The sequence below is a fragment of the Hippocampus bargibanti genome, linkage group LG04 (assembly GCF_051943395.1).
Source record: "Hippocampus bargibanti isolate YZ-2025 linkage group LG04, ASM5194339v1, whole genome shotgun sequence".
NCBI classification, from domain to species: Eukaryota; Metazoa; Chordata; class Actinopteri; order Syngnathiformes; family Syngnathidae; genus Hippocampus; species Hippocampus bargibanti.
The window spans coordinates 29008960-29081048 of NC_142737.1; the positions used below are offsets into that span (position 1 = coordinate 29008960).

The 72089-nt window shown below is 42.3% G+C and overlaps 2 long non-coding RNA genes and 2 pseudogenes across 3 annotated transcripts; 3 read left to right on the forward strand and 1 right to left on the reverse strand.

The window, feature by feature from the left end:
* Positions 1 to 18856: 18856 nt before the first annotated feature.
* LOC148899641 (uncharacterized) lies at positions 18857 to 20054 on the forward strand (annotated as a pseudogene). Its single transcript, XR_016114682.1, has 2 exons — positions 18857 to 19472; positions 19562 to 20054. The product of XR_016114682.1 is annotated as an uncharacterized LOC148899641 (transcript).
* A 748-nt stretch (positions 20055 to 20802) lies between these two features.
* Positions 20803 to 24376, reverse strand: LOC148899642 (uncharacterized; annotated as a pseudogene).
* Positions 24377 to 24453: 77 nt separating this feature from the next.
* LOC148899643 (uncharacterized) lies at positions 24454 to 36319 on the forward strand. Its single transcript, XR_016114876.1, has 3 exons — positions 24454 to 24938; positions 29214 to 29351; positions 35835 to 36319. It is a non-coding gene; the product is annotated as an uncharacterized LOC148899643 (long non-coding RNA).
* LOC148899644 (uncharacterized) lies at positions 26514 to 28758 on the forward strand. Its single transcript, XR_016114875.1, has 4 exons — positions 26514 to 26629; positions 27090 to 27165; positions 27271 to 27309; positions 28068 to 28758. It is a non-coding gene; the product is annotated as an uncharacterized LOC148899644 (long non-coding RNA).
* Positions 36320 to 72089: the final 35770 nt, after the last annotated feature.

Consider the following 72089-nt stretch of genomic DNA (forward strand, 5'->3'; position numbering starts at 1 on the left):
CCAGTTGCCGAGTTTTTGTCTTGATGGAGCGGAGATGGGCGATGAACCAGGGGGCGGACCGGGTAAATTGGACAGACCGGGACTTCACAGGAGCGAGGGCGTTGAGGGTGTTCGTGAGGTCCGTGTTGTACCGGGAAACAAGATCATCAGGTGATGAGTTGTAGTCCGGAGTCATGGTGGCAATCATCTCGGCGAGGGTTAAAGCGTTGATGTCCTTGATGTTGCGACATGTGATGATGCGTGGTGGTTTGGGGACAGAGAGGGTGATGGAAACGGGGAATGAAACCAGGAAATGGTCTGTTATAGGAAGTTCATTTGCTGTGCAATTCATTGGGGTAAGGCCAGACATGCAAATGAGGTCCAGAGTGCGGCCTTTTATGTGGGTGGGACACAATACAAAGTGAAAAAAGAAAACACAAAAACAAGACAAAACCAGCAAACAAAGCAAGGATCATGAGAGCGCTTGCTGACCTCTGTCTACTCGGGCGCCATCTTGAAAAAAAAAATGTGATGTAGTTTGCCAACAACTATGAGAAACAAGTGAAGAGAAAAATTACCTGCTCTGTGGACGACAAGACAAGGTTCCAAGTAGCCAAGGTGACATTGTGGCTTGATGTCCTCTTCCGCTCCACGAAATTCTTTCTTGTGTTCTTCTGTCTCTCTCGCAGACATTTTCGCTGCACTTCACACTCACTGAATCTCCTCTGAGCGACGTGGAGCTGATAAAACTGCACTCTGTCGAGGTTCGACAGAATGTATTATGGGCTTGTTCAATTTCTGCTCAATTTCCTGCTGAAGGGTCCCGTTCTGCAATACTTCCAACTTTATTGTGTACTGATTGGATTTAGACAGTGTAAATAATTTGTGGTGGAATTGTGGATTAGTTTACTTCTTGCCCGAGACACACTCGCTGCAAATCTAAGAAAATAGTTTTAAAATACTGACACTCCTTAGCTATAATGACACACGTAGTTTACTGAGCACAGTAATACATTTTAACTTTTGGGATGCTGGAAAATGAAATTGGTTATTTTTCCATTGTTTCAAAGAATACTTAATGCAATATGGTATTTTAGCCAGTTCACAATAGTGTCACAAATACCAAGATAGCAACTTCAATGCAGAAAGTATGTATGTAAGATTTTTGAGGATTGACTTCAGCAATTTTGCTGCCTACCATCAGCAATTTTGCCGCCTACCTCTCCCTCATGCTTGCACACTCCAACAACAAATGGATGATGACTATTCAGTATGAGGACACTCCCACCCCAACCCCATCGCTCTTCAATTGCTGTTGGACTGCCGGGACGAATAAAGGTATTCTGATTCTGATTCTGATTCTGATGAGGACAGTTCCGTTGGTCCACTGTAATGTGTTCAGTCATTTCATTGGTCAGATGTCACTAAATATATTAATGGCATGAACCTTGTCAGTAACAATTCATAAAAACTCGTAAAAACTGTCAAATTAAAAGCCGCATAGACAAAAGTGAGTGTGTGTGTGTTTGGGGGGGGGGGGTAACGGTGCCTAAAATATGCCTAAAATATGGTACATGAAATGTACACTGATTTATTCAAATTTTATTTTACTGTGTAGTATATAGCTTGTACAGTGACCTCTGCGGATCAGGGCAGTGTAGGGCAGAGTTCTGCAGGTTACTGTCAGTGACATGGGGCCCCCGAAGTCTCCCAGCAGTGTTGGCTCGCCTCCATCACCCCAGGCTGACCTTTCCTAAGTAATTATCCCTGTCACCCAAACAACATCATTGTGTGAAGATGGATAGGTTGGTGTTACTAATCATTCGCTGCCCTCTGGACAACTTGCCTCCCTGATTCTCCTTCACTTCACCTCCCTCCCTTTTCAAGTGTATGTGTTCGTATCCTCACAACAGAGCTTTTAGTTTACATTTGCATATTTTCTCCCAGTTAATTGTACAGTAGGGTGATGGTCACGGGCGTTGGAGGTGATTTTAATTGGAGAGACACCAGATAATGGCAGTACCCTCTTGCCCTGGTTTGTGCCCGAGCCTCATTAGGGTGATCAGGTAGTGCCAGTCAGAAAAGGACACAGCTGGGGTGACATGACAAAATAAGACCACTATTTATCTAAGGATGTCCATCATTGAAATGTTTATTGATCTGCCCAGCTTTGCAAGAATAATGATGTTAAAATATCATTGTACCAAATTTTGACAAATTCACATTGATGACCTTGCGCACGACTTTGACTTTTTGGGAAACTGTTTCATTTACCCTGCCTACACTGAGACAAACAGCCGCCTCGCGCCCAAGGACGGCTGGGGTAGACTCCAGCACCCCCCGCGACCCTAATGAGGATAAAGCAGTCTGGAAATTGGATGTATATTACTGTACTAATTAGTGTACTAACAATTGAAATATTTAATCATGATCTAATTTACTCAGATGACAGCGTTCTAGCCACTGAACTAACATGTCGTCACATTGGTATTTTTGAATTGCAGCAACATCAATGGTCAATGGTCGACCAAATCTTAAAAAAAAGTTTGTATTGAAACCCAGACACTGCAGGTCAATTGAGTCGGATTTATGTGTGTTGATCACTGGGTGGCATGCTTAAGCCACAGCTTTTTGCTCCATCTTTAACTCTATCCATTATCTGAACCGCTTACTGCAGGGGTGTCAAACTCATTTCACATTGTGGGCCACATAGGGCCTCTGTAGATGTCAAGTGGGCAGGACCATTAAAACTATACCATACATGCTATAAAAAAAAAACAAAATCAGAATCAGAATTAAAATCAGAATCAGAATCAGAATCATCTTCATTCATCTTTATTGCCAAGGAATTTGTGTCCGGTCGAACACGCTGCACTAGTATCGTCGTCAAAAAAAAAATGCTAAACAGTTCCATTTTGGCTACTGTTGAAAGAGTTCAAAGAGTTCAAAGAGTTAATGGCTTGGGGGAAGAAGCTGTTTAAATGTCTGCTGGATTTGGTGCGCATGGATCGGTATCATGTATTTCATTAGTTTTCATTAGTTTTGGTGTAAAGGAGCACAAGAACATTAGAGAAATGATGACATTTAATGAACATTCCTTTTACACAACATTTCAAATGTGCAATTTACTTTTATCATTCACACATATGCATTGCAACTGATCCCAATGAATGTAGAACAGCATATAATAATGCACTTCGAGATTAAATGAGATTTATAAAGAAAGTAATTTTCAAACCATTGTTTTTGTTCCTGATATTTGGCATCTTTGGCCTGTACAAGTGCATCAATACCAGGTGACATGTCCTGACTCGCTGACACTTTCAGAATGTCATTTAAGTGCTTGTTCGTGAGCTTTGAACACATTTTTTGTTTTATTGATATTGGATTGGATTGGATTTGTCTTTATTAGTCTCACAGTGGAGACATTTACATTTCACAGCAGCAAAGTTATGAAAAAAATGAAAGTAGAAAAACAAAATGATGTTTCAAAATTCTGTCTCAAATTCACCAAATACTGAAACAGTTTTTCAAACTCCCACAGTAATCCTGCAATCTTGTCTTTGTACCGCCTCACTTCCGCATCAGGTCTGGTCACACACACATCTCTCAGACAGGGGAAATGAGCGGGGTTGCCACTTGCCAGTTGCGTGTTGAAACCGTGGTTGAAAAAAAATGACAGTGTTGAACCCCCCCCCCCCCCACTGTTTTCTTCTACGTTGATCGAAACAGCACCACTCTGCCCCTTAGTGGACAATATTTGAATTGCACCTCATAAAATAGATGAATTCCATGTCGCTTGTGCATTTTTTTTCACTTTTAAAATCCTGCAGGCCTCATTAAACCTCCTTAGGGGCCGGTTTCGGCCTGTGGACCATATGTTTGACACACCTGCCTTACCCTGATCTTACCGTGCTGTAGACTGCTTGCCAAGTAGCTTATTTTGTCCTGTTTCATATTTGAGTGAACATTTTAAAACTATCACCGATATTGAAGTACAGTAAAGTCTCGTTATATCGATATTCAAGGGAGGCCGAAAAAATATCGATATAACCGGGACTTATCGATATATCCGACCCTGTTTGCATGTAATTTTCTCAGTGCGTGCATAGAAATAGTATCGATATAACCGGGACTATCGATATATCCGATATCGATATAATGAGACTTTACTGTATTTCTAATTTGTAAAGGATTATTTTATTGAAATATTTGATTGACAGGAAACCAGTTCAGGGTGTCCCACGCAAATTCCCAGAAGACAGCTAGGAGAGGCATCAATACCCCCCACAACTCTACTGCTTTCTATCTGACTATCCCCAAAAAACTCGGCATTTTGCGGACAGAATCTTTCCAGTCATTCAATTCATTTTGCGTGAACATGAAAATTCATTTCAGTGTACCTGAGAGCAATATCGGAGAAACTGACAAATAAAACATAAGTTGCTGTGTATATGGAATAAATGGTGATAGGTGGTTTAAGAGTGGAGATGGTATCTCAGGGAGTGCACATGCGCTCAAAATACACCCTACTCCATTGTCAACAGAAAATCAAGTACAGTGTGTCCTCAGCTTCCAAACTTAATTGGTTCCCAGACAGAGTGTGTAAGCCAAAAAGCGTGTATCCCCAAAAAAAATTCCCCATAGAAAACCATTATAATTGGAATAATCCGTTCCCGGGTTTCCATAAAATATACTTTTCAACTAAATAAGCCTTAAAGGACAACCGACGTCTCCGGACAAGTTGTGTCCATAATTTGTAAAATGGCTTCAAATGACTTCTACTGAGCGTATTTTAAAAAGATTCCACCGCATATAGCGATATTGTACGTTTTAAGACTTGCGCTGAATATTCAGGAAGTCTTGTTTTTGAGTTGGTGACGAGTCCGTACCTGATGTCACTAAAGGAACGCCCCATGACCGAAAAAAAAAGACACATTGTAGAAGTCCTTCCATCACGTCAATGTATTTTGCTGTATTGTTTGGTCTGAAAACCTTGTGTTGCACCCAAAAGCCGCCAGAAGAGGGTGTCCAAGCTCCATATAAAGAATTTATCAGCCTATGGAAACGGAGGTGGCCACAGGAGGTCACTATTTTGTGCCTCTTTTCTGGTGATCGTTTCTCCCCAATGTTGCCCCAAAATGGCATGGAATAAATTATTTAATCGATTGCAAACATGTATGCTTTCCTCTTCAGAACTATTTGAATCATATTCATAACTGGAGGTGTAATAAGAAAGCATATTCTCCGATTCCGAAGCCATTGTTTTGATTGTCAAGCAATGCAAGATGTCTTGGCGTGATGTCACAAAGTGGGGGCGGGACTTTCTGAAAATGCCCAATTCGCAGCTCAATTTCTTAGCAGATTTTGGACACTAAGTCATTTTTATTGGTATTTTGCATTTGAATAAAAATATCATAATGCGTGTTTTGGGTATTTTAGATGCGATAACACGTTTTTCTGATGTCAGTTAAGAAACAAAAAAGTGACGTCGGTTGTCCTTTAAAACGACACACAACATACCTTATTCTATGTTTAATAAATGTGCTATTGTATTGTAATGATAAAAATGCACTGCACTGTATAATCCCCCTCCTTGCCCTCCGATGTTCTCGAACCATCCGTTGCTGACTTTAAAATCCTCAATAAGCGCCAAACTTCCAGATTGCCGCATGGCGATATCGGCGTGACTTAGCCGTGCTTTCTCGCATAAATTAGCTTAACTCACGCTGTCGCCGGATAGCTGCTTTTCGTTAATCCAAATTAACAGAAGTTTTTCAACTTCTTCGATGGCCCGAGACCGTCGCTTTCAGAACACGGAAACACATTTTGCAACAGGCGCACCTTTGACGGCTTCTCTGTTCTGGAGAATGGTAGCAATGGTTGACTTAGCATAGCCGTGCTCGGCCACTAAATCACGCAAACGCACACCTCGTTCATGTTTTTCAATTATCTCCTTCTTCTCAGCGACTGTGATTTTATTTTGTGTCTTCTTGGGCTGAACACAAGCCTGTGGTGTTTTTTTCGGTCCCATAATAATAAAAATATCAGCAAAAAGCTCCAAGGAGGAGATCGACGTGTGCATTCAATGAGGGGGGTTGTGGAAAGGTGGCCTGTCTGGAGCGCTGTTCGGTTGTGTGCTTCCGCCGAAGATCACTCCGCCAGATCCGAAGGTCGTGTGCTTTGGTGTTCTTCCGCCGAAGATTACTCGACCAGCCGTGGTGGGTGTGTATCATGAAAAGTAGTGCGTATTTCAAAGTTTAATCTTAATAAATTTTACGTTCGTAAGACGTAAAGTTCGTAAGATAAGGTGTTCCTAAACTGAGGTCTCACTGTACGCATGGCCAGATAGCTAAATAGCACGCTGAAAAATTCAGGAGATGGTGATTGGAGACGAATGCATACCTAATGTCCAGAGATCACAATCATTAGCATGCCACCTTCAATCGGTTGTTGTCCTATCATTCCAACCACTTGGAATAGAAGAAGAGGGAGGAAAACAGAACATAAATTAAAAGGCAACACGGAACAGGATATTATTAAAATGAGATGCAGGTTTGATCCTCAAACCTTGTGCTTGTCTGGAAGTATCCTTGAGCAAGATACTGAACCACAATTTGTGATACTAATGCTGGATCACCAGATGATAAATGAAGAAATAGTGTCCATGTGCGTTGATTGGTGAAAAGGTTTCTTCAGCCGTCATCTGTACTTTTTTGAAGGTGTTCGACGTTTCGCTTCTTATCCAAGAAACTTCGTCAGCAAACTAAAGTATGAATACATTGTAAGAATGAAAATTGTATAGAATAGTACATTGGGGAGACTAAACAAATTCTCAAAAAAATACTTTATCAACATCGCAGGGATAATACTAGTGGGCCTCAATCGACGAAAGAACATAGATGGTTTGAAATGGGAGTAAAAGAAGCGATTTTCATAAAACAACTAAATCCTTCATTAAACCGGTTTTGTGGGGTGAGGTTCAATTTGGATTGTTCATACAATAGCCTGCTTAGGCAACATAGGATTAGTAATACTGATGAGGTGATACCGGTCAAAATGGGGCAATCAGGCCAGTCGTTATTCAGAACAACAGGAACTATCAGTGGAGCAGCTGCAGTGGGTCGTCCTCTGCTCCCCCCAACCTGAGAGCAGGGACCTATCATAGCAGAGTCCGGCACCGCCATGTCTGGACAGTAGGGATATATATATATATATATATATAGGGCCTAAACAACCAGTAAGAGTTTAGTTTGCTGACAAAAGTTCTTGGATAAGAAGCGAAACGTCCGACACTTTCAAAAAAGTACAGATGACGGCTGAAGAAACCTTTTCTCGACTCCTGTACGACTGAGAGCTTACACAGATATGTGCGTTGAGTAACGATGTGCTCAATAGCACTGTATGAGTAAAAGCCCATTTACCTTTAACTTATATTTATCTGGCTTTGTTTAGTACTATGTATTTTGAAGTCATTTTAATCGCACAGATTGTCGAACCAGCAAGCAGAATTTTCTCAGAAGCCATCACAAAAAAAAGTCTCTGTTACATGCAGCCACCTCCTCGCCCTTCAGAGGAAGGATATGGTAAATTAAAATGTCAAACCAAGGATGGAACAAAAAGGACATTTTGGCACCAGAAGAGAAAGAGAAACTGGACTGGCAGGTCATTTACATATGGCTGTGATCCTAATATATACAGGGCATCAACCTCTGTGGTCAGAATTCAAACCCGTTGCTGAGGCAACTAACCTGTTCTTCCCATCGTTGTTAAGAGCTGCTAGAATCGGAATAGGTCCATCAACTGGCCTTATCAGGCTATGGCCATGCCTGAAAGCGACTCTGCCAGTAATGAGAACGATGATCGTTGGGCACACATGTTTATGCACAAAATACACAATACACGCAAACCAAACATACAGAAGCATACAAACCAGAAGTGAAAGGCTTGAAAAATGCTTAAAAGACAACAATAAAAGAGCAGACGTATATATATATATATATATATATATATATATATATATATATATATATATATATATATATATATATATATATATATATATATATATATATATATATATGCACAAAAACATCATCCAGTATGGGTCCTTGGGCAAGACCCTTCACGCTAATGCCTACCTCATACAATGATGAGAGACAATAAATGGAATGACATACCGGCTCAGACGTCGCCCGGCCAAACAAGGTCTGCGTCAGCTGCTGGGGAACCAGAGCACCCTGATGAAAAATGGGCTACTGGAGCAAAGCGGAGATGGACGAGATGCGATAACATGGCTCTGTTGGAATGCTACTACTCAAGCAACCCTAGTCAGAGGGGTTACATGTGGAGAGTGGGGGCTGAATGGTTACTTCGAAACCCACAGTCACGGTTGACCACGCAACAACTTGTAGCTCAGTGTTCCAATATCCACAAACGGCAATTGCTATTACAACTTGAGATTGATGAGGTACAACACAAATTCCGAGGTGAAGGGCCCCAGACTGCCACATCAGAGGAAGAGGTTCAACCAGAGATTGGGAGGCAAGCCCCAATGAATGATGAGATTGAGAAGTCAGCCCCAATGAATGAAATGCTGAGCGAGGTAGCAACTGACCTGAGAGATAAGATCATGGAAAGAATGAAAACTGGGCAACTAAGAAACCGATTACAATGGCTATGTGAAGTACCACCTGAAAGTCTCATGGAAACTGTGAATGCAGCACTGAGAACGATCCCGACCGGAGCGATCACGGAAACCAATGAGCTGATATACACCTCAGCATCAGTGATCCTAGAGATGCTTGGCTACAAGAGCAACCATGAGAGCCACGAGATTCATTACCCACCATGGAAAAGACGGTTGGAGGCCAAGATCAAGGCGGCTCGGAAAGATGTGAGTCAATTGACGGAGATCCAGAGAGGTGTGAATAAAAGGCCAATACCCAAGAGGTACATGCTGATAACCATACCTGAGGCACTTGAAACTGCCAAACAAAGGCTCCAGGCCTTGTCCAGTCGCCTAAAGAGGTACACGAAAGAGAATGAGGCCAGAAGAATAAACAGGCTGTTCGCAACACAACCTGTGAAAGTGTACGCTCAGTGGCAGGGTTCTAACAGCAGAGCAGACCCTCCAAGGCTGGAAACTGAAAGATACTGGAAAGGCATATGGGAGAAGGAGGTCGCACATAACAGCAGTGCACAATGGCTGTTGACTCTGAAAGAGGAGCACAGCAACATCCCTGAACAGAACCCAGTTACCATCACAGCGGCAGATATACAAGGAAGAGTCTCAGGTATGAAAAACTGGACGGCACCAGGCTCGGATATGGTCCACACCTACTGGCTAAAGAAACTCACAGCTCTCCACGAGCGCCTAGCAGCACAAATGAACCAGTTGCTGATGGATGGGACTCACCCAGGATGGCTAACCGAAGGGCGAACAATCCTGATCATGAAGGATTCCTCAAAGGGTGCAGTTCCTTCCAACTATCGGCCAATAACCTGTCTCTCCACAACATGGAAGCTCATGTCAGGCATCATTGCGGCTAAGATAAGTGGACACATGGATCAATACATGAGCAAAGCACAGAAAGGCATTAGTAGAGATATTAGAGGTGCCAAACATCAGCTGCTGGTTAACAGAACAGTCGCTCAAGACTGCAGGTCCCGACATACCAACCTGTGCACAGCCTGGATTGATTACAAGAAAGCATATGACTCGATGCCACACACATGGATCACTGAATGCTTGGAGTTGTATAAGGTCAACAGGACCATGAGAGCCTTCGTTGCAAACTCGATGAGGATGTGGAAAACCACACTTGAAGCCAATGGCAAGCCACTAACGCAAGTGTCCATCAAATGTGGCATTTACCAAGGTGATGCACTCTCCCCACTGCTGTTCTGCATAGGACTGAACCCCCTCAGCCAGATAATCGCCAAGACAGGCTATGGATACCGCCTCAGAAATGGAGCTACGATCAGTCACCTCCTCTACATGGATGACATAAAGCTGTATGCTAAGAGCGAAAGGGACATAGACTCCCTGATCCACACAACCAGGATCTACAGCAGTGATATCGGAATGTCATTCGGGCTGGAGAAATGTAGTCGGATGGTGACTAAGAGGGGTAAGGTAGTCCACACTGAAGGGGTCTCACTCCCTGAAGGAACAGTAAAGACATTGAAAACAGCTACAAGTACCTCGGTATACCACAGGCCAAAGGCAACCTCGAACTAGCAACAAGGAAAGCGGCTACGACCAAATACCTCCAGCGAGTGAGGCAAGTCCTCAGAAGCCAGCTCAATGGCAATAACAAGACCCGGGCAATAAACAGCTATGCCCTGCCAGTGATCAGATACCCTGCAGGAATAATAAGGTGGCCAAAGGAAGAGATTCAGACCACGGATGTTACCATGCACGAAGGGTTCCATCCACGAAGTCCAGCACCCTGTACACAAGCCGTAAGGAAGGAGGCCGGGGACTAGTGAGTGTGAGAGTCACTGTCCAAGATGAAACATCCAAGCTCCATGAATACATCAAAGAGAAGGCTCCAACGGATGATGTACTCAGAGATTGTCTCAGACAATGGGGAGCAGAGGATGAGGTGCTGGATGAGGGACAATCATGGGAGGAAAATCCCCTACACGGGATGTACCACCGAACCATAGCAGAAGTGGCTGATCTCAAGAAGTCCTATCAGTGGCTAGAGAGGGCTGGCCTAAAGGACAGCACCTGAGACAATCCAACACATAACTACAGGGCGTAAGATGCTGGCAGGGAAAGCCTCCATGGAGCGCCATAACCAGGTGGCTGGCATAGTCTACCGAAACATCTGTGCGGAGTATGGACTGGAAACCCCAAGGTCAAAATGAGAAACACCTCCCAAGGTGGTGGAGAATGACCGAGCAAAGATCCTGTGGGACTTCCAGATACAGACTGACAAGGTGGTAATGGCCAACCAACCAGATATCGTGGTCATAGATAAAGGGGAAAGGAAAGCTGTTGTCGTGGATGTAGCGGTCCCGAGTGATGGAAAAATCAGAAAGAAGGAACATGAGAAAATTGAAAAATACCAAGGGCTCAGAGAGGAGCTGGAGAGAGCCTGGAAGGTAAAGGTGACAGTCGTGCCTCTGGTGGTCGGAGCACTCGGGGCAGTGACCCCCACACTCGACGAGTGGTTGCAACAGATCCCAGGAACAACATCAGATATCTCGGTCCAGAAAAGCGCAGTGCTGGGAACAGCACGGATACTGCGCAGAACCCTCAAGCTTCCTGGCCTCTGGTAGAGGACGCGAGCTAAAATGGGGGACAGACACCACCCATGGTGGGTGAGATGAGGATTTTTTTATATATACAACTGTATGTAGTTCTAGAAACTGCATATTCTACTGTTTAATATACAGATTAAAATCTTGACACTAGTTCACAAGAAACTGAAAATGTATCCTTTACAAATTCTGGCTTCCATGTGTAAATGTTGCACCTCCATGGCATCAATTACCATGTTTTTTGCTGAGCATTTCCTCTGGTGTGCTGAGGTATATAAAAACATGGAAATGAGGTCCAGTGCTCTAATCCAGCCAGGGTACGGGTTTTACATTAATCCCCACAAGAGCTGTTTGGCCTGGAGCAAGTAGAGGTGTTATCCAGCCCCCTGAGATTTTATCCACCAGTCTCTATTCTCTCTCTCTCTCTCTCTCTCTCTCTCTCTCTCTCTCTCTCTCTCTCTCTCTCTCTCTCTCTCTCTCTCTCTCTCGATCTCTCTCTCTATCTCTCTCCCACCCCTCTATCTCACATACACAAATGGTAAAGACTATTAGAAATGGCTGGGAATGCAATATTTTGTGAAATATAATTGGGGTATTACATTTGATTTCAGTGCCACAACGTATTTGAGAAGTGGACGTTTAATTAAGAGTTGATTACAACATCAAATTAATATTTGACCCAAAAAAACTGTTACTATTCTATGCAGAAAAGTATGTGTTGGAGTGTGTTTATTATGCAGATTCATGCATCTGCGGCAAGATTCACAAAAATAAAGAAAGAAGAAAAATACATTTGTAAAAGCATGGTTGTGGTGGAGTTGTTGAGGCAGATGGGTGGAGTAGTGTTGTCCCGATTGCCTAGTCACTTAATTGTCTGGAGTTTTCAGGCCTGAGTAAGGTGACCCATGGCCAGTATATCCTCGGTGAGAGATCAGTCTGGTTCAGACACTCCTTAAGAGGAATGCAAATCATGGATTTAGTGCTACTTTCTAAGGACCTGATATTCTATTTTATTTTTATTTTGTAATTCTTCGGAGATTTACAATAAACACCAAAAGTCATATTCCCCATCATGGCACTAAAGATTGCAGGTACGACTTTGACAACTCTCAAATATCATCTGGAATCAGCGCCTCAGGAGAAAAGTCGTGAAACAAGGCTGAAAGACAATTTGGATTTTTTTAAAAAGACAAAACTTAATTAACATCAGTCCGTGATTCTGATATTTTTAGGCCTGCAGAGAAGACTTTGAAAATGATTGGACAACTACAGGGGCTTTTTGCCTTAGACCAGGGGTGTCCAACCTATTTTGACCAGAAATTTTCTTTTCAAGCAAGCTCCTGCGATTAACACATTACCATACGCACCCACATACATACACGTCATGATGAGCAATAGCCAAAACAACCCCTATGACGAATAAACCAGATCTCCTAACCAAGAGTTCATGAGTATGTAAAAATTATTTCTTTTCTACCTTAGTGGGATACCTGACTCTGATGCATGAGGCACTTTTTTTCAGCCCATTACCTTTCATAGCTTACGCGTTCCTCTTTTAAAATGATTTTCTCTCAGCCCTCCAGATTCCTATTCTTTGACAATGTCCGCTGTGAATTAAAAACTCTCAATTACAATCAAAATAATGGTAAAAGAATAATTACACTAAAATGAATTGAGGCCAGCCCGGTCGGCGAATGGTTCACACGCCAACTTCAAAGTGCACAGGTCGTACGTTCATATATTTAAAATTCCATTCTCTTGATAGATTAAACTCTTCTTTTATTATTTTTAAAATTTATCTGTGGGTTTATTGTTCTTAGTGACTGTAAAGTGTGACTATATGGAATATTTTGAAAGGCTTCCAGAATGCCACCTATCTTGTCTGGTTTATGTCTGCTACTGTCTTGTTCACGTGTACGACTCATTGTTTTGAGACAAATTAAAACATTGAAACATTCTGTGGTGTGTAAAAAATCATTATGACCTTAATTTCAACTCGATTTGATTCACAGGTCGGTTTGACCGAATACCATCTTTGTACTTCATTGGAAATTGGAATAAAAATAAAATTTCAACTTTTCCTCAGTTGGGGACAATCTAAGAACAGTCATTTTTTTGGTAAAAAAAATATCATTTAGGGTGTTTTTTTGGGCATTTTTAACTCAGTCTCAGGTCATTTTGACCCAAAGACCTCACAAGGGTTAAAATCATATGTAAGTAAATAATAATTCATTTTAAACATTCTTTTTTTTTACCTGAAAGCACTTCGAGTTGGCTCTGTGTGCTTGCCAGAGTTGGGATTCTATATGCTTTGGTTTTGAGCGCTGAAATCACACTTGTAGAAAAACAGACTTAATTATTATGAGACAACGGCAGTAGGATCCTCACTCAAGGTGTGTGTCTGTGGCTGGGCAAAAGTAACATCAGCTATCGGGTTAAAGATCCACCAAGGGAAGAGACAGTGCTTGGGAAAGCAGAGACAAGGGCCTCGCATTGACCAATATTTCTTACGAAGTCAGACGTCAAATAAGTCGAGTGAAGCAAGTCCATGCAAGCATCTCTCTCTCTCTCGATCTTGCTATCGCTCTCTCTCTATCTCTCTCTCTCTCTATCTCGCTATCGCTCTCTCTCTATCTCTCTCTCTCTCTATCTCGCTATCGCTCTCTCTCTATCTCTCTCTCTCTCTATCTCGCTATCGCTCTCTCTCTATCTCTCTCTCTCTCTCTCTCTCTCTCTCTCTCTCTCTCTCTCTCTCTCTCTCTCTCTCTCTCTCTCTCTCTCTCTCTCTCTCTCTCTCTCTCTCTCTCTCTCTCTCTAAATCTATCTCTATCTATCTCTCTATCTCTATCCATCTCTCTCTCTCTTTCTCTCTCTATCTATCTATCTATCTATCTATCTATCTATCTATCTATCTATCTATCTATCTATCTATCTATCTATCTATCTATCTATCTATCTATCTATCTATGTATCTCTCTCTCTATCTCTCTCTATCTCTCGATCTATCTCCCTCTAAATCTATCTATCTCTATATCTATCTCTCCATCTCTATCTATCTCTCTATCTCTCTATCTACCTCTCTACCTCTCTACCTCTCTACCTCTACCTCTACCCTCTCTATCTTTACCCTCTCTATCTCTATCTCTATCTCTATCTCTATCTCTATCTCAGTCTCTATCTCTACCTACCTCATCTCTCTACCTCTCTACCTCTACGCTCTCTATCTTTGCCCTCTCTATCTCTCTACCTCTACCTCTCTCGATCTCTATCTCTCAATCTCTATCTCTATCTCTATCTCTATCTCTCTATCTCTCGACCTCTATCTCGCTATCTCTCGACCTCTCTCTATCTCTCGACCTCTATCTCCCTATTTCTCGACCTCAATCTCTCGATCTCTATCTCTCGATCTCTATCTCTCTATTTCTATCTCTTGATCTCTATCTCTCGATCTCTATCTCTCGATCTCTATCTCTCGACCTCTATCTCTCTATCTCTATCTCTCGATCTCTATCTCTCGATCTCTATCTCTCGATCTCTATCTCTCTATCTCTCGATCTCTATCTCTCTATTTCTATCTCTCGATCTCTACCTCTCTATCTCTCGATCTCTATCTCTCGATCTCTCTCTCTCGAACTCTATCTCTCGACCTCTATCTCTATCTCTCGATCTGTATCTATCTATCTATCTATCTATCTATCTATCTATCTATCTATCTATCTATCTATCTATCTATCTATCTATCTATCTATCTATCTATCTATCTATCTATCTATCTATCTATCTATCTATCTATCTATCTATCTATCTATCTATCTATCTATCTATCTCTCTCTCTCTCTCTCTCTCTCTATCTATCTATCTATCTATCTATCTATCTATCTATCTATCTATCTATCTATCTATCTATCTATCTATCTCTCTGTATCTCTCACTACTGACGATGGCACACTACTGACGATGTGTCCCAAATTCACAACCTCCCATCCCTGAGTCACAGCTCCCACACCACTCTCAACATCAAGGCTAATCTCATGTGAGGACCATCCATTGGCACAAATGGACAGAATAACATCGCGTCCAGTGTTTCATGATTCTTCTTAGTTTTTGGATGACCCTCAATGTGATTAAGTGGAAAAGATTGGCTAAAAAAGCACGATAAGTAAAAAAGAAAAGGGCAAGTCCGGTTATTCACAATTATATTGAAAAAAATAATGATGAAACAGGAGTATTTTTTTTTTATTTATTTTGGACATTTAGATCTTTTTGGTCAAAAAATAAATGCATGACTAACTAACTAACAAACTAAATAAATAAATACATACTGGTATATTAAACCTGTAACCAAAACATTTCAATGCTTTAGATAATTTCCTTTCACTGTCCTCTAAAATGGGCATATACACATATTTGTAACAAGGAGTAAAACTGAACCAAAGCGGATACATCTCAATAACAAAAACAAAAAAGTAACCCCTTAAGTACTCTTTTCCTAATCGTGTTTGGCTAAAACAGGTTCAATATCAATATACCAATTTTACCATCTCAAATGGATTTGTGTGTGTGTCTGCGCGCGTGTGTGTGTGTGTGTGTGTGTGTGTGTGTGTGTGTGTGTGTGTGTGTGTGTGTGTGTGTGTGTGTGTGTGTGTGTGTGTGTGTGTGTGTGTGTGTGTGCATGTGTGTAGGTGTGTGTGTGCGTGTGTGTGCGCGTGCATGTTGTTGTTTGTGCGCCGCGGTGAGGACTCATGTACATATGGGGACCTAAAATGCGGTCCCACGGGCAAATTGCACTGAGAGACTTCAAAATGAGGTCCCCACAGGTAAATTGTTCTGAGAGACTTCAAACCATGTTTTAAAGACGTTTCATGACAGAACACTTTGAATGTTTACTCAACCAGTCTTCTCCAACAGACCCTTTGTACTAGAGGAGCTCCCTGATCGCCCGACTATCCAAGACCTTGACCTTCCACCAACCTTTGGGGAGGTTAAGAGTGCTTTAAAATCTCTGAAAAGCAGCAAGAGCCCTTGTCCTGACAGTATCCCGGCCGAGATCTTCAAGCAAGGAGGCTACCTTTGTACCCGTGCCCTCTTCCTCTTCATCAGTGATGTGTGGAAGCATGAAACTGTGCCTCAGCAGTGGAAAGATGCAAATATTGTCACGATCTACAAAGGCAAGGGGGACAAATCCCTCTGTGGTAACAGCCGTGGCATCTCACATCTGGCAGTTGCTGGTAAAGTCCGGGCTAAAGTGATGCTACATAGATTGATAAACTGCATCACAGAAGATCTACTGCCAGAATCCCAGTGTGGTTTCAGGAAGAACAGGAGCGCCATAGACATGGTCTTCACAGCTCGGCAGCTTCAGGAGAAGTGTAGGGAAAAGCACCAGAACCTCTTTGTTGCTTTTATTTATCTGTCGAAGGCCTTTGACACGGTCAACGGGGACCTTCTCTTGAATATTCTCCTGAAGTTTGTCCACAGAAATTTGTCAACATCCTTAGCCAATTTCACAATGGGATGACATCACGTGTGACTATCAGTGGCCATGAATCACAACCCTTCAAGGTGCAGACTGGTGTACGCCAGGGATGTGTCCTCACACCCATCCTGTTCAACATCTTCCTCCTGTGTGTGAGACTGTCTCGGCAAACTACAAATATGGCCGAAGCTGTAGTCCAAAGATGTGTGTCTTGATAAAAAAACTACAAATATGGCCGAAGCTGTAGTCCAAAGATGAGTGGCACCATTTTTCCCCCAGAGGAGAGAGCTGAAATGAAGGCAGGTGTGCCAGCAGCTGAAAGCCATTCAGAAATCAGAAAGGCGCTCACCAGAAGCAACCCCTCCTTAAAATAGTCAGTTGCAACACTGCTCAGGTTTGGTTCAAGTACTGCTCTAGGAGTTTACCAAGACAGTAGAGTTCAACTGTGTAAAGACCAGGGTGGCTGACGGTGAGAGAACCTGTTATTGTGACCGTTTATTTGATAATTTGATTTGATGGTTTAATGTCAAAACCAGCCTGTTAAGCCTTCAAATGTAAACCTAATTGCTGTTTGTGTTTCACCTTCTTCAAAGATTTTTCACCTTGCAAACTTTCAAACTTGCAATCAGCTTGCAATCATCTTGCAATCTGCAATTGTCTTTTCAATGAGAAAAGAGACGATTAAGTCCAAAATAAAAGAGGAAAAAGAAAGGAGAAATCTGTCTAATCATTGGAGTCAAAGAGTGAAGTCCCAGTGTAACCCCGGTCAACACAGCCAAAACCCCTTTTCAAGTTAGGGGGAGAACTCAAAAAAACAACATAACTTGACAGTGACACTGTTGCTCCATGAGAGGATCGAGAAGAAGAGTGGGGTTACTATAGATTTGCTTGATGGAAATCTATTCAACATCAGGAGGCTCCAGGCAGTCACGAAAGTAAGGTCAGAGCAAGTCATCAAACGCCAATATGCAGATGACTGTGCAGTTGTGGCCCACACACCGGAAGCACTACAAGCTAGTCTGTCAGTTGCTGCAGATGCCAATGGTAGACTGGGCCTTTCTGTACTGAAGAGGATTAGGGCCACTGAAGAAAAAAAAATACGGTTGGCAAAATTCTGACTTTAATCTCAGAATTCTGACTTTATTCTCAGAATTCTGACTTTAAAATCAGAATTCTGATTTTGTGACGTTCGTGGAGCTATTCAATTTTGGCCCCGTCAGCGTGTACAGTACGTTAAGTGTGGCTCGGAAGACAGGACATAAAGTACTGTCATCACCTATCGACTTCTTGCGTGGCCGAGGAGTGTCGGAAGACATCCTTTCTCTTTTGGAGGAGCAGAGGGTTTGTAAACAGTGTTGTGTTTGTTTCATTTGGTGGCTGTTGTGTCCATAGTTTACGTGCTCCATGGAGTTTATAGCTCAGTTGCTAGCGCGAATATCATAAATAGATGCACCCGCTTTACAGTCGTGAATAAATAGAAAGTAACCATTTAAGTTGGTACTATGTCACTGTGACGCCACATAACGTTGTTTTTAACAACACCACTCCTGATTTCGCACCCCATCGTGTGGAAGACAGTGGCCTACTGGAGAGTCACGATGAACTCATTGTGAATCATTGTGAACTGAACACATTTGATTAAACTGTCGCGTCGAAGAAAGTACAGTACTGTATGCGCACACAACCTTTAGTGTATTTACTTTTAGACTGCTTCACGAATATGAAGTTACTTACGTTTGAACTAACACTATCATAAGCGAAAACATTTTTGAAAACAACTATATACAACAAGCATACTGTCATACAGTCATTTTTTTAAAATGCCCACTGGTGTTTTTGTCAGATTGTCATCTTGATTTTCTTGTGCAGATAAAGTGACTGATGGAGGGTGCAACCCAAACAGTGGCTGAAATTCCAGATTTGGATGACTTGATCAAGCTATGCTTTAGAATTGGATTCAGCAATAAGGAAATACTTGCAATTTTATCACATAATGCTCAAATTATTTTTAGTGTTCGGACTCTGAAAAGGATATGCAAAAGACTAGGTCTTTTTCGAAGAAATAACCAGTCAGACCTGGGAGATTTGTTGGCTTTTGTCCAGCACGAGATCCTGACTAGTGGACAGATGCAAGGTTATCGTTGGCTACATCTGCGTGCCATTCACAACGGATTTGTTGTGTCACAAGATATGAGACAAATTATAAAATTGGTTGACCCTGTAGGCGTGGGAATAAGAAGAGCACGATGCCTAAGACGGCGGCAGTACAACTGTAGAGGGCCAAAATGCTCTTTGGCACATGGATGGCTATGACAAATTAAAACCCTATGGGATTGGCATTCATGGCTGTATTGATGGGTTTAGCCGGTATGTGCTCTGGGCGGAAGCCTGTACCACAAACAGTGACCCTAAGGTGGTTGCAAGTTATTTTATAAAAACAGTTACATGCGTCGGTGGATGTCCAGAGAGGATCCGTGCTGACAGGGGCACAGAAACCGGTTTTGTCGAACAGATGCAAATGTTTTTGCGTCGGAACCACTCAGACAATTTTGCTGCGGAGAAAAGTTTCCTCTATGGAAGAAGTACAGCCAATCAGCGCATTGAAGGGTGGTGGTCCACCCTTCGCAAACAGAGTGTACAATTTTGGATTAATTTATTTCAAACTCTTCAGGATGATGGCCACTTTACAGGAGATTTTCTGGATAAAAGTCTTATCCGGTTCTGCTTTCTTAATCTTGTGCAGGTCAGGTAGAATAATGTTTTTGGGCCTTTTTTCTTTAATTTTATAAATGGTGAAAATATCATCCTCAAACAATGCTGCTTTTTGTTCAGGACGAGCTGGATGAAGTTGTGAACACGTGGAACTCACACAAAATAAGACGAAGATTGCACAATGACATAGCTTCTGGTCGACCAGTGATCATGTATTCATTTCCTGCGATGCACAGTGCAGAGGATCAATTAAAACCTGTTGGAACGGAAGAGATCACTGCATGTATGGAAGAGTGCACAACAAAAGGCGATTTTCCATGTGATGAAAATATATTTGAACTGTGTTGTCTGCTTATGGAGGAAAATGAATGGCACGCACCATCAGATCCATTGAATGCGAGTGACTTGTATGTTAAGTTGAGAGAGGAATTACTAAAGTATATTTGACATGTGTACTGATGCAATCTTTGGACTTTGTACTGATGTGAAAATGAAACTTTAAATTTACTCCACAACCAATTGTGTTTTTTTTTCGACTCCTCTCAATGGCACTCTTCAGCGGTAGGTTGGAAGTACATAGACATTATTTAAAACAACTTTGCCTTGTGATAGATCACAAGTGGATGGATGTCTTAATCGTGTTATAAAACCTCTCCATCCATTTTCTTATCTCCTTATCCTCAAGAGTCATGAGGTGTGCTGTATAGCCTATCACAGCAGTCATTGGGCAGTAGGCGGAGGACACCCTGAACCAGTTGCTAGCGAAGCGCAATGAACAGATGAACAACCACCAGTGCTCACAATGACAAGGACATTTTAGGGTGTTCCATTAACCTGACACACGTTAGTGAAATATTGGTGCATCTGGAATAGCTGGAGACTCCAAACAGGAAGGTCAGAACCAGAATCAACCTTGCACCTCCGGACTGTGAGGTCGATGTGAGAATTATAAAGCCATTAGAAAATACCTGTAAAATGTTATTAAACCACCTGTTCACACAATATATTAACTTTCAACATTCATGTGGAGCCAAAAATTGAATGCAATGAAATCTTTAATTTTGAACAAAAGAAACATGCACCTAACTAATACAGCAAAACTGTTGAAACAACCATCTGATGGTTATGCATAACTTCCTAGGCCTTTTTGTATAAAAAAGTCCACAGAACTTTACAGAACTATTACTGTAATATAACACAAAATGCAAGTGATTTGTATACAACCCATAAAACAGCAAAAATGCAAAGTTTGTTTCAACAAACATATTGATAACACAAAACAATATACTGTAATGTAGTGTAAAAGTAATGTGCTGATGCAACCTACGGTAGTTTAGTCACAGTTTCTTGGTATTAAAAAGCTACACAATGTCCATCACCCAGATATTGCTTTCAAGAACGGCGTTGAATTCAGATCGGAAATCTGGGAAATTATCATAGTTGTCAGCAATATGCAGAACATTTCCACGTGTGCCCCACCGGCCTTCTACTAAACTCAGTCATTTCCTGGAACTCCACAAGAATGACGTTGTTAGAACAAGATCAGATCCAGTACAAAAACGGAGAAACTTCTGAAGCATGAATTCATCCAATTCTCTAATGAACCTTTTCAGGTGATTTGCCACATCCTTCTGCTTTGGGTTTAAATCAGTTTCAAATTTCAGCAGTTGGCAGACCTTTTTTGAGGTAGGTTTTAAATCCGAGCACAACTTGTTTAGTTATTCTGGACTGATCAGGACACGGTGGAGAATAACCTCCCTCCAGCAGTCAATCACAAACATGGGCTTTTGGATCAGCTCTTTGTGTGCTATTTCTTGCAATATATTGGGAAAGCTTTCAGCAGAGATTCTTTTTCTACAGCCGTAGTTAACAAGGTCTTCGGCAAGTTCATTTAGGTCCACTTCTGAAAAGTCCTTCATTGCTGCCGTTAAAACTTCACGCTCCTGGCTGCTCACAAACTGCAGAAAATGTGATTTTAGATCACTGTAGACCGAGTTGAAAAGCACCTGCTCGAGGAAAGGAAACGCAAGTTTGTTTGGGAAATAGCAACAACCTTGGTAAGGCTTCACAAGGATTCTCCCAGGATTTTCCACTTTTCTGCTGGAAAATCATGGCGAATAAATGGCACTTTAATTGTTGTACCAAGGGTGCACCGGTCATAGAATTGTTGCCAGAAGCATGTGAGAACATCTCTCAATACTCCAGATCCAATGCCAGCTTCTTCTGTATTATCTGGGAGTGTGCGTTTCACAATGAGTGACTTGTTCAAGATAGCATTTTCAGAAAATGCTATTATCATATCACTCAACGTGTCAGTGTAGTGGACACTGATTGTCATCACATCTTGTGGATCGGGTGGACCGTCATATATCAGTGTGATGTCAGCATCTCCCTCTGTGCTGTATGAAGGACCAAAGGTTATTTCTGAATCAGAAGAAATGTTGAATGCCGTGTAGATTTCACTTGAATCAACAGAGACCTCTTCAATTTCAGGGTTGTAGTCACTGGCATCGTGTGACAAAACCAAGACTTCTTTGGATGCCGTGCTGTCATCATAGTGGTCATCTTTTGGCCTTGTTGTCATATAAAAGCGCAACAATGTAAGTTTTGCAGCCTCATACATCTTGCCAATGGACTGGCAGGTTTAATCAGTGAGGAGGTTTTGTTTGAAATCCCACACCTCAAACTGAAAGTCCAATTCTGAGCCTTTAGGAGAAATTCCATCAGGGAAAAACAGTTTTTTTCCTTCATTGAGAATGTCTTCTAACCCAGCTTCTGTGGACATTTGAAGTTTTCTGGTACCCCCTCCCTGTTTCTCCCTCACCTGTTTGGTTATTTTTCCATCACTGTGTATCCATCCAATTGCTACATTTCTTGTTGTTTTCTGCCTCCTTGTCTGTCTTGCTTCTTGTGTCTTTGACGCAGTGTCTCCTTTCTCGCTATCTTTCCTGACTTTCATTTTTTCACGCAATTTTTCCAAAAGTCCATTTTTTCTTTTGGTTGGGAGCTGTTTCGTCTTACAAAAATTGAAGAGTGCAATCCGGTCTCCATAACAAGGGACATAATTGGCAAGCGTGGAATCGTCCATCAGTGCTATGACATCACCGTCAATCTGCAGAAGAACAAGAAAAATAAATTAAAAAAAAACATTCAATCATCATAACATATAATCACTTAATTTTAAAATATGAAGCATGCATGTAATACTGATCTCAACAATTGTAAATCAAACACACAGGCATATATGTTGCAACTATAAAACGTTGAAAACTGTTAATAATGGACAAAGGTACATTGATGCTTGAAAATGACGGGGAAATATTTGCTTTCCAACATCCAACTATCATAAATAAAGTCCCTATTCAGACAGCAGTTCATCAACTTTTGACTTCGTTGATGCGTGCGTGTGCCTAAACGGTACTTAAAATGATGTACACACAGAACTACGACAGAACGTGTGATCACATTGTGTTCAATTCACGACGATTTTAACTGCAGTGATTCTCCAACCGGCCACTGTCATTCATAAATGGTTACTATTTATTCACGAATGTAAACCGGGTGCATCCACTCATTATACAGTATTCGGACGAGCAACGGAGCTATCAGCTCCGCGGAGCACGTTAACTATGTGTAACGGAGTTGTGCACTTAGATTATTAAATTATGAAGGAAGTGACGCAACGGCGCACAGTGTGGCACCATGTCCCGCCCATAGTTCCAGAACAATCTGGAGGAGATTTATGGTGAGTCGCAATTTTCTGTTGGTCTCGATTAACGCGCATTTTCATGACAATATCTTATTTTGTTTCCCCTTTTATACTGTCTAGTGTTATCTAATTAGTCATTTCGAGTCCAGATTACTTTTTGTGTCATTATCAAAACCCACTTGTTTAAAATTGCTTTCAATGTCTAGTTCTATCTGCTATTTTATTATGTATCATTTTACTTATGGTTTTATTGTTATGTGCTTTGTTTCTTGTTTTTATTGTAAAGTGTCCTTGGGTGTTTTGAAAGGCGCTTGAAATAAAATGTATTATTATTATTTACTTCACGTTTTATCGAGTGGAACGTTGAAGCACATGTGCTTCATAGTGCTTTTCTATTGCGGAGTTAATCACAAGACGAAACCCATGCGACTTCACCCATCCCTTCTGCCATACTGTGTTGCAGGTAATAATTGCTTCATTTCGTTTTTATTGTACAATATTTATTTTCTTGTGTCGTGTTTCATTTGCCCGTGAATGTTTGAAGCGGGTTGAACTGTGCGCCCTTGCAAGCGGACCGCGTGTTCTGCCGAGTCTCCGCGTATGATGCGTCCAGGGACATCATGTAAATAACATTGAACTTGTGTTGTATTCTCTTTTTCTGTAAATAACCACTATACGATCACACGTTAATTCTGTTTTGTTATCTACAATGTTTTGCATTTGAGAACAATCTGGAGGAGATTTCTGTTAATCACAAGACGAAACCCATGCGACTTCACCCATCCCTTCTGCCATACTGTGTTGCAGAAATAAAAGAAATAAAAAGACACATCCACGCGTCTGGTCTTATTAAGACGGCAGCATCGTGGAGATGAAGACAGTCACTGTTGTGACACCCGTCACATATGGACACAACAGCCATTAAACGAAACAAACACAACACACTGCTCCTCCAAAAGAGAAAGGATGTCTTCCGACACTCCTTGGCCACGCAAAAAGTCGATAGGTGATGACATTACTGTATGTCCTGTCTTCCGAGCCACACTTGCGTCTTGTACACGCTGACGAGGCCAAACATGAATAGCACCACGAACGTTACAAAGTCAGAATTCTGACTTTAAAGTAAGAATTCTGAGAATAAAGTCAGAATTCTGACTTTAAAGTCACAACGAAAATAATTCTGACTTTAAAGTGAGAATTCTGAGAATAAAGTCAGAATTCTGACTTTAAAGTCAGAATTCCGAGAATAAAGTCAGAATTCTGACTTTAAAGTCATAATTCTGAGATTAAAGTCAGAATTTTGCCAACCGTATTTTTTTTCTTCAGTGGCCTTAATCCTCTTCCGTATTTCTGTTAATGTGGAAAAGACTGAGGTAATATGTCAGTGGGCATCCATTCCTCCAGTTCACCCAACATTCACCATCTCCAATAAGCCACTAGCAATAGTGGACTCTTTCAAATACCTGGGCAGCTTTCTTTCTGACGACTGCAGCATCGACAGGGAGATTAAAAAAAACGGAGGGCATTGCAGCTCAGCGCTCCATCTGGCGGCAGCTCCTCCAACAAGGCATCCAGAAACTTGAGGAAGACCAAGGTGACCGACGGACCAGGAAACGTCAAAGGAGACATCATGCCAGTGCCATACCCTCAACCCCAGTAATGCCTTCACCTGCTCTGCCTGTGCCAAGCAGTGTGTATCACGGATTGGACTATACAGTCACATGAAATGGTCCCACAAGAAGTAGAGCTGGACTGTCATCATCGGACACGATGGACAACCTTAAGCAGGTAAGACATTGTAGCAATAGAGGAATGAGCATGCCCGCCACAACATATTTTAATGTGAAAATACATACAAGTAACATGAGGCCTACAATTGGTGAGTTGCATGTAGCATTCGATGTCACGGCCTTATGCCAACAATGTGGCACACTTTCATTGAGAGCATCCAGCATATTTCGTTCAGATAATGATGAAACTACAGTGACATATATTGGTCTCATAAATCGTATTTTCGAGACTGTTGTCACCACCTTCACCATGGTTCATGGGCCAGTGCAGCCAGCATTACTCGATGATTTTTATGAAATTGAATTAAATTGATACATACAGCTAATACTGCAGCCCCAATTCTATTGTAAACGCAAAAACATCTCTGTACTGTAGCATATCAAAATAGCACAGCATTTATTGTGTAGTAACTTAAGAAAATAGAAGTAGTTTGTTTATTTTATGTATGAATAAATTATTTGACTTGAATTAAAATTGTTTGTATATTAGAAATATAGATTTTAGACAAATGATGTTTTTTATTTGCAATTTAGAAGTATCATGCTCCAATGAATGTATTTTGGTTTATTCCAATCAGTTTTGTATACTTGGGCAATCTAGTTAAATCTGGCCCCATCCATTTTAGACTTTGGCCCCCTTTTCAGACAAAACCCTTTTTTAATTTCCCAGATCCATCCTTACATGTGTTCAAAATATACAGATTGATCCAAACAGCCAGAGACAGGAATAAAAGTGGCAGCAATTATAATCTCAGAATTTGAAAATGTTTTAAGGCTATTTATTGGAATTCTTGTCAGAAATAAGGACAGTGATCATTTAGTTCTTTGCATTGAATAGAGCAGATCAAGCCATTAACCGGTTATGGCAATAATAATAATAATAATAATAATAATAATTAAAAAAAAGAATATATATATATATATATATATATATATACTGTAAAGTCTCGTTATATCGATATTCAAGGGAGTCCGGAAAAATATCGATATAACCGGGACTATCGATATATCCGACCCTGTTTGCATATAATTTTCTCCGTGCGTGCATAGAAATAGTATCGATATAACCGGGACTATCGATATATCCGATATCGATATAACGAGACTTTACTATATATATATATATATATATATATATATATATATATATATATATATATATATATATATATATATATATATATATATAATATAAATCCTCGTCTCACCCACCATGGGTGGTGTCTGTCCCCATTTCAGCTCGGGTCCTCTACCAGAGGCCAGGCTTGAGGGTTCTGCGCAGTATCCGTGCTGTTCCCAGCACTGCGCTTTTCTGGACCGAGATATCCGATGTTGTTCCCGGGATCTGTTGCAACCACTCGTCGAGTTTGGGGGTCACTGCCCCAAGTGCCCATATATATATATATATATATATATATATATATATATATATATATATATATATATATATATATATATATATATATATATATATATATATATATATATATATATATATATATAGATAGATAGATAGTGTGTCAATGCTGTAGTCGCTCCACAGGAAAGGAATATTTTGGAAAATCCGTTTGGGGCTCTTGCCGCCTTTGCAAGCTAGCAAAGATGCTCGTTTGTGGTCGTGCTTGCGACTGGGGACATCATCCAACGCTCGAGCCAAGGACTTCTCTTAATGTTACGAGCTCTTCTGTGGTAAGTAGGAATGTTTCTGAAAAGTCTCTTGTTTGTTGAAAGACACAGAAGTGTTATTAAGAGAATTATATTTGTTTGTTTGGGCGGTGGTGGAGTAATATCCATCATGGGGTGTTGCAAGTTGTGTTTGTGTCGGCGAAGGTCCGAGAATAATAGTCAAATGGGTGTTAAATTAAGTTTTATATGAACTTCAAAAGTTATAAGGGTCACCCGAAATCCGCCACACAGAGGCTGCAATGACATCAGGTTGGTGCTTGGAGTTAACTTTGTTTGCAAATGGCAGCACAAGAAGTCATGCTCATTCACCGTCCAACAGTTGTGCTGCAGTTTTAAGAAGGCACTAAGTAAATACGTATACTGCCAGCCAAATAAAATATAACGATGTACAATTTGTAGTAGTTTTAAATGGTCATTCATGTGTAAACATAAAACCTTTTAAATGTATTTTGGGCACATTAAGGAGACTGAGAGAGCTGCTGGAGGCCAAGTCATCAAACTGCAAACACCTGACTGGCTTGATGGCATCATTTAATCTGGTAAATTAGATTATTTATTAAATTTAAAAAGTAAACATGGATCAAGGTGGTGTATTAAATTAAATGATTACATTTGTTGTCTGTTTTTTCTATTCAACCTTTTAGACCCAGGGTGGAAATTGAGTAACACCACCATTATCTAAGGTATGTTTACATTTTTATTAATGCTACATGATTAATTACCCGATGCATATTAAAAATAATACATGTAGGTACTTTTTTATATTGAACAGAATTTTCCCTAAACTTAATTCTCCAGAGGGCATGTACTGGTTTGAGATGCTCAAGACAAGTACTGCAATGTTAAGCTGTTTTCCCCAAAAACTGGCTTTTATATCCTCTTGGTTTTGATAAAGGAACAGCATGATATACACGAGACACGGTCTGGCCCTTCGTACTCTCCCTTCATACCTACGAGAAGATGACTCAGAGTTCTTCAAGACATGCAATGTATCTATTGCCTGACTTAACGCAAATGTCTATTGATGGCCACAATATATGCTATACATGTTTATCTTTTTTTGAGCAAACCAAATCTGACTTCTCAAATATCACATTGATCATCTATTTGGCCTGGCCAATTGGTGCTGAGGCATCAATTCCTTTTGCAAGGCCAAGCTTTTAAGAAATCTGTGACACATTTGTGCCTCTTGTTGAATGTAAAAAGTAGTTGAGTCATAAAAAAATATTGAGGAAGAAAGTATATCTTTGTCTCATATTATTTGTCAAACAGATGCCAGAAAGCCTGTTAACTTGGGTCGTGTTCTGCAAAGATAAGAAAATGTAAACTCATCTTTATTTCTGCATGTAATTCCAGTGCATAACCCCAAATCCAACTTCTTGATTCATCTCTGTAACCGTTTACTTTATTCTGTATGTGTATGTTTGTGTGTATTTTGCAGTGGGGAGATGATCCAGTCATTGAGAACACTCCTGTCGCACTTCACTCTGGCAGATGACAGGCAACCACATATGTATTGCATTTAGAATATTGTCTCTTGATGATAACACACCACTCATACCGGGCCTGCTAAGTTTGAAAAAATGCTTTGTTCCGCAATATTGAAGGCATTAGTGCCTATAATATTGAGGAACAAAGCAACACTGGATAAGTAATTTCAGAGTTTTCCTCTGCTTTTTATACCTCAACATTGATGTACTGTTTTTGACTGATGTGTAATCTTAGATTCCACCAAAATGTCTTTTTTCATTTCATGAGTAATTTGTTAGTTTTTAGTAATTTTGACTTTGATTTGCACCTTCTAGCGAGTACATTGTAATGTATTCTCTTGTATCAAGTATATGCTTATCAGATAATATTTTATCAACAATATCAAACAACAAAGTATATGTTGTTTGTTCTGTTTTGTGTTTATTTCACCTCTTTATCACAATGTTGTGTTAATGACTAAAAAGAACTACTCAGGGGTTTGGATTGGATGGATTGGATTTGCCTTTATTAGTCTCGCAATGGAGAAATTTCACAGCAGCAAAGTGATAAAAGGAATGAAGGTAGAAAAAACAAAATACAGTTAATTTGTTGTTTTGGTATGTGGACATGCTGTGCATTTTGGTACTGTTATAATTAACGTTTTATCAAAGGTTGTTTTAAACCTTAATAAAAATTGTGAACTAAAAAAGACACGTGCGGTGTGTTTTTGTTTTTAGACATAGAAGGCAAATGTAAGTACAGTATACATTTTTGAGTTTCATAAATATGTTTTTTTCATATTTAAAATTGGGTTCCCACGGGTCAAAACTTTTGCACACCATGTCCCCACCATGTAGCAAAAACGTGTATGTGTGTGTGTGTGTGTGTGTGTGTGTGTGTGTGTGTGTGTGTGTGTGTGTGTGTGTGTGTGTGTGTGTGTGTGTGTGTGTGTGTGTGTGTGTGTGTGTGTGTGTGTGTGTGTGTGTGTGTGTGTGTGTGTGTGTGTGTGTGTGTGTGTGTGTGTGTGTGTGTGTGTGTGCGCGTGCGTGCCCGTATGTCTGTTTCTTTGTGAACAGATTTGTCAGGGCATTTAGAGATTTGTATCTGTTGTCCACAGAGAGGTAGTTGGCAACTGGCAAGACATGTGTCCGACAATGTGGCCTGCTTTCAGCTTGCCTCTCACACACCACTGGCCCAGCTTCCCTGAGTCTTGTGCATAATGCAACAGGCAAAAGACAACGGCCCGCATAATAATGTAAGTGCACAAGTCCTCTGCGTATGCTGTATGTGTGTTGAGTACAGATGGAGCGAGCTGCTTATAGTGACAGCATGTACCACACACATAAAACATGCGCACACACACACACACACACACACACACACACACACACACACACACACACACACACACACACACACACACATATATATATATATATATATATATATATATATATATATATATATATATATATATATATATATATATATATGTATGTCATCGAATCCATCCTGTGTTCTTCCATCACCGTTTGGTTCGGGGCCGCCACAAAAATGGACAAAATCCGACTTCAACGGACAGTTAGGACGGCGGAAAAAATCATTGGCACCGCCCTACCCACTCTCGAGGACTTGCACACTGCAAGAATTCAAACTAGGGCGCGGAAAATCCTACTGGACCCTCCGCACCCTGCCCACCACCTTTTCCAGCTACTCCCCTCAGGCAGGCGCTACCGATTCATGCGCACCAAATCCAGCAGACATTTAAACAGCTTCTTCCCCCAAGCCATTAACTCTTTGAACTCTTTCAACAGTAGCCAAAATGGAACTGTATAGTGCCACTTAGCAGTTTTTTTTGACAACGATACTAGTGCAGCGTGTTCTACCGGAAACAAATTCCTTGTGTGTCCTACATACTTGGCAATAAAGATGATTCTGATTCTGATATATATACAGTAAAGTCTCGTTATATCGATATTCAAGGGAGTCCGAAAAAATATCGATATAACCGGGACTATCGATATATCCGACCCTGTTTGCATGTAATTTTCTCCGTGCGTGCATAGAAATAGTATCGATATAACCGGGACTATCGATATATCCGATATCGATATAACGAGACTTTACTGTATATAAATAGGGACGATACGACCAGTCAGACTTTAGTTCGCTGACGAAGCCTCTTGGATAGGAGGCGAAACGTCCGAAACCTTCAAATTTGTACAGATGACGGCTGAAGAAACCTTCTCATCGATGGACCAATCCTGTACGACTGAGAACTTACACAGACATATTACAAAACAATGTTAGAATGGAGACTGATTAGCTACTCTCAGACATTTCCGCCATGTCCTATTCCTACATTACACAGTATCACGAATCGTTTAATCACCCAGGGCTATTTCTAATGCATTTTGAAAGGTAATTGAGGTGGTTTTGTAGTGGGTGATGAGTTTGACTGACGACCAGCAAAAACAAAATCAAACAAAAAATGACTTTGGCCTGTCTCTGCATGGCCCTGTACCAAATAGAGTAGGTCACAGCCCAGTACCAGTCCACGGGCCAATGGTTGGGGTCCCCTGAAATACAGTGTTCAATCATCCTCCCGCGCATCTTTTTGAAATGCACGAGTAAAACAGAGTACCCAGTGAAAACCCACGCAGACAGGGAGGACATGCAAACTCCATGCAGAATGGCAGAACGTACATGCTAGGCATTCTATCACCAAGCCATTATTACAAACACAATGTAATTATATTAGTATTATTTTAAACTTAATTATTTATACAGCGAGACCTCAACTTACGAACTTAATTGGTTCCCAGACAGAGTGTGTAAGGCGAAAAGTGTGTATCTCAAAAATAAATTTCCCATAGGAAACCATTAAAATGGGAATAATCTGTTCCCGGGTTTCCATAAAATATACTTTTCAACTAAATAAGCCTTAAAACTACACACACCATGCCTTATTCTATGTATAATAAATGTGCAATTGTATTGTAATGAAAGAAATACACTGCATTGTATTATAAAGTCACTTTATTTACATTTGTGATGGTCATTGATGGCTTGATGGAATGGCATTGGAGGTCGAAGGTCAAAGGGAATTGCTGTTTGGAATGAGAGGCGCATTACATGAAGACTGTAATTAAAGAAATAAACTGTGCTGTAAAATAACGTTTTATTTACCTTTTTCATGGTCGTTGATGGCTGAATGTAGCCACAAGGGGGCACAAGCCAGTGTCTTATTGTGCTGGTCCTAAGCCCGGATAAATACAGAGGGTTGTGTCAGGAAGGGCATCCGACGTAAAAAAAATTGCCAAAACAAATATGCGAATCAAACCTATGAATCCCATACCGGATCGGTCGAGGCCCGGGTTAACAACGGCCGCCATTGGTACTGTTGACCTTCAGGGTGCCAGTGGAAAATGGACTACTGTTGGTCGAAGAAGGAGAGGAGGGAGGTGTGCCCGGAGGAAAAGAGAGAGATTGAATGCCAAGAGTATAGAACTAAGAGTAGGAACTTTGAATGTAGGAACAATGGCAGGTAAAGGTAGAGAGCTGGTTGACATGATGCAGAGAAGGAAGGTAGACATACTGTGTGTCCAGGAGACCAGGTGGAAAGGGAGCAAGGCTAGAAGCTTAGGGTCAGGGTTTAAGTTGTTCTATCATGGTGAAGACAGAAAGAGAAATGGGTTGGGGTTATCTGAAAAGAGGAGTTTGTTAGGAATGTCTTAGAAGTGCAAAGAGTATCAGATAGAATGATGAGTCTGAAGCTAGAAACTGAAGGTGTGATGTTCAATGTTGTTTGTGGGTATGCCCCACAAGTAGGATGTGAGCTGGCGGAGAAGGAGGAATTTTGGTTGGACTTTGATGAAGTCATACAGAACACCCCGAGAAGTGAGTAGGTTGTAATTGGTGGAGACTTCAATGGACATGTTGGCGCAGGAAACAAAGATGATGAGGAGGTGATGGGTAGGCTTGGACTCCAGATGAGGAACGCTGAAGGACAGATGGTGGGTGACTTTGCTAAGAGAATGCAAATGGCTATTGTGAATACTTTCTTTCAGAAGAGACAGGAACATAGGGTAACCTATAAGAGTGGAGGCAGAAGTACACAGGTAGACTACATTTTGTGTCAACGGCGCCATCTAAAGGAAATCAGTGAGTGCAAAGTAGTGGTTGGTGAGTGTGTAGCCAGACAGCATAGGTTGGTGGTGTGTAGGATGACGCTGGCAGTGAGGAAGATGAATAAACCAAAGGCTGAAGTGAGGACAAAATGGTGGAAGTTGAAAAAGGAAGAGTGTTGCATGACATTTAGGAAGGAGGTAAGACAAGCACTGGGTGGGCAAGAGGTCCTTCCAGATGACTGGCAAACTACAGCGAACATAATCAGAGACACAGGTCGGAAAGTACTTGGTGTATTGAGTGGAAAGGTAGATAAGGAGACTTGGTGGTGGAATGGGGAGGTACAGGAGTGTATACAGAGAAATAGGTTAGCAAAGAAGAAGTGGGACACTGAGAGGACGGACGAGAGTAGACAGCAGTACAAGGAGATGCAGCGCACGGTTAAAGTAAAGGTGGCAAAGGCCAAACAAGAGGCCTATGATGACTTATATGCTCGGCTGGACAGCAAGGAAGGTGAGACTGATCTTTACAGGCTGGCGAGACAGAGAGACAAAGATGGTAAGGACCTGCAGCAGGTTTGGGTGATTAAGGATAGAGATGGCAATGTATTAACAGGTGCCAGTAGTGTGATGGCAAGATGGAAAGAGTACTTTGAAGTATTGATGAATGAGGAAAATGAGAAGGAACAAAGAGTAGAAGACGTGAATGTTGTGGACCAAGACGTAGCAAGCATTAGCAATGATGAAATGAGGAGGGCGCTGAAGAGGATGAAGGGGGGAAAGGCACTCGGCCCTGATGATTTACCAATCGAGGTATGGAAGTGTCTTGGAGAGGTGGCAGTGGTGTTCCTGACTGGGTTATTCAACAAGATCTTAGATGGTGAAGAATGGAGACGAAGTGTACTCGTGCCAGTTTTTAAGAACAAAGAAGTTGTGCAGAGTTGTACTAATTACAGAGGAATAAAGTTGATGAGCCATACAATGAAACTCTGGGAAAGAGTAGTTGAAGCTAGACTAAGAGCAGAAGTGAACATTTGTGAGCAGCAGTATGGCTTCATGCCAAAAAAGAGTACGACAGATGCAATGTTTGCTCTAAGAATGCTGATAGAGAAGTACAGAGAAGGTCAGAAGGAACTGCATTGTGTCTTTCTAGATCTGGAGAAAGCGTATGACAGGGTGCCCAGAGAAGAGCTGTGGCATTGCATGAGGAAGTCTGGAGTGACGGAAAAGTATGTTTGAGCGGTACAAGACATGTATCATGACTGTTAGACAGTTGTGAGGTGTGCTGTCGGTATGACTGAGGAATTCAAGGTGGAGGTGGGACTCCACCAGGGGTCAGCTCTGAGCCCCTTCTTGTTTGCTATGGTGATGGACAGGCTGACAGACGATATTAGACAAGAATCTCCTTGGACCATGATGTTTGCAGATGACATTGTGATCTGTAGCGAGAACAGGGAACAGGTGGCGGAGAAACTAGAGCTGTGGAGATATGCCCCGGAAAGGAGAGGAATGAAGATCAGTCGCAGCAAGACAGAATATATGTGTGTGAATGAGAGGGATTCAAGTGCAAGAGTGATGCTACAGGGAGAAGAGATAAAGAAGGTGGAGGATTTTAAGTACTTGGGGTCAACTGTCCAGAGCAATGGAGAGTGTGGAAAAGAGGTGAAGAAGCGTGTCCAGGCAGGCTGGAGCGGCTGGAGAAAAATGTCAGGTGTGATGTGTGATAGAAGGGTTTATGCTAGGATGAAGGAAGGAAAAGTGTATAAAACCGTGGTGAGACCAGCCATGATGTTTGGACTGGAGACAGTGCCACTGAAGAAAAGACAGGAAGCAGAGCTGGAGGTAGCAGAGCTGAAGATGTTGAGGTTTTCTTTGGGAGTGACCAGGTTGGATAGGATCAGGAATGAGTACATTAGAGGGACAACTCATATTAGAGGCTTTGGAGAGAAAGTCAGAGAGGCCAGACTGAGATGGTTTGGACATGTCCAGAGGAGAGAGAGTGACTATATCGGGAGAAGGATGCTGAGTCTTGAACTGCCAGGCAGGAGACAGAGAGGAAGACCGAAGAGGAGGTTTATGGATGTGGTCAAAGAGGACATGAAGGTAGCTGGTGTGAGAGAAGAGGATGCACAAAACCGGGATAGATGGAGGACATTGATTCGCTGTGGCGACCCCTGAAGGGAAAAGCCGAAAGGAAAAGAAGAAGATGGTCGTTAATGACTTATGGAAGGAGAGTCACCTTCCATAAGGACTGTTGGTAACTTAACCTCTGGTGCTGTTGGGTCATGTGCTTCCACCGAAGATCACTCCGCCAGCCGTGGTGGGTGTGTATTATGAAAATAGTCCTTATTATAAGGTTTAATTTTCAGAAATTTGACTTTTGTAAGACAAAAAGTTTGTAAGATAAGGTGTTTGTAAGTTGAGGTCTCACTGTATATTTGAATTCTGTGATGCGGTAGTCAGATGTCCGATAGTCAAGTGGTTAGCACATTAGCACGCCGGCTTCACAGTGCAGAGGTCGCCGGTTCGTGTCCCCCTGTGTGGAGTTTGCATGTTCTCCCCGGGCCCGTGTGGGTTTTCTCCGGGTCCTTCGGTTTCCTCCCACATTCCAAAGGCAGATTGAATACTCCAAATCGTTCCTAGGTGTGAGTGTGAGAGTGACTGCTGTTTGTCTTTGTGTGCCCTGCGATTGGCTGGCAACCAATTCAGGGTGCCCGAAGACAGCTGGGATTGGCTCCATTATCCCCCGCCACCCCAATGAGGAATAAGCGGAATGGAAAATGGATGGATGGAATTCTGTGATATTTTTCTTTCTAAAAATGCTGTGAACTAGGTTAAATACTGAATGATGAAATGAAAGCCATTTTAACCAAGCATTTTTAATTTCACCATAACGGAGAGCAGATAACACAGATTGATAGCCATCATTTGCATGTCAGAAAATGTGTGCTTTGAGCACATAATCAGTGATGTGCAGTCAGGGGAGGCAGATGAGGCTGTGAGGCATCATGGAAATATCAAATGACAAAATAAATTAAACCGTTATATTTATTTAGTGATGAGTACTTTAACGTTCTTTTCCATTTAACTTCACTATTTTTTGATTTTTTTTCAAAATTGAATTGAAAAAACTGAATTTTCACATTTACCGTTCAAATACTAAGTAGAGATGAGCGGTGAGGCACCAGCCGGCTGAGCCTCACCATGTATTGCGCAATCACTATGCGAACTGTGCTGGCTTGCTCTTGTGAGTTGCTCTTGCAGTGAGACCGCATTGCTGTCCCTCTGCATATCGCTATTAAAGTGTTCAAAAGCTTTTAGTATATAACTAAATTTCTACAGTTTAGCTGGTGTATATAATGTACAGTCACTGTACATTATAAACACTGTACTACAGTGTTTATTTTATTTTATTTTTATCAAAACTGTGTGCATAGGTGAGGCACACAATTCTCCTGCCTCATGACAGGGAGCGCTGGTGATTACAGATTCTTATTGCGACTCCTCGGCTGCAGAATCATAGAATTAGTGACAGCAAGCTACAGTAAACAGTTAGCAAGTTAAGTGCAACCATCCAGTCATTTTTTCCTGTTGCTTGGCCTTATTTTCAGAATCGTGGATGACATATCTAAATTGAAAGAATTTTCCAAACTGGACTTTCAATCTAAGCAGCAGATAATAATTAAAGAAAGACCAACACCGGATGTACAGCTCACAAATGGTGAGGGATGAATGTAAATATCCTTGACAGCTTCTCAGCTTTTTGGCCATGAAGGATCTCATTGAAACTATTCCTGAAGCGACAAAGTTGCTCCAGCTCGTGCTCACTGTTCCATCTACTACAGCATCAGTGGAGCACTCATTCTCAGCACAAAAAAACTGAAACATACAGTCGGAACAGGACTGATCAAGGACGACTTTCTTCACTGGCAGTGATCTCCAGTGACGAACAAAGATACTTGGACTTCATTTATAAATCAAGGTAACACGATAATATGTTTTTTTTCCTATGCTACAGTTTGTATACAGTATATAAAGAATGCTGACAAGACATTTTAAACAAAACACGTTAACTCTTGCCAATAAAATGGTGAATAAGCTACTCTGTAGAGTTCATGTTTGTAAATCTGACTGTGATGACATCTGTGCCTCACCAGCCATGAACCTCACCGCACGTCACTGCAAATAATCATTATTTTTGCAAATGCTGCAACATTAGAAACCACAAAAATATTACGATGTGATGCCATTTTACATTCAACACCGTGTCTATGTAGTGTTGTGCTGCTGGTGGTCTCTTAATGGTCGCAAACGGCGACACAGCTCCTTTGTCTCATAAAACCATGAAGATAGTAAGTAACATACCACAATTACAATAACAAACCCAATTACCAGAATGTATGCCTTCTGGTAATTTGGGAATGGGGAAAAAAATAAGAGGCAATGCCTGCTTTTAATCAGTAGTTCAGGATTATGTGATACTTAGTAGAAGGGTCAGACAGCAGAGGCCAATGGGGTTTAAGGTTACTCGGCCCCAATCAAATTCATGTCTTGCTGACATGTCCCCCAGTTTAAAATGATATCACAACGATGTCGAAAGTAGGCTGGCAAAGTGCCCCTGGCATCGGGGCACAAAGATGGACGTGGCTTGTCCACGATCAAAGCTCAGACATGGGTCCCAAATCACCCTGAAGGACACAACTGCAAGTGTCTGGTTCCATGTATTTATAAATGCTCTTCTTGTCCGTTTGTTAACAATCGTGTTGTTTCTTGAAATTATTCAGCAAAAAAAAAGTATTGGATTTACTTGCATTATGCTTCTGGAAACTGCTGTAGGCTAAAAATGGGGAGGGAGGCATTTCTTTAAATCAGCACACATTGTGCTGGGCACATACCGAGCCACTCGCATATGAATAAGTTGACACGAAATATTTACACAAAATACTCAGCATACAATGATTAATCAGCCTTTTGTGTGCACACATTCGCCCTTTGTGGCTTATATTCTAGCCGAAATTTTGAAATCTCATAGATCTGTCCGAGAATGCAAAGGGAGGGGTGTAACTGTTACTACACTGTTACTACTACTGCCTCAACATGGTGGAAGCAAAATATAGACAAAAAGGTAAGATAGATTAACAGAAGAACATGTCCGCTCGACTTGAGCATAGTGTCGTCTCCACAAGCTTAGCTGTTGTTATAGATAGATCAAACTTTCTTTGATCTATGATGTCGGTTGTATCGTCACTGATTGTTTGAACCCAAAAGACGCACACATCCATATATCTTCGTGCTGATGCATGCACAGCAGAGAGCAGTGGAGTGTCGAGTGCTGAGGCTCGTTTCGCAAAACAATTAATGTTCAGTGTTGTAAATTAATGTAATGATTAAATGTAGGCATTTATTTTTACATTTTGCAGAATTTACATGAACATTTTAAAATCCTGAATTACGAGAAAATCTGGGCAACTTTCATCATTGGTATACAAAGACGACTTCTTGTGAATGTTGACACAGCAGTCATATTTGTCATCATTAAAGGACAACCGACGCCCCCCGACAATGTGTCCATAATTTTTAAAATCGCTTCAAATGACTTCTACAGAGCGTATTTTACAAAGATTCCACCGCATATGGCTATATTTTACGTTTTAACACTCGCACTGCATATTCAGGTAGTCTTGTTTTTGAGTTGGTGACGATACCTACCGTGACGTCACGGTAGGTATTGTCACTGACCGAGAAAGCGACACACAATGCAATTTACCATACAGTACTTTACTTTGTTTGGTCGAAAATTTCATATTGATCCGCGTTGATGGCGAAATTAGAAGGAAAACACATACATAATGCGATGGTGAATCGTTGTGTGTTGCACTAAGACTACTACAGTGAGACCTCAACTTACGAACTTAATTGGTTCCCAGACAGAGTGTGTAAGGCGAAAAGTGTGTATCTCAAAAATAAATTTCCCATAGGAAACCATTAAAATGGGAATAATCCATTCCTGGGTTTCCATAAAATATACTTTTCAACTAAATAAGCCTTAAAACTACACACAACATACCTTATTCTATGTATAATAAATGTGCTATTGTATTGTAAGGAAAGAAATACACTGCATTGTATCATAAAGTCACTTTATTTACATTTGTGATGGTCATTTATGGCTTGACGGAATGGTGTGCGTCGAAGGTCAAAGGGAATTGCTGTTTGGAAAGAGAGGCGCATTACATGAGGACTGTAATTAAAGAAATAAACTGTGCTGTAAAATAAAGTTTTATTTACCTTTTTGTTGGCCGTTGATGGCTTATGGAAGGAGAGTCACCTTCCATAAGTACTGTTGGTAACTTAACCTCTGGTGCTTTTCGGTCGTGTGCTTCCGCCGAAGATCACTCCGCCAGCCGTGGTGGGTGTGTATTATGAAAATAGTGCTTATTATAAGGTTTAATTCTCATAAATTTGACGTTTGTAAGACGAAAAGTTTGTAAGACGAAAAGTTTGTAAGATAAGGTGTTTGTAAGTTGAAGTCTCACTGTATTTGATACGAGCTGACACAAATTCCCAGCAGACAAATCAGCCCATTTCAAACGCAGCTTGGGCACCATGTTCTGCATTTTCTGGGACGCTACATTTCATTCCAGATGCCTCAAAATGACGCGGAATTACTTCGTTAATCGATTATAAACATTTATGCTTTCCTCTTCAGAATTATTTGAATCATATTCATAACTAGATGAGTAACAAGAAATTATCTTGTCCGAATCTGAAGCCATTGTTTTGATTCTCGAGCAAGGCAAGACGTCTTGGCTTGACGTCACGAACAAGGGGGCGGGACCTTCTGAAACTAGCCATTTCCGGTTTCATTTTGAATTAATTTTTGGACACTTTAACTCATTTTTATTGGTGTTTTTCATTTGACTGAAAATATCAGCCTGCATGTTTTTGGTATTTTAGATGCTATAAAATATTTTTTTGATGTCAGTTACGAAACAAAAAATTGGTGTCGGTTGTCCTTTAAGTGAAGCAAATTGTGAACGTACCAGCTTTACTTGCTCATTGCAGATGTATCATCAAGTTAAAATTCAGAGGATTAATTCCGATTTTGTTTTTGATTGCATGATGGTAATGTATCTTCATTTTCCGAGATTATTTGGAGAATTCATGGCCAATATGAAAGCTACATAAAACATGCGACATGGGCTGACATATCATTTTCATCAGCAAATGTCTGGTAAATAATTTTCAAGAAAAAATAAAATAATATATAAATGCCTTTTAGATCTCCAAATAGTATTGGCTCCCATGGAATGTTTTATGAAACGGTTCCAATAGCTTTTTAGCATTTGCAATGAAATACGTATATACAAAGCATATTGTGAAGAATATTTTTTGACTTTCCCCTTAAAGGTTTCACTCGTGGAATGTTTTAAATCTAACAGTTGTCAACTTGCGTAAGTTGTACTCTAGTTGTTTGTGTAACTACATTGATTAAAGTTTGCAACAGGAGACTGCACTGAAAACATAAAACAATTTTAGATATTGTAAGCCAAAAACATTCTAATGAGAAAAAAAATGACATTAAGAAAAAAAAGAAGAGAAAAAATAGCAGACCAGTGTTTCAATACAAGGGCATTGTCTTCGTTCGAGGAGAAGGAGGGCGAGAAGATCAGAGCGCTCAAACTGAGGCCTCAATCTGCTTGGGGCAATGCTTCTAGCAAACTCCCTTACCCTGGCTCTGACCTGGGGGATGCCCCGGCCACTGTATGCTACAGACACTTTGTGCAGAGAAGCCAGGTTGAATACAAACCAGCTGCTGAATTGTGTGGATCATATCAACAACAGTAAATGAGAAAATAAACACAAACAAACAAATAAATAAATAATAAATAAATAAATAAATAAAAAATAAAAACCGCAGTGACGTGATAAATGTATGATTTGTAACCGAAAGAAAGTAAGACCGTGGGGCTTAAAGGACAACCACCATCACTTTTTTTCCGAACCGAACTGACACCAGAAAACGTTTTATAGCATCTAAAATACCCAAAACACGCAGTATGATATTTTTAGTCAAATGCAAAACACCAATAAAAATGACTTAGTGTCCAAAAACTACTTCAAATTGAACCTGGAAGTGGCCAGTTTCAGAAGGTCCCACCCCCTTGTTCCTGGTGTAACGACGTCTTGCCTTGCTCGAGTATCAAAACAATGGCTTCAGATTCAGAAAAGATGCTTTCTCGTTACTCATCCAGTTATGAATGTGATTCAACTAGTTCTGAAGAGGAAAACATACATGTTTGCAATCGATTAAATAATTTATCATTTTGATGCATCTGGAGAGAAATGTAGTGACAAACTCTTTAGTACTCACAGTACCCAAAAAAGGCAGAAGAGGGCGACAAAGCTCCGCGGAAATGGTCTCCTGGGACGTTTTGTAAGCGAACATCAAATACACTGTAGAAGTCTTGGCGCAACACACGATTCCCCATCGCGTTATTTATGTGTTTTCCTTCTGATTTCGCCATCAACACGAAGTTTTCAGACCAAACAAAGTACCGCAAAATGCATTGAGGTAATGCAAGGTATGTCCTTTCTCGGTGAGGAGCGTTCCTTCAGTGACGTAGGGTGAGGTCTCGTCACCAACTCAAAAACAAGACTTCCGGAATATTCAGGGCCGGTCTTAAAACGTAAAATATAGCTATATGCGCTGGAATTTTTGTAAAATACGCTCAGTAGAAGTCATTTGAAGCCATTTTACAAATTATGGAAACAACTTGTCTGGAGACGTCGGTTGTCCTTTAACAGTTTATATAATATATGCAGTAATCACTCAAGTCTTGCATTAGCTTTAACAAATCAACAATGGTCATTGAGTTAAATGACAAATAACTTAATAACATGTTTCTGTTACAACGTATGATATTTTTAAGACCAAAAGTTATCGTTACGGCAGAACATTTGTGAGCAGCAGTATGGCTTCATGCCAAAAAAAGAGTATGACAGATGCTGTGTTTGCTTTAAGGATGCTGATAGAGAAGGACACAGAAGGTCAGAAGGAATTGCATTGTGTCTTTGTAGATGTGGAGAAAATGTATGATGATGATGATTATTTTGGAACGTGGAAGGTAACCAGAGGACCCGGAAAAACTTGCAAACTCCACTCAAGGAGGCCAGAGTGGGGTTTGAACTCGCGGCCTATGCACTGTGAAGCCGGTAGGCTAACCACTACTTGTTTTGTATTTCAATAAAAGAAAAACAATAAAAATAAAGAAAACGGTTTAATAAAAAAAAAAAAAAAAACCCGCATTGCATCAGTTCCATATGGTTAACCTGCAAAAAAAAAGTGTTGAGGCATATGTAAATTATATTAAACATGCTATAATTATTTTATTTTCAAAAGCAAAAAATATATATACATATATATAAACCAATAGATGACCCATTCATAACAGACTCCATTAGAACATTCACTGAATGAACAGTTTTCAACACCTACAGCGCCATGACCTTAACTCTTCCATGCAGCCAATCTTTTGGGAAAAGTATACATACATCATTAAGTACACTCAGCATCTGTGAACTCTGTGCCATCTCCTTTTCACCCTTCACCTCTTCATGTTTAGCTCATGCTTCTGCCTTGCCAACTCATTGCATTGATTTAATGTTTGGACTGCTCACACAGGTTTGTGTATCACACTGTTCCTTCCTCGCATTTTAGTTGTCCTGTCGGAGTAAAGGAAAATGATCTCTCTCACTTGTTGTACAGATAAACAGCAAGAGGGCCCGAAGCTTTACTCTCACTGCAAACTGCTACTGTTTGAACTTTTGGACTGTTTCACTCTGAAAACTTCTTCTCTCATCATCACAACACAATAAATATTCCTGGACTTGCACTTTACCCTTGCTCCCATTTGGCTTGACAGGTTTTTGCAAAGGTTGGCACATTTCACCTTGGATCATTCATTGCCATCTCTCTCTCTCTCTCTCTCTCTCTCTCTCTCTCTCTCTCTCTCTCTCTCTCTCTCTCTCTCTCTCTCTCTCTCTCTCTCTCTCTCTCTCTCTCTCTCTCTCTCTCTCTCTCTCTCTCTCTCTCTCTCTCTCTGTCTGTCTGTCTGTCTGTCTGTCTGTCTGTCTGTCTGGCTAGATCCCCCCTCTCTCACTGTCCTCCCTCTAATCATCTACCCCCATCTCACCCCTCATTTCTCTCCCCCATCCCTCACCCCATGTCTCCGCCCATCTTTCATCTATCTCTCCCCATCTCCCCATCCATACCTCCCCATATCTCTATATTTCTCTATACGTACATGTATATATCTATATCCTTCTCTGCTGGCCTAAAAATATATGAATCACTGAGTAATTTTTATTATATTTCTGTCCATAGAATCTTATTAACTCATTCAATGCCGTTCAAAAATTGAATCGGGAATTGAAACAAAGCTGTAGAACGACATTACCGAGTTGATTCAGGCACTTTTTTTACGGGAGATTGTTTTACACACACAGACGCACACACACGCACACACACGCGCATACACACGCACACTCACACACACACACACACACACACACACACACACACACACACACACACACACACACACACACACACACACACACACACACACACACACACACACACACACACACACACACACACACACACACGCACACTACATTGGATACCGAATGTCCTCCATAAAACAAGCAGGTCGCCATGCTATTCTCACTTCTATTAGTTTCAATCATGTAGGTTTTAGTTATATTCTTTTAAAATAAAGTTCACCCTGTTCCTCCCTTCTGCCTGCACACACACACTCACAACAAGGGACAATTTGGAGCGTTCAATTGGCCTGCGATACATGTTTTTGGGGAGATGGGAAGAAACCAGAGGACCCGGGAAAAATCACGCAGGACGAAGCAGAACATGCAAACTCCACACATGCCGCACTGTGAAGTGGACATGCTAATAAGTCGACTATCATGCCGCCAATACAATAAATTACACGTGGATTTATAATAATGATAATAATAACAATAATAATAATAATAATAATAATAATAATAATAATACATTTAATTTACAAGTGCCTTTCTGAACACCCAAGGACACTTTACAATAAAAAAAAATACATAAAACAATAAAATCATGAATAAAACAATAAATAATAATACAGCAGATTAATCTAGACCATGAAAGCAAGTTTAAACAGGTGGGTTTTAAGGTGAGATTTGAAAGTAGGAAAGGAGTCAATGTTACGGATGTTGGGTGGAATTGAGTTCCAGTGTTTAGGAGCGGAGTGGATGAGGATCTGAGGGCCCGAGAGGGAACGGAGATTTGAAGTAGGTCAGACAGATAGGGGGGCGGGATTGCTTTAAATGTAAACAGAAGTATCTTGAATTTAGCACTTTATATAGAACTTTAACAACAGCTAAAGCTGTAACAAAGCTATTAACAGAACAGTTAACATAAAGTAAAAAATAAACACAATACATAACATAAAATATTGAAAGTCATGGAATCCGGACCACTTTCCCCTCATACACTTTGTAGTTTAATTCAATTATAGATGAAAGAGGAGAAAATCACTTTGTGTTCTCACCAGTTGATGAGAGACTTCAAGGTTAAAATGTACACAGGTCGGCTGCAAGCCAAGTTTCAAACTCAACACGAAGGTGCATTTTCCATTGCTTAAAAAAAGAGATTGGTTCACCCTTCTTGTCCGATGCAATCCATTTCATTTCCAAGCGGCTCTGTGCCAATTCTCCTCTCTCCTAATCCACAACTTTAGCAGCCATCCATCCAGCCGCACCAACGCAGGCTGTCCAACAGCGCTGTCATCTCCACTGAACAAAATGGACTGCGAAAAATGCTGCCCATTCAAGGCGCAAAAAACACAAGATCCCAGAGTCTGTCCAGCATAAAATAAGATTAGAACTAAAAATACACATTTTTAGTTCCCAAGCATCTTGGGTGATTATAGCCCTTGCAATTGAGCGCAAGTCTGCACGTGGAGTATACTATTTTGTTGAACCAGGCAAAAGAAAAGTCTGCTTCACCTTTTTCCATTCATTTACATTCAGCAGTCGATAAAAGGTCGCTTGCACTAAATGCAGCCATTTCTCTCAGTGGGCTCACAAAACTGTGCTGATGTGCGCTATTGTCAGTATCTGTTGGGTGTGTATCAAGAAAGTTGTTTGCAATTCTGACACAATGGAATTGCATGAGACGCTGACAAACTGATCCCTATTGAAAAAAAAACAAGTCCTAGATATATATTTAGATATGTTTCAAAGGCAGTGACAAATATTAAAAACATATTTGGTTATATCTATTCACTGGACAGAGGAAATGGGTATGTTTAGGTATGATGTACTGTGAGTTTGGTTCTCACATTTAGCTCAAAACAAACTTGTCTCTAATATTCAACAGAATTTGCAGCAGTGTGATTCTTTTTTTAAATATGCAGTAGCACAAAACAAATGTTTACCACTGACAAATGACCAAACAATGGAGTTAAAAACATCAAAATAAAAATGCAAGTCATTGTTTCAAAATTTGCTTTTTAATTAATCTATCATCGACTTTACTGACATTGTCAAGTCAGTGAGCAATCATATTCAGATGGTACACAAACACCCATTGAGCTTGCTCAGTTCTCAGCGACAGCGTGTGCCTAATCAGTGTTGATGGAGTGTGAGGAAGGATGCTAATCTGGGTCATTGCATATGTAAATGCACAGCTGGGATCTTCTCAGTGCCAAACACATCAGCCAGGGTGTCTGAGTGTCACCCAACATTAGCTCCAACACGGCCGGTGGAAAGGATTCAAGGAATGATCAACACATCCTACAGTGTGCTGCGGGGGATCTACACAATCACCACTGGTGTCAATATAAAACTTCCCATCAGGCTCACTTTAATAAACGGTAAGCAGAATTTTCTATATCTAGATTGTTCTCATAATTTTTTACATTCAAAATAAGAATAATTTCGCACTGTACTGAGATTGTCGCATCTATATCTTTCCAAGAATCACCCTTTTCTTAAAATGTATAACTAAAGGATTTTCTAGTCAGCACTCTAGTAGCAGCAATACTTTGAAAAAGTTGCTCGAGCAGCATGTTTACTGAGTTACAATAATCCAGGTAATACAGTAAGTAAAAAAAAAGCCATGGAGTAGTATTTCAAAACGAGTCTGTGAAAAGAAGTCAAAATGCTGTTTTACCAGTAATTTCCCAAGTGTTGTCCCAAACTATTTCTGTATACAGTACAATCTTCTAATAAATACCCATGTCTGAATAAAATGCAGTACATTTACATGTTATGTTTTTAACAACTTCTGGATAAGATAAAATTGACTACTTCAATGACTGAAATTGTGGTGGATTCGACAATGTTTTACCTTTTCTGTCTGAAATAAAATTTTGAAATAGTTGCACTAGGGAGACTTGGAAAACATGCTTGACGACGGCCATTGAGGACCGGAGTTTGAAACCTGTTGTTTGAAGCAGAGGTCCCCAACCCCGGGCCGTGGACCGGTACCGGTCCGTGGGTCATTTGGTACCGGGCCGCGCAGAAAGAATAAATAATTTACAGAATATCCATTGTATTTATTATCTGAGTCCGAACTATGTTTTATTTTGAAAAATGAAAAATTATCAGATTACATCCGTCTATCGATGAAAAGGTTTCTTCAGCCGTCATCTGTACTTCTTTGAAGGTGTCGGACGTTTCGCTTCTTATCCAAGAAACTTCGTCAGCAAGCTAAAGTCTTACTCGTAGTTTAGGCCCTATATATATCCCTATTGTCCAGACATGGCGGTGCCGGACTCTGCTATGATAGGTCCCTGCTCTCAGGTTGGGGGGAGCAGAGGACTACTCCCTGCAGCTGGGGGGACAATAACAGTTTCTCCCGTAGTTTGGGATCAATCGTGTGCTCGGCGAGTTGATCCCTAATCATTTCCTCCTCCAAGCGGCCGAATTTACAGAGGCCCGCTAAACACCGCAAGTCGGCAACGTAGTGGTGTACCGACTCGCCTGTTCGTTGCCGTCGTTGACGGAAGGCAATCCGCCGGACAATCACGCCCTGAGGTGGGGCGAAATGTCGGGCCAATAAAGTGACACAATCCCCGTATGTCTGCGCGGGTCCAAGAGAGCGAAAAATGCGCTGCCCCTCACTACCTAAACTGTGTATTAGCATAGCCGTTCGGCGTGCTTCGCTTGACTCGTTTAGTCCGGTCGGCGTCAGATATGTCGTGAACGAGTCCTACCAGCGGGACCACGGGACTGGTGGCTCACCGGGGAGCGTGAGAAAAGAGGGGAGGGGAGCTGTGTAGAAGTCCATCTTCGTCGCCAATGTTGTGTCCGGAGGAATGAGAGAGGAGAGTTGCTTTGTCAACATGTTTATTGTGTCACCATCTTAGTCTACCTGCGGTCGTGACGTCACCGCTGCTTTTCGACCTGTCGCAACATTCTGTAGCAGTGTGACATATGCTACAGAGTCCAAGATGGCGCCCGAGTAGGCAGCCGTCAGCAAGTGCTCTGATGAACCTTTCTTTTTTGTTTTTTTTGTCTTGTTTTAGTGTTTTCTTTTGTCACTTTGTGTTGTTGTGTGTCGTGTGGAACGGATACGGATTGTTTTTCAGCATTTTTTACCACGACATTCATCAAGGAGGAGACTGCTCAGCGGTTGCGCCTTTTCGGCAGCATGGATATGCCAGTACTGTTTTTGAATGGGAGGAATGTCGGTGCCATTCGACTGTCAACGCTGGACAGCTCTGGGGCCATTGTGCTTTTTTGCATATGTAATGGGCAGCATCTTCACAGCCCCGCTTTGTTCAGTGGAAGGTCGGTGCTGTTGGACAGTCTGCGGCTGGATGGATACATGGCTTGAGGAGCCCGCGATAAGAAGGAAGGAGCGTCAGCGCAGAGCGCCGATGCGTATATGGAACTGTCGCGGGATGGAATTGAAGCTGATTTATGGGGGACAGGAGATGTGAGACAATCTCTTTTCGTCAATGGATGCCACAGCTGCGTGTTTGCTTTCAACATTTAGCTTGTAGTCGACGTGCACATTCCACCATGATGTCCCTGATCCACTGGTGAAGAGACACTTTGATCCTCTCCTCTTTCATCTGGAACTGCTTTATGTAACAAAGAGGGTACAGAAAGTGCTTAAGAATGAATGTCTCTCTGTGTCTTTGTGTTGTCATGTTATTTGTTATTTAGTTTCATGGTAAGGGAAAGACATGCCCATTTCATGGTAAGATCAGAGCATTGTCATCAAATGGTGAGTATAGTTTTGCTTTTTTGATTGTTGCTGTGCTCATGACCATTTTGTGTTTGGGAGACTTTTACTGAGTGTGTTGCTTGTTCTGTAGCCACAAAGGGACATAAGTCTTCTTGTGCCGGTCCCAAGCCCGGATAAATACAGAGGGTTGTGTCAGGAAGGGCATCCGACGTAAAAGCTGGGCCAAAACAAACATGCGTATCATACCTCTGATGATCGAGGTTACTGATTCGCTGTGGCGACCCCTTGAAGGGAAAAGCCGAAAGGAAAAGAAGAAGAAGGTTTTTTTTGTTCTTTTGACTTCAAGACGGCGCCGCGAGAGTGGCTTCCTTTCCAGCAGCTCCTGTGTTTTGCTTTTCTACTTTCATTTCTTTCATAACTTTGCTGCTGTGAAATGTAAATTTCTCCACTGCGAGACTAATAAAGGCAAATCTAATTTAATAACCGGTCCGTGGCACAAAAAAGGTTGGGGACCACTGTTTTAAAGTGTTTCCATGAACAATCACCGTTTTGTGAATGTGAGGAAACAAATGTCGACTGGTTCACACTTCAGTTTAAATAACAGTGCGCTGTTCATGTTCTAACCATCTTTGTGGAAATTGCTTGTTCTCTGAAAGTAGTAGTCAAAAGTATGAAGTATTCGGCCCCCTTGAACCATGCAACCATTCGCCACATTGCAGGCTTCAAACATAAATATATGACATTTTAATTTTTTGTCAAGAATTAACAAGTGGGACACAATCGTGAAGTGGAATGCAAATTATTGGATAATTAAAACTTTTTTGACAAATAAAAAACTGAAAAGTGGGGTGTGCGATATTATTCGGCTCCCTTGCGTTAATACTTTGTAGCGCTACCTTTTGCTCCAATTACAGCTGCAAGTTGCTTGGGGTATGTTTCTATCAGTTTTGCACATCGAGAGACTGACATTCTTGCCCATTCTTCCTTACAAAACAGCTCGAGCTCAGTGAGTGAGGATGGAGAGTGTTTGTGAACAGCATTCTTCAGCTCTTTCCACAGATTCTCAATTGGATTCAGGTCTGGACTTTGATTTGTCCATTCTAACACCTGGGTACATTTATTTTTGAACTATTCCATTGTAGATGTGGCGTTATGTTTTGGATCATTGTCCTGTTGGAAGATAAATCTCAAAGTCAAAGCAAAAGTCAAAGTCAGCTTTATTGTCAAATATGCATGACATACAGCACAGATTAAATCTCCGTCCCAGTCTCAGGTCTAGTCCAGATACCAACAGGTTTTCTTCCGTAATCTTCCTGTATTCGGCTCCATCCATCTTCCCGTCAATTTTTACCATCTTCCCTGTCCCTCCTGAGGAAAAGCAGGCCCTAACCATGATGCTGCCACCACCATGTTTGACAGTGGGGATGGTGTGTTCAGAGTGATGAGCAGTGTTGCTTTTACGCCAAATTTATCGTTTTGCATTGTGGCTAAAAAGTTCAATTTTGGTTTCATCTGAACAGAGCACCTTCCATATGTTTGGTGTGTCTCCCAGGTGGCTTGTGGCAAACTTTAAAGGAGACTTTTTATGGATATCTTTGAGAAATGGCTTTCTTCTTACCACTCTTCCATAAACGCTAGATTTGTGCAGTGTACGATCATGGGCCCCTCGGCTGGACATCTGATCAGTTTTGAGACGAAAGTTTGAAGGGACGGCTGGGTCTTGGTAGATTTGCTGGTCTGATGGTCCTTCCATTTCAATATGATGGCTTGCACAGTCCTCCTTGAGATGTTTAAAGCTTGGGAAACCTGTTTGTATCCAAATCCAACTTTAAACCTCTCCACAACAGTATCTGGGACCTGCCTGGTGTGTTTCTTGGTTTTCATGATGCTCTCTGCACTTCACACAGAAACCTGAGACTATCACAGGGCAGGTGCATTTACACGGAGACTTGATTACACACAGGTGGATTCTATTTATCATCATCAGTCAGTTAGGACAACATTGAATCATTCAGAGATCCTCACTGAACTTCTAGAGTGAGTTCGCTGCACTGAAAGTAAAAGGGCCAAATAATATTGCACACTCCACTTTTCAGTTTTTTATTTGTTACAAAAAGTTTAAATTACGCAATAAATGATCCACTTCACGATTGTGTCCCAATAAAACATATCATTGTTTGAAGCCTGGAATGTGGCGAAAGTTTGCAAGGTTCAAGAGGGCCGAATACTTTTGCAAGGAACTGTACCATGAAATAACATCCAGCTAACGGCATGATTGACCAGTTGGTGGTTTATCCTCCAACAATGTAGGTATTTTGACAACAGATGTTGGAGGCAATATTCATTGTAATTTCCAATGTGTCTGTCTGACCATTCACAAAATCTCCCTGAGCATTCCTTCTACCGGACTGGTCCGCATCTCAATCGGAAGACTCTAAATTGTCCCTCGGATTGAATATGACCGCAAATTGAAAGGTGGGCTGAAAGTCAATTTAGAATCATTTAAGTCATTCACTGCCAGACATGCAAAAAAAATGTCTACTCCATTGCCAGGGTTTTTTTTTCATTTTCACTCAAATTGAAGGACCCACAGAATATTGACTTTTAGGACTACATAACCATTCAACAGGGCGTTCAAACCTTAGACTCTCTTCTTTCATCAGAAAAATAGTTCATTCTTTAATTGGTTCTGGAGATATCGGCAGGTGGTTTCAGGTCAAATGCCTGATTTTTCCCAAAAAGTCAAGTGAATTATTTTTTTCCGCAGAGAAGCAAATTCAAGCAGAAAGGTGATCAAGGACCATAGTTTAAACTTCGAGTCATGCCTCAAACATCTGGACATTTGTTCATTTCTATGAAACAACAAAAGAAAAAAGACTTGATGACAAATCTACATTTAATTAAATTAATAACATCAGATTCAAAACTGAAACACACAACAACAATAATCTGTACAAATGTGTGCATGTGTTTGGACTATTTACAGGTGTGAGTGTGAGCTATATACAGTATAGGTGTGTTTGTGCATGTGTGTGTGTGTGTGTGTGTGCGTGTGTGTGCGTGTGCGTGTGCGTGTGCGTGTGTGTGTGGGGGGGGTGCGTGTATTTGTGTGTGTGTGTGTGTGTGTGTGTGTGTGTGTGTGTGTGTGTGTGTGTGTGTGCATGTACCATAAATAAAGACACACAGTATGAGTGTCAATGTAGGTTCGAACTATTATAATGAGTAATAGTGAGCACATGCTCATCTTGCTCTCATTCATTAACTAATTACATTATATTATGATGTAATTATATGTTGAGCCTGTGACGCGACAAAAAAAATGCACTAGCTACTCCCATGCTGTACTTTGTGTAATAATTAGCATGCTGGCTTTGATGAATAAGGAGATAATTAAACCCAATTCTGAAAGAGCATCAAGACATAAGGAGTGAATGAATCCCGACTAAGTCAATGTGACTGAGTCTTCACATGGTAAATTAGGTGAACATCTAAAGTGGCACCAGTAACGCTCAGTGTTTTGTTTTTGTTTTTTCCGTGTCTGCTGATTCCTTGCCTGGGTCTTTTGTTCGATGAACATACAAATTTCTGGAGGGAATTTTTTTCAGTATATTAAGGGCTTTGACTACCTTAACATGTCAAGACATTTGCTTGCCATGGAGATTAAAAACATGTTTGTGTGAAGAATGTCTTGGCAGTGCATCAGACTGATAAAAGTGACTTTTAGTTTGCAAAACAATGATCATATGAACATAATTTGGCGGCCCAGTGGTCGAGTCATAGGGCGGAGGTATAGGGTTTGTTTCAGAATCAGAATCAGAAAGGCTTTAATAGTCCCATAATGTGTGAATTTGCATTCTACAGCAGCAAAATTGAAAGGGGTGTGGGGGGGATCTCAAAAGATAAAACAGAGTATTCTATGGACAGAATAAAATGTCAGGAGACTGAACTGTACAACTGCACAAAAAAAGTTTCGTGCAAAGAACCATACATAGTGCAAAGTATAAAAACATAAAAGTATAAAAAGCAGAGTTGATAAATGTAACTGTATTTGTTTGACATAAGATGGCTGTGCTATTTACAATGTGTGAGTTCAATCGTTTTTTTTTTTTTCACGTGTTTATTAAGTAGCATGACAGCAGTCGGCAGTAATGAGCAGCGGTATCTCCCCTTCTTGCAGCACGGGTCTAACAGTGGCTGAATGAGCTACCCAGTGTTGTCAGGTTGGACAGAAGGGTGTGGGAGGAGCTGCCTATCATAGTTTTTAGTTTAGCTAGTGTCCGTCTGTTGCCCACCTCATCCAGAGTACGCAGGGAGCAGCCCAGGATAGAGCTGGCCCTCTTTACCAGGCGCCCCAGTCCCCTTCTGTCCCGGGCTGCGACATTGCCTGACCAGCTGACAATTCCATACTTGATGGCTGAAGCACACAGTCATAGAATGTCTTAAGGAGTGACCCCTGAACCCTAAAACACCTCAGCTTCAGCTAGAGTGGAGGAGATAGATGATGGTGTCCTCCACACCGATACTGAACTGGTAGGCAAACAGACGTTTATGCAATGAAATACTCCAATGCAATGAATTCTGTGTTTGTGTGCATCAGCAAAGTGCACTGAATCTGTGTACATATTTTACCTAAAGATGGAAGGAGATAATTGTACATACCCGAGATATTTTTGTAACTGATAATGTTGAATCTGATCTAGGCTCATTATGATGTGGTTGTGTTTGTTCAAATAACCTATTAAACCTGAGAAAAAGAAAGAGAGAGAGAGAGGGGGTGGGTGGGTGGAGGAAGGGGAGATGGAGGATGGGAGGGAGGATGGGATGTAGCGAGGCTCATGGAGAGACTCATTTATTGAGTCGCATGCTAGTAATGTGATCTCAGTCATTGGAGGAGGCGACTCATGTTTACATGCTGCATAAACATGTATCCCACTCATTGTGCTGCTATTGTTCAGACTGAATTCAGCATTTGCATATATGTGAACACACCAAAACATATGCTGTGCTTTGCATACACATAACCATATGTGTATACAAAAGTGTGGTTAAGGTTTAATTTATTGTCCAAAGGAGAGCTGCATAAACTTGAAAAGAGCATCTGAACGAAACTCTTGGTGCTGCCGATGGATAAATGTGTCAAAGTCTTGCACAAAATACACAGTTAAAATTGTTTCAGCATTTTTGTCATGACTATAAACCAAATATGACTCATTTTTTGATTGTAATTGATTTCCTTTGGCAAAAAGGTTCCTTGTGAGCTTTGAAAGGCCCTTGAAAATAAAATGTATTATTATTATTAAAAAAGGTATAAGCTTTTTGTGTATATATATATATATATATATATATATATGCTTATTATAAACATTGACTTTTGGACGGTACCTGCGGTAGATGTCATGTTTAATTTTGTTTTGCTGTAATAACATACTGTCACGATTTGCGAGGTGGTGATGGCGGGTTCGGATCCCAAAAAGCAGGCAGGAGGGAGCAGGAGGTTGTTTGACAAATTGTATTAAAATAAAGGTCAGCAGTAACAAAATGTAAAACATCAAAATGATCTGAATGGAAACAAAAACAAAGTAGCAAAAGAAGACCAAAAGTAAAAGTCCGCCAAGGTTAAACAAACACATGCACAGCATACACAATGCATGCAACAAACAATGAACCGACACCGGATGGTCATACCGTGAGTCCTTTTAAGTGTCACTGATTAAAACGACCAGCACCTGCTAGGCTGCAGGCAGGGCTGACGTCGCTACCTGTTGGTAGCCAATCCGAACGTGGCAGTCCGCCACTGATCGGGACAACCAGCACCTGTGCAGGTGCAGGCGGGGCCGACAGCGCCACCCGCTGGTCGCCAACCAGATCATGACAGCATTTCTCTGATGGTCTGGATTAACGCGCATTTTCATGACAATATCTTATTTTATTTCCCCTAGTGTTATCTAATTAGTTCCCTTGCATGCAGCAACCAAGCAGCAAACAAACAATGAATCGGCACCGGATGATCGTGCCAGGTGTCCTTTTAAGTGTTATTGATTATAACGACCAGCACCTGCGAGGCTGCCGGCAGGGCTGGCGTCGCTACCCGCTGGTCGCCAATCTGATCGGGACGACCAGCACCTGTGCAGGTGCAGGCGGGGCCGACAGCGCCCCCCGTTGGTCGCCAACCAGATCATGACAGTACCCCCCCTTCAAGGGGCTGCTTCCAGAAGTCCCAACAGTCAGTCGCGGGTTCGGATCCCAAAAAGCAGGCAGGAGGGAGCGGGAGGTTGTTTGACAAATTGTATTAAAATAAAGTCAGCAGGAACAAAATGTAAAACATCAAAATCATCTGAATCGAAAAAAATACAAAGTAGCAAAAGAAGACCAAAAGTAAAAGCCCGCCAAGGTTAAACAAACACGTACACAATGCATGCTGCAACCAAGCAGCAAACAAACAATGAATCGGCACCGGATGGTCGTGCCGGGTGTTCTTTTAAATGTCAATGATTAAACGACCAACACCTGCGAGGCTGCAGGCAGGGCTGACGTCGCGACCCGCTGGTCGCCAATCTGATCGGGACGACCAGGACCCGTGAGGTGTAGGCGGGGGCGACAGCGCCCCCCGTTGGTCGTCAACCAGATCATGACACATACATTCAATATGACCAAGCTGACTGACATGATCTGTACTGTACATGTGTGACGGATGTCACACCAGTGACTGTCTTCATCTCCACGATGCTGCCGTCTTAATAAGACCAGACGAGTGGATGTATCTTTTTATTTCTTTTATTTCTATGGCAGAAGGGATGGGTGAAGTCGCATGGGTTTCGTCTGGTGATTAACTGCGCAACAGAAAAGCACTATGAAGCCAATGTGCTTCAAAGTTCCACTGGACAAAACGTGAATTAAATAATGACACAAAAAGTAATCTGGACTCTAAATGAATAAGGGAACTAATTAGATAACACTAGGGGAAATAAAATAAGATATTGTCATGAAAATGCGCGTTAATCCAGACCATCAGAGAAATGCTGTCATGATCTGGTTGGCGACCAGCGGGTGGCGCTGTCGGCCCCGCCTGCACCTGCACAGGTGCTGGTTGTCCCGATCAGTGGCGGACTGCCACGTTCGGATTGGCTACCAACAGGTAGCGACGTCAGCCCTGCCTGCAGCCTAGCAGGTGCTGGTCGTTTTAATCAGTGACACTTAAAAGGACTCACGGTATGACCATCCGGTGTCGGTTCATTGTTTGTTGCATGCATTGTGTATGCTGTGCATGTGTTTGTTTAACCTTGGCGGACTTTTACGTTTGGTCTTCTTTTGATACTTTGTATTTTTTCTGTTCAGATGATTTTGATGTTTTACATTTTGTTCCTGCTGACCTTTATTTTAATACAATTTGTCAAACAACCTCCCGCTCCCTCCTGCCTGCTTTTTGGGATCCTCACCCGCCATCACCACCACGCAAAACGTGACAGAATGAACCGACCAACCATCGGATCCCGCAGGTACATCGGACCCGTCTCATTTCCACCCTGTGCCTGGCAATGCTACGTCCACGTTAGCCCAAGCCTTGTCGAGTTTGAATTGCGTCACTCGACGAGCCGTAACGTCCACATAAACATCCGGCCGAGACCTCCTTCCAGGTGGCCATCCAGGGTGACACTGGGTGACTGGCAGTGCACGCCCACGTCCAGCCACGCTGTCGTCGTGCATGACGAATTGAGTCTCATCCACGACGAGCCGTGCAACGTCCGCGTCAACGTCAGTCCGAGACCCCACTCACCGCTGTATCCCGGAGCGGCTCAGGACTGGTCTTGTTCCCCCGGTGCCGGGCAGTTCACGCCCACGTCGGCGACCGGCCGAGACCTGGTCCCATACGGCCGTACGGGGTGCCATTCTGCGCCTGGCAGTTCGACGTCCACGTTGAGCCATGCGCCGTCGCGTTAACGTGCGAGAGGGATCGCACTCACGCCCACGACGATCCGTGCCGCATCTTCGTCCACCCCAGGCCGAGTCCCGTTCCCATTAGGCCGCCGCCCGTCGTATGCTGGAGAGGCAGCAGTTGCCGTCTCCACCATTGTTCCCTGGCGAGTGGACCTTTTGGGAGACTGTTGGGACTTCTGGAAGCAGCCCCTTGAAGGGGGGGTACTGTCATGATCTGGTTGGCGACCAACGGGGGCGGCGCTGTCGGCCCCGCCTGCACCTGCACAGGTGCTGGTCGTCCGGATCACATTGGAGACCAACGGGTAGCGATGTCAGCCCTGCCTGCAGCCTCGCAGGTGCTGGTCATTTTAATCACTGACACTTAAAAGGACACCCGGCACGACCATCCGGTGTCGGTTCATTGTTTGCTGCATGTTTGTTGCATGCTTTGTCTGCAATCGCATGCATTGTGTATGCTGTGCATGTATTTGTTTAACCTTGGCGGACTTTTACTTTTGGTCTTCTTTTGATATCTTGTATTTTTTCTGTTCCGATGATTTTGATGTTTTACATTTTGTTCCTGCTGACCTTTATTTTAATACAATTTGTCAAACAACCTCCTGCTCCCTCTTGTCTGCTTTTTGGGATTCGCACCCGCCATCACCACCTTGCAAAACGTGACAAATGCGACTCACCATAAATCTCGTCCAGATTGTTCTGGAAACCATGGGCGGGACCTGGTGCCACACTGTGCGCCGTTGCATCACTTCCTTCATAATTTAATAATCTTGTGCAAAACTCCATTACACATGTGCTGTACACTCATGTTCAATTTCCTTTTTTGGGGGTGGGTAATCCCTTCGCTTGCTTTCATGTGACCTAAAATTTATTCAGCTCTGATGAAATTACATTTTATACTTTTCAAGACAGGAAGACAAAATAAATTATTGAAATAATGTGGTAGCTCAACTAAAAACATTGCAATCAGATTAATATTGCATATGTGGAATATCATTTAGGTGGCTCTGTAGTCAAGTGGTTAGCACGCCAACTTCACAGTCATGAGTTCAAGATCCGGTCCGGCCTCGCTGTGTGGAGTTTGCACGTTCTCCCCAGGTCTGCGTGGGTCCTCCGGTTTCCTCCTAGATTCCAAAACATGCATGGCAGGCTGATTGAACACTCAAAATTGTCCCTAGGTGTGAGTGAGTGTGAGCGTGGATGGTTGTTTGCACTTCAAATTGTCCATAGGTGTGAGTGTGAGCATGGATGGTTGTTTGTCTCTGCGTGCCCTGCGATTGGGCAGCAACCAATTCAGGGTGTCCCCTGCCTAGTGCCCGAAGACAGCTGGGCTAGGCTCCAGCACTCCCCACAACCCTAATGAGAACTAAACGGTCTGGAAAATGGATAGATGGATGGAATATCATTTTATCTAAGTTAAAATCCACCTGTTTTTTATGTCTACTTTCATTCATGTTGCCACTTGCTTTCATCGTAGTTGTTCATGCCTCAGCGTCAAAAAATAGGTGAGAGAAAGCTGCAGAAAATCAAGGAAGGAAGAAAATAGATTGTTTGTCCAAATAGATTGTTTGTCCTCGATCGACTGTGGGGTCATTCCCTCTGTTGAGTTTTGCGACCTTTCTCTGAATTCAGTGTGCACTTTGAAATTCCCCAATCATATCACCAGTCTCACCTTCACACCTGCCAGTGTTCACCCCGTCTGCCACACTCACTCCTGCAGCATAAACTCTTGAAGAGCAGCACATGGCCACATTGTCAGCTATCTTCTCTACTTTACTTGCTGGAATGTTCCAGCCTTCCATTTCATCTCGATTTGGTCCATTCGACTTCCTTTGGTTTCTGCCTACTCAACCTATCATTTCCCAGAAAATCAACCAGTTCTGAGTTTGTTGCGCCTGCCTGTGGGTCTTGTGCGCCTCTCGAGTTAAGCCAAACAATATTTAAATTATCCAGGAAGTTTTAGTTGAAAATCCCATACTGCTGAAAAGGGATGCAGACATGCGACCTCACTACTAGTCTCCTTCGCTAACATTTGCATTCTAATTTTAGTTGTACTACTATTTGTCTGTGTAAGCGCTCAGTCGTACAGGAGTGGTCCATCGATGAAAAGGTTTCTTCAGCCGTCATCTGTACTTCTTTGAAGGTGTCAGATGTTTCGCTTCTTATCCAAGAAACTTCGTCAGCAAACTAAAGTCTTACTGGTAGTTTAGGCCCTATATATATCCCTACAGTCCAGACATGGCGGTGCCGGACTCTGCTATGATAGGTCCCTGCTCTCAGGTTGGGGGGAGCAGAGGACTACTGCCTGCAGCTGTTCCACTGATAGTTCCTGTCGTTCTGACTAACGACTGACCTGATTGCCCCACTTCGACCGGTATCACCTCATCAGTATTACTAATCCTATGTTGCCTAAGCAGGATATTGTGTGAACGATCCAAATTGATCCTCACCCCACCAAACCGGTTTAATGAAGGATTTAGTTGTTTTTAATTAAAATCGCTTCTTTTACTCCCCTTTTAAACCATCTATGTTCTTTGGCTAAGATTTTAACCTTATTGTCGTCAAATGAGTGGTTGCTAGCTTTTAGGTGGATATGTACTGCCGATTGAGGCCCACTAGAATTATTCCTGCAATGTTTATAAAGTCTTTTTTGGAGAATTTGTTTAGTCTCCCCAATGTACTGCTCTCTACAATTTTCATTCTTACAATGTATTGAATAAACTACGTTACTTTGTTTTTCATTTGGCAGCCTGTCTTTTGGATGCACTAATTTTTGCCTTAGTGTTTATCGGTTTGAAATAAGTACAAATTTTGTGTTGCCAAAAGGACTCTTTGTAGTTTTCCAGAAACTCCTGCAATGTAAGGTACTGCTACTCCTCTCCTTTTTGTACCTTCAGAATTTTTGGTTTCATTCCCTCTTATTTCTTTCTGACATTTGTTAAATGACCACTGAGTACTACTATTGTAAATATGATAGAACTCTCTCTTGCTACATTCTCTAAATCAGGGGTGCTCATTACGTCGATCGCGATCTACTGGTCGATCGCGATCTACTGGTCGATCGCGGAGGTAGTACTGGTCGATCGCAGTGTGACAGTAAAAAAAAAAAAAACATTTGTCAGCATATCAAACATCCCGTCACTTGATTAACATACAGGGCAACCATTCAGATGACAACTCAATTTTTAGCTTTAGGTCGCCCTGCATGCGTAAACAACGGCGCTAAACGTATAAAAATTTACAAGCTAATCAGCGAATTACCTCAGATTTTAAGCCCTTGCTAAAACACATGGTGATCAAAATGAGTGAGAAAGCGGGACCAAGTAAGGGGGCAAAAACATATTACTTTCATACGGAATGGGAAAATGTGGAGCGCCATTTTCGGACTGTTCATGGAAAATACGACATTGACTTCCCGCCGAAAAGCCAGCTGAGAAAGACAACGATGGACGAACTAAAACCCCAGTTGTCCGGACAGCAGTCATTTTTCACTCAACATACTTCAAAAGCGAAAGCCGCCACCGAAGCATCGTTCCGGGTGAGTCACGCCATCGTTAAAAACAATAAGTCGTTCCAAGACGGAGAGATGGTAAGAGAAGCATTCGTTGAAGCAGCTGACTCATTGTTCAGAGACTTTAAAAATAAGGCAGAGATATTATCTTCAATCAAAGCTCTGCAGCTGTCAAGACATACAGTTACACGGCCCTGTGAAGCCATGGCTGAGGATTTAACCCAGCAAATGTGGAAAGACATCGGAGATTGTGAGTGTTCTCACTGCTGTACAGTTCTGTAACTTACTCACACAGGAAAAGAACCCCAACATGAGGAAATGTGCTACCTCCTTGACTGCATTATTCGGCTCCACTTATTTATGTGAGTCAGCCTTTTCCTACATGAAGATCATTAAGTCCAAATACCGTTCCACCATGAATGATGAACATTTGTAAATGTGCTTGAGGTTGGCTGTCAGCAGCTACTGTCTGGACTATGCATCCCTGGCTGATTCAATTCAGTGCAAGTCATCAAAGTAAAGTCAGGTAATTACAAAAAAATGTCAATGGTTATTTATTATGTTATGTATATGTAGTTATTATGTGTGTTGTGCAATATTGGCTTATTCAGTTATGCAAGGTACATCAACATACATTGTACATACAGAGAATCCTTAAACATTTGAAAATAATTATGTTTTGCATTTTTGTCGTGGGTAGATCATTTTGACTTGGTAGTTTTTATAAGTAGCTCGTATGCTGAAAAAGTGTGAGCACCCCTGCTTTAAATAATATAGGATAACAATATATTATTTAATCTTCAAGAATTGAATTATGTCTCAAGTTCTGAAAGGCATCAAATATGCATGGATAGTATGTACTACAATTTATGAGGGACAGTTATTCAGTAATTAGAATTTAAGCAGCTGACTCAGTCAAAGGTCTAGGTGTTTGAGTGGAGAAGATTATGGGATAGATAGAGAGAGACTAGCCATTGGGCATTAGACAAGTTCAACGCTGGACGTATCTCATCAAATGACTGGCAGACATCTGCCACATTGAAAACAGTCATTTTCACTTATTGTTGTTTTTTTTGTATTACTTTAATTCAATTCAAATGAATTTTTGTTGTTTTACCAGGGTAATTGTTAACTGAGACCTCTGAATGGGGCAACTCCACAGCCACGTGCACACCCCTCTCAAGTGTCACACACACTAAGTCATTCATTTTATATTGAAGAGCAATTGAGGCAGAAGTGTGGATCCTTATTAAGACAACATGAAGTAAATCTCTATATCTATTCAGAATACAGAAGCCACCGCTGGGACTTGGTTGGAGTAATTACCGGTAAGTGATATGGTGAGGTGAGATGAGGTTGGGATAAACATTACTTTGGAAATGCTGGCCATTCAAAAATGACACAGAAAACACTTTTGCCAATCATACACAATCCAAATCAATTATGGAACAAGTTTACTCACTGTTTACTGACTTGTAAATATTCAGGAATTCAACAACCCATAGCTGAGGATCCAAATAAGCTTGAAAATTAGTTAAACCTGATAATGAGAGTTTTTTTTTTAGATCATGTGCAGTCTCAAAATTATGCGATTGAATGTGTGTGTGTGTGTGTGTGTGTGTGTGTGTGTGTGTGTGTGTGTGTGTGTGTGTGTGTGTGTGTGTGTGTGTGTGTGTGTGTGTGTGCGTGTGTGTGTGTGTGTGTGTGTGTGTGTGTGTGTGTGTGTGTGTGTGTGTGTGTCGGCCTATGCCTCCTCGGGGGGAGGCATAAGTGGAGTCCAACAGATCGAACTACCGGTAGTCCCCTCCAACCGCACTCACCTGAAGATTGTCTTGAGTCCTCACTCATGCCACTGAAATACAGTGGGTGTGGCCAAGTTTGTGGAGGTAGGAATTGCACGCCCGTCCCTCACACTAAATACATTAGTAGCGCAGGCTTCAGCTTCCAGCGGAGGCTATGTCATCTTCGACTCCGAGGGACTGGCAAGTGTGTGTGTGTGTGTGTGTGCGTGTGTATGTGTGTGCGTGTGTTGTGTGCGCGCGCGCGTGTGTGTGTGTGTGTGTGTGTGTGTGTGTGTGTGTGTGTGTGTGTGTGTGTGTGTGTGTGTGTGTGTGTGTATTGGTGTGTGTCAGATTCCCCCATCGGTCTGCACTCACACACAAGCTTGTTATATTTGTAGCTTACTGAATCTGTTTTATGATTACAAAAGTAATCATCGTGACATAACTAATAAAAACAAGGGGCGATTAAATCCACATGTAAATCAGCCCTATTTTAGGCTTAAAGGACAACCGACAGCTCCGAACAAGTTGCATCCATAATAAAATCACTTCACACACGTAAAATCACTTCAAATGACTTCATACATTTTACACTGCATACAGCCATATTTTACGTTTTAAAATGTGCACTGAATATTCATGAAGTCTTGTTTTCGAGTTGATGCCGATGTCTGAAATGACATCGCGGACGGAACTCCCCCTGACAGAGAAAGCGATACACAGTGCATTTTGGGTATTTTTTAATCTGAAAACACAGTGTTGATCGTGAAGCTAGAAGGAAAACTACATAAATAACGCAATGGTGAATCATTGTGTGGCAGCCAATTGTGGTAACATGCATAAAGAAGGTGTAAGTTCTCACAAATTCCCAGCGGACAAACCAGCCATTTCCAAGGGACCGGAAAAGAAACACATATCAGAACAGGACAACGCTTCAATACTATCAAACAATTAAGTGACAAACACAGAAAACCCAATGGAAACCCAATACGATCAAAATGATTATGTTGCATTATTTATTGTTCTCATTTTATGTATTATTTCATGTGAAGAATACCCAAAATATATTCTGCTCAATAATTGCTTAGACATGTTTATGCTGAGAGCGACGGATTGGGTGAAGGAAAACAGGAAGTGTTTCAGTAGCCCAAAGGAAGTGTGTTCTTGTTCGTTTGCAGATGTGTTGGTAAATAAAGTTGCATAAAGAAGAAGTTAAAGAAGTCCAAGATGGCGCCCAAGTAGGCAGCCTCAGCAAGTGCTCTCATGAGCCTTGCTTTTTTTGGTTGTTTTTGTCTTGTTTTGTGTTTTATTTTGTCACTTTGTGTTGTTGTGCATCGTGTGGAATGGATACAGATTGTTTTTCAGCAGTTTTGACCACGATATTCATCAAGGAGGAGACTGTGCAGAGCGGTTGCGCCTTTTCGGCAGCATGAATATGCCAGTACTGTTTTTGAATGGGAGGAATGTCAGAGCCATTCGATTGCCATCGCTGGACACCAAAGGGGCCATTGTGCTTTTTTTGCGCCTGTAATGGGCAGCATCTTCACAGCCCCGCTTTGTTTAGCGGAAAGGTCAGTGCTGTTGGACAGTCTGCAGCTGGATGGATGCATGGCTTGAGGATTCGACCTACACACCCCTCCAATCTGCCACCATATATACTAAACTGGACTTGCGTAGCGCCTACCATCTAGTTCGCGTCAGAGAGGGGGACAAATGGAAAACGTCATTCAAAACGCCCTTGGGACATTTTGAATATCTGGTGATGCCGTTTGGACTTACCAACGCTCCCACCGTCTTTCAAAATCTTATCAATGATGTCCTCAGGGATATTCCTTAATGTGTAAATCTTTGTCTAGCTGGACGACATTCTCATTTTCTCCAAATCCGCAGAACAACATAGGCAGCATATCCGACGGGTCCTGGCACGGCTCCTGCAAAACCGGCTCTACGTGAAGGCAGAGAAGAGCGAGTTCCACGTCTGTTCTCTGGCTTTTCTAGGGTTCATCTTGGAGCAGGGGCAACTTCGGGCTGATCCCGCCAAGACCAAAGCGGTGGTAGAATGGCCAACCCCCAAGACACGCAAACAACCAGCAATTTTTGTTTTTTTTTTTCCAAATTCTACCGCTGCTTCATCTGTGATTATAGTCAGAAGGCATTTCCCCTAACCAGTCTCACTTCCACTAAGGCTCCATTTAGGTGGACACCCGACGCTGAGGGGGCGTTTAACCGCCTCCGAAGCGCCTTCACTAACCCCCTGTATAACGCCACCCCGACCCGGACCACGCGTTCGCGGTTGAGGTGGACGCATCGGAGTCCGGGGTGGGAGCGGTATTATCCCAACGCTCTCCGGTTGACCAGAAGCTCCACCCGTGCGCCTTCTTCTCCCGCCGTCTTAGCCCAGCGGAAGCCAACTACGACGTGAGAAACCGGGAACTGCTGGCGGTTATCCTGGCTCGGCAGGAGTGGAGACACTCGCTTGAAGGGGCTAAACATCCCTTCACAGTGTTCACCGACCACAAGAACCTGGCGGCCATTCGGTCCGCCAGGAGACTGAATTCGCGCCAGGCCCGGTGGGCACTATTCCTGACCCGCTTCAATTTCACCCTCACCTACTGTGCACCAAACCAGACGCCCTGTCACGCATTCACAAGCCGGCATAGAAGGAGGAGGTCATCACCAACATCCTGCCGGCGCAAAACATCCTGGGCGCCCCATTTAAACAGCTTCTTCCCCCAAGCCATTAACTCTTTGAACTCTTCAACAGTAGCCAAAATGGAACTGTATAGTGCCACTTAGCAGATTTTTTGACGACGATACTAGTGCAGCGTGTTCTACCGGAAACAAATTCCTTGTATGTTCTACATACTTGGCAATAAAGATGATTCTGATTCTGATCTGATTCTTAGGTGGGAGGTGGACGAGAAGGTTCAGGAGGCCCAAAGTGGTATCCCGGTTCCCAAGGGTTGCCCGGTGGATCGCCTATTTGTCCCCCGCGCACTGCGCACTGAGGTGTTGCACTAGGGACACGCCTCCAGGGTCGCTTGTCACCCTGGAGTCAACAGGTCGATCCACCTCATAGCCCAGCGGTTCTGGTGGCTGGACTACAGGAAGGACATCGCGGACTATGTGAAGGCATGCCCAGCCTGCGCCTTTGGGAAGGTCTCCTATCAACCCCGGCGGGACTTCTCCAGCCACTAACAGTGCCCACCCGACCTTGGTCCTACATCTCCCTGGACTTCGTCACTGGCCTCCCCCTTCCCGTAGCAAGACGGTCGTCCTCACGGTGGTGGACCGCTTCTCCAATCGAGACGGCCCAGTTTACCACGTTGTCTGTCTCTATGGGATTCCGGCGGACACCGTGTCGGACCGGGGACCGCAGTTCGTGTCCAATGTATGGAAACATTTCTGTCGGTCCATAGGGGCGTCGGCAAGCTTGTCGTCTGGCTACAACTCTCAGTCCAACGGCCAGACGGAGCGCAAGAACCAGGATGTGGAAGTGGCTCTACGATGCGTGTGCCTCCACCGACCAGCATCGTGGGCTCTCCACTTGCCGGGGGGGGAGTACGCACACAACACCCTGGTCTCCTCAGCCACAGGTCGGTCTCCATTCATGTCTGCCTGTGGTTATCAGCCGCCGCTGTTCCCCAGGCAGGAGGATCAGGTGGAGGTCCCGTTTATTCAAGACCACCTCAGACGGGCCCATCGGGTGTGGAAGAAGACCAGAGCCGCCCTGTCGCGCACGGCGTCCCGGAATCAGCACATCACAGATCATCGTCGCCGCCAGGCACCTGTCTAGCAGGTCGGGAAGGAGGTGTGGCTGTCCACGAGGGATCTCCCGTAGGCTGGGACGTCGGCCAAATTGGGGCCGCAGTTCGCGGGCCTTTCCCTATCGAGGCCGTCCTCAGCCCGGTCTCTGTCAGTCTCCGGCTGCCACCCACGATGAAGGTCCACCCGGTCTTCCACGTGTCCCTCCTCAAGCCGGTGGAAACCAGCTCCCTAGCTCAAGCACCTGCTCCCCTCTCCCCCGTATGGTGGACGGCGACCCAGTATACACCGTGCGGGATATATTGGACTCTCGGCGCATGGGCAAGGGCTTGCAATATCTGGTCGACTGGGAGGGCTACGGGCCGGAAGAACATCAGTGGGTTCCCCGCTCCTGGATCCTCGACCCATCACTCACCCGAGCATTCCACTCGGCTCATCCCTCCAAACCGGGTGGGCGTACGTTAAGGGGGGGGCACTGTCACATCCTCCACTCCCTGCTCCTCCGGGCTCACGCACCTGATGCCAATCCACTGATCGTGCCTTCCTGCTATAAAAGTCACCCGGTTAGGCTCGGTATTCGCTGATGTATTTCCTCATTCCACGCCCTTGTCGGCTCACAGTACGCAGTTTGTTCCCACTCGGCAGTTGTTGCCTTGCTTTTCCGTTTCGTCACTTTATGTTATTTCCCTGCGTGTCTCAGTAAAGCCTCTTTTGAACCCATTCCTGTCTCCATCGAGTATTTTGGATTCAGCTCTCCTTTTTATCCGACGAGATCTGTTGCCACACCTCGTTCGGACGTGACAACTTCGAGTGTCAGATCAACCTTTCCTCACAAGGGTCGCGAGACGTGCTGTAGCGAATCCCGGTTGTCTTCAGGCAGAATGTGGGGCACACATAGACATACAACCACACATACTCACACCTAGTAACAGTTTAGAGTTTTCATTAACTTACTAGAAGTGTTTTTGGAACGTGGGAAGAAACCAGAGTACTCGGAGAAAGTCAACGCAGGCATGGAGAGAATATTCAAACTCTACACGGGAAAGATTGAGACGGAATCAAACCCTGCACCTCTGTATTATGAGGCTGACATGCTAACCAACTGTCCACCGAATTGTGTATGGTTATAGATATGTTCAATGTAAATTTTGCAAAACTCTGCACTTGTTCAGAGGAGATTTGGTGGCGACAGTGGCCATTTGAAGGGACAGCCCCCAATTTGGATTGGATTGGATTGGATATGCCTTTATTAGTCTCACAGTGGAGAAATTTACATTTCACAGCAGCAAAGTGATGAAAGGAATGAAAGTAGAAAAACGAAATACATGAGCTGCTGGAAAGGCAGCCACTCTCGCGGCGCCGTCTTGAAGTCAAAAGAACAAAAAAAAAACTAAATAAATAATATGACAGCATAGAGACAATATGACAAAACAAAGACACAGAGAGACATTCATTCTTCAGGACTTGCTGTACCCTCTTTGTGATCACATGAAGCAGTTCTAGATGAAAGAGCAGAGGATCAAAGCGTCTTTCCACCAGTGGATCAGGGACATCATGGTGGAATGTACACGTCGACTACAAGCTAAATGTTGAAAGCAAACACGCAGCTGTAGCATCCATTGACGAAAAGAGATTGTCTCACATCTCCTGTTCCACATAAATCTGCTTCAATTCCAAGCCGCAACAGTTCCACATACGCATCGGTGCTCTGCGCTGACGCTCCTTTCTTCTTATCGCGGGTTCCTCAAGCCATGCATCCATCCAGCTGCAGACTGTCCAACAGCACTGACCTTCCACTGAACAAAGCGGGGCTGTGAAGATGCTGCCCATTACAGGCGCAAAAAAGCACAATGGCCCCTTTGGTGTCCAGCGATGGCAGTCGAATTTATCTGTATCACTTCAGTGGCTTGATGCAGAAAAGGAGAGCATATGGTCAGGCTCAACCATCCAGGTAAACAAAATCAAGGGCTTGTGAAGTTGGTAACAGCAGCATACCCTGGAGAAATCGTTCATCTTTCCAGAACTCTAATATATATCTCTGTCGATTGTGCAAGCAATTGCGTATTTAAGGTTATACAGTCAGTGGGGGTATATATACAGTCAGTATGGATATATATATATATATATATATATATATATATATATATATACAGTAAAGTCTCGTTATATCGATATTCAAGGGAGTCCGAAAAAATATCGATATAACCGGGACTATCGATATATCCGACCCTGTTTGCATGTAATTTTCTCCGTGCGTGCATAGAAATAGTATCGATATAACCGGGACTATCGATATATCCGATATCGATATAACGAGACTTTACTGTATATATATATAAAAAAAAAAAAAAAATCCTTGTCTCACCCACCATGGGTGGTGTCTGTCCCCATTTCAGCTCGGGTCCTCTACCAGAGGCCAGGAAGCTTGAGGGTTCTGCGCAGTATCCGTGCTGTTCCCAGCACTGCGCTTTTCTGGACCGAGATATCCGATGTTGTTCCCGGGATCTGTTGCAACCACTCGTCGAGTTTGGGGGTCACTGCCCCGAGTGCTCCGACCACCACAGGCACGACTGTCACCTTTACCTTCCAGGCTCTATCCAGCTCCTCTCTGAGCCCTTGGTATTTCTCGAGTTTCTCATGTTCCTTCTTTCTGATGTTCCCATCACTCGGGACCGCTACATCCACGACAACGGCTTTCCTTTCCCCTTTATCTATGACCACGATATCTGGTTGGTTGGCCATTACCATCTTGTCAGTCTGTATCTGGAAGTCCCACAGGATTTTTGCTCGGTCATTCTCCACCACCTTGGGAGGTGTTTCCCATTTTGACCTTGGGGTTTCCAGTCCATACTCCGCACAGATGTTTCGGTAGACTATGCCAGCCACCTGGTTATGGCGCTCCATGTAGGCTTTCCCTGCCAGCATCTTACACCCTGCAGTTACGTGTTGGATTGTCTCAGGTGCCTCTTTGCACAACCTACACCTTGGGTCTTGTCTGGTGTGGTATATCCCTGCCTCTATGGCTCTGGTGTTCAGGGCCTGCTCTTGGGCAGCCAGGATGAGTGCCTCTGTGCTGTCCTTTAGGCCAGCCCTCTCTAGCCACTGATAGGACTTCTTGAGATCAGCCACTTCTGCCATGGTTCGGTGGTACATCCCGTGTAGGGGCTTTTCCTCCCATGATTGTCCCTCTTCCAGCACCTCATCCTCTGTTCCCCATTGACTGAGACATTCTCTGAGTACATCATCCGTTGGAGCCTTCTCTTTGATGTATTCATGGAGCTTGGATGTTTCATCCTGGACAGTGGCTCTCACACTCACTAGTCCCCGGCCTCCTTCCTTACGGCTTGTGTACAGTCTCAGGGTGCTGGACTTGGGATGGAACCCTCCGTGCATGGTGAGGAGTTTTCGGGTCTTAACATCTGTGGTCTGAATCTCTTCCTTTGGCCACCTTATATATATATATATATATATATATATATATATATATATATATATATATACACACCAGTATTAATACTGGGGATAGCAATGCTGTATCCAATAATGCTCAGACAATGCCGGAATAACATAACACAGAATGACAGCAGCTAAGGTACGCACTGTTGAACAATTATAAGCAACCAACTATATTGATTAAGTTCCGATACATTATGTGCACAGTTTGCATTTTGTTTCCTCTTTCTTTCTGCAGAAATAATACACAGTATGTGGGCAAAAGCAAAAATATCTTCACTTCGACCAGTCCTGACAACATTGCTACTGCATTGAATGTTATTACAAAAAGCCCTGTTGCACCAAGTGGGTGTAATAATGCATAGAAATACAAATCTGGAGGGAAAAAAATACGATTAAAAAATGACTCAAATATTCTCTGCAATAAAAATGATTGTCGGGACTGGTAAAACAGAAGTCAGGAAGGAAGTTTGATTGAAACAGCAAAGGCACATTACCAACTAACACTAATTACCCCTTCTTTACCGTTCTAACGCTTAAGAAGATGAAACGCATGGATCCAAATCATTTTAACACAAGCTGACTAATACACATTTAGACTGATTTCAGTCCATAATATCAGCTCAGATGTTCACAAGGTTTATTAATACATGAAAGAAAAGGCCTAAGTCTATAACTATATCATGAAATTTTAACCAGTCTTGCATATCTTGCCTTTCATCTGTTTTTCAGGGACTAACCTTCTTTGGCTAATGAAAACATGTCTGCTGATGTGCATGAGTGAAACGACTGACATCGGTAAAGGACCTTTCTCCATGTTGATAAAACTCGTGGACATGTTGTACTTCACTTTATAGAGCAAATCATCAGACACACTTTTATGTGCAATGCGTGTGAGTCTTACCTTTCAGGAAAAAAAGAGCTGACAGACACCAAAGGATAAAGAGGAGACTCAAAATCTGAATGACCCAGACACTACAAAATAGGGAATTTGTCCATGTATTTCTGGCAAAACATTCCGTCTCAGAAAAAACTTGACTGTTTAACACATTTTTAACACAGCAAATTTTTCTCCGTCTCAGCACTGAAAACGGACGAATGAAATTCAGCCAATGCTATTATATTTATTCTGTCAGTAAAATAATCAATATAACAAACAAGGTAATCAAGTGGTTAACCCAGTAACTTCATAGAAAGGAGTCTAAGATGGCGCCAAAGTAGGTAGCCGTCAGCAAGTGCTCGAGAAAGTCTTGCTTTTTTTGTTGTTTTTATGTTGTTTTTTATGTTTTATTTTGTCATTGTGAGTTGTTGTGTGTCATGTGGAATGGATATGAATTGTTCTTCAGCATTTTTGGTCATGACATTCATCAAGGAGGAGACTGCTGAGTGGTTACACCTTTATCGGCAGCACAGATATGGCAGCACTGTTTTTGATTCGGGAGGAATATCAGTGCAATTTGACTGTCATTACTCGACACATCTGGGGTGATTGTGCTTTTATGCACCTCTAAGGGGCAGCATTTTCACAACCCGACTTTGTTCAAGGGAAAGGTTGGTGCTGTTGGACAGTATGCGAGAGCAGAGCGCCGATGTGTATGTGGAACTGTCGTGGCTTGCAATTGAAGCGGATTCACGTGAGACAGGAGATGTGAGACAGTCTCTTTACATCAGTGGATGCTGCAGCTTCATGTTTGCTTTCGACATTCAGCTTGTAGCAGTCGTGCACATTTCACCACGACGTCCCTGATCCACTGGTGAAAAAGACAGTTTTATCTTCTGTCTCATATAGACTGCTTCATAAACATTGATTCAATGACAGTATTTTGTGTTGTGTCACATTATTTGTTATTTCGTTGTTTTTTGTTTTTTTTACTTCAAGATGGCGCCACGAGAGTGGCTGCCTTTACAGCAGCTCCTGTATTTTAGTTTTCTACTTCTTCCTTTCCTTTCCTCTTACTTTCATAACTTTGATGCGGTGAAATGAAAATATCTCCACTGTGTGACTAATAAAGACTAATCCAACCCAATAATCTAATAGAATCATATTAAATTTCAACTTTGGCCTTTCTGTGCAAAGTCAGCACGTTCTTCCTGGTCACATTCGAAAACCATGCATGGCAGGCTGATTGAACACTCCAAATTCTCCCTCGGTGTGAGTGTGAGAGCGTATGGTTGTTTGATTTTGTGTGCCATGAAATTGGAATCCAAACAGTTCATGTTGTCTCCCCCACATACTGCCCAAAGAAAGCTGGGATCAGCTCTAGCATCCCCCGTGACCTTGGTGATGACCATGTGGTTCAGAAAATTAATGAATGTACCAAAGAAATAGCCATGTCTGACATTTTTTCTCCTCCTTTACCTGTTTTGCAAATGTATAAATCTGAAATCTATCCATCCATCGATCTATTTTGCATTGCTTATCTGAGGTCAGGTCGCAGGGGCAACACCATTATTAACACTCATACTTTCCCTAACCACTTCTTCCAGGTCTTTCTGGCATATTCTGAGGCGTTGCCAGGCCATAGTCTGTCCAGCGTATCCTGGGTCGTCTCCGGGGTCTCCTGCAGTGGGAGTTGCCTGGAACACTTCACCAGGGAGGCGTCCAGGAGGCATCCTAATTAGATGCCCTAGCCACCTCATCTGATCGACTCTGATCGCCTCACAGATGACCAAGCTTCTCACCTTAATTATATGGTTGAGTCCGGACACCCTGTGGAGAAAACTTATTTCGGCCGCTTGTATCCGGGATCTTGTTCTTATCACCATAGATAAGGGTTGTGACGTAGATTGATCAGTAAAACGAGAGGTTCACCCTTCGGCTCAGTTCCTTTTTACCATGACCAATGAGACCAATTCAAAGTTCCCATCGCAGCAGACACTGCACCGATCCACCTGTCAATTTCTTGCTCCCTTCTGATATTTATTAAGATATTTAAAGGACAACAACACATTTTTTTCCTGTTGTTCCTTTGTTTCCTAACTGACATCAGAAATATTTTTTCTAGCATCTAAAATACCCAAAACACGCAAGCTGATATTTTTAGTCAAACGCAAAACACCAATAATGACTTAAAGTTACCCAAAACTGCCACCAATGATCTCAAAACTGGAGAGATTCAGAAAGTCTGGCCCCCAGTTTGTGACGTGTCGTCAGGATACTCCTTCACAAACTGCCTTGCTCCAGAATCAAAACAATGGCTTCAGATTCGGAAAATGAACCTTTCTTGTTACTCATCAGGTTATGCATGTGATTCAAATAGTAATTTAATGAAAATAGTAATGATATGTGGCATATCAGGACATGAATAACAAATAAGCTACAAGATGTCAACATCATTGCAGATTGTTTAACGGTTGGCATGCAAAAAGTTGTTTAAACTTTCACGATCAAGAGTAATGAATGTATGAATGACAGCGGTTATCCATCGCTAACTCCGGTTAGCTCGTCGTTCCAGCAACTGAATGTTTGTCCGATCGGTTTCCTCCACAATTATGACGATTGTTCTCTTTCACTGGAAGTAACTTTCTACCCATTGTCAGGCTGAGAAGATGACAGCGGTTATCCAAGCGGGGATTTGCACACTCCGGGGAGGTCCTCGGCTGGCGCTATACTGCTCTGGTTTGCTGGAAATGGCTGGTTTGTCCGCTTGAATTTGTGTAAACTTACACCTTGTTTATGCATGTACCGCAATTGGCTGCCACGATTCACCCTCACATTATTTATGCAGTTTTCCTTCTAATTTCATGATCAACACGGTGTTTTCAGACAAAACAAAGTACACAAAATGCATTTTGTGTCGATTTCTCGATACGGGGCGTTCCCTCACCGACGTCACTCCGGCATCGTCATCAACTCGAAAACAAGACTTCATCAATATTCAGCGCGAGCTTTACAATGTAAAATATAGCTATATGCGGTTGAATCTTTGTAAAATGTGGTTAGTCAAAGTCATTTGAAGTGATTTTACAAATTATGGAAGCAACTTGTCCGGGGGTGTCGTGTGTCCTTTAAACTTGTCACGTTTGCAAAATGGTGGTGGATGCCAAAAAAGCAGGCAGGAGGGAGGACCAGGGTATACATGGTAGACAGGGTATACACAAATTGTTTTCAATAAAGATGGCATAAACTAAATCTAAAACAATAAAGTCATAAGAACCAAAATAGTCC